General features: G+C 38.0%; 1 protein-coding gene across 1 annotated transcript; it reads left to right on the top strand.

Moving 5' to 3' along the window:
* The first annotated feature begins 13,342 nt into the window (after positions 1 to 13,342).
* Positions 13,343 to 49,674, top strand: LOC129236060 (uncharacterized). The gene is made up of 2 exons (XM_054870248.1): positions 13,343 to 13,403; positions 49,529 to 49,674. Exons 1-2 carry the CDS (start codon positions 13,343 to 13,345, stop codon positions 49,672 to 49,674), a joined length of 207 nt encoding a protein of 68 aa, XP_054726223.1.
* Positions 49,675 to 72,089: the final 22,415 nt, after the last annotated feature.

Raw genomic sequence — 72,089 nt, forward strand, 5'->3', positions numbered from 1 at the left:
ACTCTGTGTGATGGTGTTAGATACCAGCGATGTTTCGCTTCCGTAGAACAATACGGACTTCACGTATCAGCCGAATATTCGTAGTTTAGTGCGCCAAGAGATCTGCGAACTCTCCCATACTGTATGCATTCGCCCGAATGCCGCCTTGAATTTGTTTAGCCTGCAATTGAGAATTTCATCTGCTCCACCATCTACCGTGAGTAGCAGAAGCTTTCGACAAATTCCACCGGGCATCTGTCAACCAATATCTGTCTTGCAATGTTGTGGCTAACTCTCATAGCCTTGGTCTAGGTGATGTTGACCTCCAGTCTGACAGTGCGAGCCAGCGCGACTACTTTGTCCGCCTTCGCTTGCATGTCAGAGAGTGTGTGAGAGAGGAGGCAGATGTCATCGGCAAAGTCCAGGACCTCAAGATGTCTGGTGAAACTCCATACTATGCTTTTTTTGCGCAGAGTAAGTTAGCGACAGGGGACAACCTTGCCTTACGCCTGCATTGGTAGTGAATGGATCGTTGATATCGCCTTTGTGAAGCACTGCCAGTTCGGAGTTCTCATAGAGGCCTTTGATGAGGCGAATTATATTGGAGGGAACTCCCTTTCTACTCAGTACCAACCATATTGCGTCTTGCCTGATAGTGTCGAACGCCTTCTTAAAGTCTACGAACAGCATGTAGAACAGGGAGCGCCACTCAACTGATTCTTCGACTAGAATCCGAAGTGCGTTGGCTTGGTCAACCCAGCTTCGGTGAGGGCGAAAATCAGCTTGCTCGTCTTTAACGAAGCGTTCGATATCTTTGAGCCTGCTTTGTATGATCACGGCTACAATTTTGTAGATGGTCTTAAGTAGAGTTATTCCACGACAGTTGTCGCAGTCAGGCAGGTCGCTTTTCTTAGGCAACTTCTCCATGATGCCTTTTGTGCAGGACGAAGGCAGCTTTTTATTGGTCCAGACGATGGTGATGTGGGGATAAAGAATTTCCACTCATATTTCCTGGTCGGCAATCATTAGTTAAGGCTGTATGCCATCTTCGCCTGCAGCTTTGTTGAGCTTCAACTTCTTAATTGTGTGTTCCTTGTGTAAAAGTGTTCCTTCCATCTGCGGATGTAGTCATCATTGGAAGTCAGTAAAGTACCATTCAGATCTCTGATCGGCTGGTTGTTGTTACTCTGCAGGTAGGTTAGACGGCCAACTATGCGGTACAGCTGTCTCATGTTGTTTACTCCTGCTTCCACTTCGGGGTCGCTAGCAAGACGCAACAAACTTTCTCTTATCGTTTCTGGCCGATTTCTGTACTTGCTTCGCCACCTCTCTGTAGGCTGGCCAAAGGGAACCATCGCTGATAAATTGCCTTTTAAATTCATTTCTGCGCTGATTGATGCCCCAAGTGGTGTCAGAGATCCATGAGTTGCTGTTGGCGGTCTTTATTGTGCCAAGTTTTTCCTGAGCGATTTGCCTGTGTGTGGCATTCGTTGCCTCCCAATCAGTGGTGTTGTGGTAAGTGAGCAGTGAAAGGCGCTAGTTGGTTCTTTTTTGGTCGCCGGATCGCGCAGGAAATATTAATATATATATCTAATTAATAATATTATATCTAATATTAATTAAAAAGCAATACTCTATCCACTTATTAATTTTTTTATTTTTTATTTTAATAATTTTTTTTTTTTTTTTGTGAATACTCCACGCGCTCTTAATTGCGTTATAGAGTGAGCAGAGCATAGAGATTTCGAAGGCGGCTATAATATAAATGAAAAGTTTAAATGAAAAACATTGAGCTCGTGGGCTACGTCAACCTTATTCCCATCTTTTTCCTCTTATCACATTTTGGCAGTTGTGAGATGACTACTTCATATATGTATCCTTGGACAATGCCTGCCATGGAGTGAATACGGCCAAAACTTTATATTTCTACAGCAAGTAATGCAAGCCTCTGAGCTTTTATTCAAAGAACAAATAGCTAACGGCAAATTATCTATCACATAGAATATCCAAAAGCGCGGAAAGTAATATTTCATAAGAGTTTTTATAACTTCCTGAGGATTCCAAGTAAATCTGAATGAAATACATTTACATTAGAGCTAAGACCTTTCGCATCTAAAAGCTGTACCACTTAAATTTCAAGGTGCAGTTAAGCGTAACAACGCGCATTAAGCTCATACAGATTTGACACCCAACTACTTCCCCTTTACGAGCCCCATAAAGTCAAATGTGTAAAAAAACACTTTAGGAAGAAAAATGAATAGGCAAACACTCATCTCAGGATGGTCATTTGTAATTTTATGCGTCACATTAACGAAGTAAAAGTAGAAGAGCTTAAATGCAGAAACACAAATAAAAATAACCGTAGCTCCAGCTGGATACATGCATTAAGATCTCATGCATATGTACACACGAACATTATACATACATAATTGCGGTTTTCTTTACATGTAGAAGAAGCATGAAAGCAAATAACATAAAATCCTTGTGGAATATTAAAACTGTGACGACAAGAAAAAGTCTCAAAAAGGCGAAATTAATGATCACAATCAAGGATGAAATATTTTGTATAATAAAGCACAAGCAGGGCACATAACACATTAATAAAGACGTAACTGGAATGCAGACCTAATTGTCATCTTAATTAGACCACGAACAAACAAGCCACACAGCCTGACGCCTAAACCCATCTCAATACAAATACCGAGTGTGGATGTAAAAAGTAGGAAACCATCAGTGTTGCCACTCAAAAATATAAGTACACCAAAGAAGATCAAAGCATACCAACAATTTGAAAAAATCGCAGCGCTCTAACTTTTAGCTAATATTCTTTCAATAAAAAATTTGAGGTGAACTAATTTTTGAAGTTTAATTGAAATAACTTCTCAAAATATGTAAATATGTATATAGAAAGCTACTAACTCAAATTTTTGTTACTTTACAGAATAACGAAAAAATTGGATGCAAATTGAACTAGAACAGGGTTATTTTTTTTAAATGTTTTCATTCTTTGAGTTACCGTTAGTTTCCATAGAAGTGCATTACAAATTTTTTGTGTTGAGGTTGTACAAAAAAATACATTAAAAACTCGACTTGGTAATACTTAGGCAAATAAAATCAAAATTAAGTGAAGTCCAAAATAAACAAGACTCAGCTCAAATAGAAACGACTGTAGCTTCGTTCTGATAAATTCGAGTTTATTTATTCAAAATAGTCCTATTTTGCCTCGAAACACTGTTTTGCGCGTTCTAAAAGCTTTTCGAAAGAGTGTTTCAAGTCATTGCCCGGAATATCCTTCAGTATGTCCGCACAAATCTTTTGGAGAGCCTCTACGGACACAAAACGTTTTCCTTTCATGGCCAAATGCATTTTTTCCGAATAGGTAGAAGTCACAGGGAGCCATATCAGGCGAATACGTGATTGATGGTTAAAATGTCATTTTTATGTAGTCAAAAAATCAGTCACAAGAGTGGAGCGATGAGATGGTGCATTATCGTGCAATAAGCGCCAGCTTCCTCCTTCGCGCTATTCAGGACGATCGCGGCGAATGCGATACAACAAACGCTTCAAAACATCAAGATAGAGAATTGAATTGACGGTCTGACCCATAGGCACGAACTATATCCTTTGGAATCGTAAAAACAAATGAGCATCAACTTGGTTTTTGACTTCTCCGAACGCGATGTTTTGGATGGTGGCTCGTCTGGGGCCTTCCATTCGGCACTTTGAAGCTTAGTTTTAGGTTCATGTTGGAACCACCACGTTTCATCACCAGTTACAATGTTGTAAAGGATGTTCTTGTCTTTTCTCTACTCTCTATTGAGGTATTTCGTACACAGACCTTTTGTAAGCCCAAATGACCAGTTAAAGAGCGATAAATCGATGTTTTGGAGATATTGAACTCCAACCCCATGAATTTCAAAGATGATTCCGGTTTATTTTTGATAAATTTACGAACGATTTCGATGGAATTTTTGGTGACTACTGATTCTGGGCGATCTGTATGTTCATTGTCATTTATGTCTTCACAACCATCTCTGAAACATGTAAATCACTCATGAACTCTGGCACGTGATAGACAATCGTCGCCATAAACTTTTTTCATCAACTCAAATGTTTCAGTAAACATTTTATTGATTTTAAAACAAAATTTTATATTTGCTCTTTGTTCGAACCTCATTTTTGTACCGATGACATAAACATACTGCCACTTTAGACGCAATAACTTCACTTCCACTAAACCGAATGTCACCAAGCTTTCACTGGAAGTCGGCTAGGGATGTAACTTTTTTTGGATGTAACATTTTTATGACGCCAGTATTGTTTATTTTGGACTTCATATTAATATATTCATATTTTGGACTTGTATATCAAAGACCCAATATATCGGGTGTTTTTTTAGCTGCATGTAAACTTTCGATGTCGATACCGATAACTATGATTTAACAGCTGAGAATGGCAAACTGTGTTGACATTTCTGTTCAGTAAGGTCTGGCAAGTCATCATGAATCGCTTAATGCCATGAATTGTTCAACGCTTCCAAAATGTGGAAATTTACTTAGAAAAAAATGAATCTGCTCGCGAAGTTCATAGAGCAGTGGCGGCATCATTGGTTCTCATTTCTTTAGAAATGAGGTAGCAGCTGCCGCTACGATGAATTGAGAGTGGTGTCGAGCCTTGCTGACAAAATTTTTCTTTCCGAAAATTAATGAGCTGAAAAATGACGGCATTGGTTCCAACAAGCCACCGCAACTTCCCATACAGCGCGCTTAACAGCCAATTTATTGCAATATTCAAGCCACCATTGACGCCAGATGTGACAAACTTAAATTTCCTTTTCATATTAGCGCCGCCTTTAATACAACTAGAGTTGCTCTTTTATACGCCTTTATAAAGCGGTAGCCAAAAGAACTCAGTGATCCATATGCTACTAAAGCGCTATTCAAAACTTAAATTAAACCGTTACTAAAATATGGTCCAATAGTCAGGAACTCCATTAACAAATTTACGTAAATACGCTGAAATCCATTCAAAGCATTTTTTTGGGGACGAGTGCCCAAGCCGTTTTACCGTTCCGGACGCGTTTCGTCATTTAGCCGCCCAAATTAGTTCGTAGCTGCAAGGTTCGCGACGTCTGTCGTTCTGAGCGATAAGATACACATAGGCAGAGTAAAAGAGTCACGATTTCTTTCAAAGACATTAGAGGCCATTAGCGATGAAGTGTTATCTTCCTTATAATGTAAACTTACGATGTCAGACGACGGTAGAGTCACAACGAGTTTCAGTTCTTCGATTCAGTCTCTCAGTGTCACTACCAGAGGAACCAGCAGGCTTTTTATATATTTTATATTTCATCCTACGCAGGATAGGGACAGTTCTGACGAATATTACTTAGAATCTGATAAAACGGAAGATGACGGTATTACTTCGTCAAGTGGAAGTGAAATCCGTGCAATAAAGACTCCACTCAGGCATTTAAACATTAGCAGTAATAGCAGTTTGTTTATAATTATTTTTTAATTTTATGAAAAATTTTGCTTGTGTTAAATAAAGCCTTAGTTTTTATAACGTTGAACGTATTTATTTTCTTTACTGCGCACCTTAATACCTCTCGTCCTCAGTGACGCCCGTCGGTCGAGCGGTTAAGTCCCCAAAGGGTTTACTTTCTGCCTGAAGAAATTCTCGATGGGCCTCGCCGTGTGGTCTTTCCCCATACAAAACTCATAAATTTTCCTACTCTTGCTAGTCATAGTAAAATGCTCGAAATAATATTCATGATTAAACTAATTCAATTTAAGGTTGATTTCTAGTTAATTTGTTCTGGTTAACTCCCCTGAGGAGTTTCAAGGCACTATAGCCCTACTTGCTTTAAACCATGTAAAGCAAATAACGAATTTGATAAACCAACTTAATGATCCTTATACTAAAATCTCAGCTCCCATTCCAGCACTTGTGATATATATTTTTTTTTTGATCAAAATTATCCGTGCGTCTGTCATACGAACTGCGTTCCTCATGTCGATTGGGCGGAGGGGCTTTATTTAAAAAAACTAAAAGGTAATCAAAAATGTATCAATTAAAAACACAAATGTCTTGTCATATTCTGGATTCCTCTAAAACCTACTAAACTTGTTTCTAACCTTCTAGCCTACCTTCCAACTTAGAAAAATATCTTACCAATTTTTGTAGAGAAAGCCCCAATCAGCAACACTGTTAGCTAGGCACATACAGTAGAAGCCCGATAAGTGCAATACCGATAACTGCAATTTCGCGGAAAGTACAATTCGATTTTGAGTCCATAGAAAACTCGAAAAGAGCAATAAAAAATTGCAATTTTCGGGCGCAAAAGAATTCTTGTTCGAAGAAATTTTTTACTTAATACGGCAATGTATTTGCGTTCATCACGCGCGAAAACACAGCTTTATAGCTATGCACAGTTATGGTTCTCGGAATTATTGCGACCAAAAACACTGTTCTCACGCTTTGTGATTTTTGATTTTTACAAATAACTGTAAAATTGTAGCGCTGATATCATAAAATATGGCATCGAATCGTTTGTGACATTCAACACGCGTTAGTTTCAAGCTGGTTCTTGAGAGTAAAACAATCGTTCGGAGTTTGAATCATTTTTTTTTGCTTTCATCAAATAAAATCATGGGAAAAGTGAAAAAGAATCTACATTTTCTTACATTGAAAGAAAGAGATGAGATTCTCCAAAAAAATGAAAAAGGCGTTAAACAACGAGATCTTGCATTCGAATACAAAGTTGATTGCGCAACGATTTGCCGAATAAAAAAACAATCCCGTTCATTAAAAGAAAGTGCATACAATTCATTTTCACTTGGAAATAAACGGAAAACTTTGCGGTTTGGCAATCATCCAGAGCTCGAGAAGCGTTTGTACCAGTTTTTCATGAATCAGCGGCGACGAAATGCTCCTGTTTCTAGCTTGATATTGAAAAGCAAAGCATAAAGCAATAAAAAAGGATGGAGAACAATTCAATGCAAGTGATGAATGGTTTTCGCGATTCAAGAAACGCTTCGGACTTCGCTATTTGACTGTGACTGGTGAATCATTATCTTGTGATCCAGAAGCCATTGAGCCATTTGAGGAAAAATTGACGGCGAAAATCGCTGAAAAAGAATATGTACCATCACAAATATATAATGCTAATGAAACGGGGCTTTTGCCAAATAAAACCTACGTTTCGAAAGATGAAAAGAGTGCTCCAGACAACAAAGTTTCAAAATAAAACCATTAACGATCGGCAAATCTATGAATCCGCGTTGTTTTAAAAATTTTCGTCTACCGGTGAATTATGCTAGCAACAAGACTGCTTGGATGACGCGGGATATTTTCAAAAAGTGGTTCTTTGATAATTTTGTCGAAGAAGTGAAAAAATTCGCCAAAGAAAATGATGTTCCACCCAAAGCATTACTCTTGCTGGATCAAGCCCCATCTCATCCGCCCGAAGAAGAATTAGTTTGTGGTGAGATCGAAGTGATGTATTTTCCGGCCAATTGCACAGCGATTTTAAAGCCAATGAATCAAGGTGTTATTAACTTGACAAAATTTCAATACAAACCATTGCTAATGGAAACCATAATTAGTGAAAAAGATTCTTCATTACATGAACTATTGAAGAAAATTGATTTGAAAACCGCCGTGATCATGTTGAGCCAAGCATGGGGGAAATCGCTCCCTGAAACGATCGCTAAATGCTGGAAAAGCAGTTGACGCGATTATTGAATCTAATCCAGACGATATGCTATTGGATATCGAAATTGACGACCCCCTTCTTGTTGGAGGATTACAACGGTTAAATGAGATGGTCGAAAACTATGTGGGTGAAGCAGACACCGATGAAATCCGCAATTGGGTTTTGGAATTAGGAATAGATGAAGGTGATAGTAAAGCCAATGAACCCGAAGATACTACTCAAGAAGAAACAACCGAAAAAGTCCAGCATGAATCGATTTTTGGCTGTGTCAATACAATTTTGAAATGGGGTGAACAGAACGATGTACTGTCATTCAATCAGATAGCTTGTTTGCATGATATCCGATCAAAAGCACTTGAAAAGTGTTACGAGAAAATGCAATCGAAAATAACAAAACCTCGAAATCATTTTGCATGCTGAGGAGACCCCTAGTGAAACTTTATGGCAAATGATTTTCTAAAACATTTTAACCGGACTTTGTAAGAAAGGGAGCTAATGGACTCAAATGTTCTACAAAATTTTTCCTATACTATCAGGTCAGTCCATAAGTTCGTGGGTATTTACCCATAATTTCACTTTCGTACGATTTTTGCATACAAAAAATTATTCGCGGAATATAACGGAACTATTTATATTTTCTTTGATATATTGTGCATTCAATAAGTGATTCTAATCGCGGATAGAAATGGAATCTTCGAACGCGTATAAGAGGCATACTTTGTATTTTTTTATAAAAGTTGTAAAAATGCAACAACTGCTGTTGCAGAAATAAACACTGTTCACGGAGAGGATACCGTGAGTGTAAGGACTGCGCAAAAGTGGTTTTCAAAATTCCGAAGTGGTAACTGCGACGGGGAGGATGCCCCGCGTGCTGGTCGTCCTGAAGTCTTTAACTCCGACGCCTCGCTCGAACCCGTGGAAGCTGAGCCAAATTTGACAGTCGGTATAATAGCTCAGAGCTTAAATTCATCGCATGGAACAGTTCACAGGCACCTGGTTCAGTTGGGAAAGGTTTCAAAGCTGGGAAAATGGGTTCCGCATAGACTTTCCGTCGCCAACCTTCAGCAGAGAGTGAATGCGTGTTCTCAGCTGCTGCAACGGCTTGAAAATGAAAGTTTTTTGAACCGTATCGTTACCGGTGATATAAAATAGGTTCTTTACAATAATCCCGTTCGCAAACGCCAATAGTTAGATAGAGATGAAACACCAGAACCGACCCCTAGAGATGGCCTTCACCCCAAGAAGATTCTTCTGTCATTTTGGTGGGATATGGCCGGTATTGTTTATTATGAACTTCTGGAACCAAACCAGACGATAACTGCTGATTATTATTCCCATCAACTATCAAACCTGAATGAGGCACTTAAAAAAAGTCGACTGTCTTTAGTGAATAGACGCAAAGTTTTGTTTCACCACGACAACGCAAGACCTCATACTACAAGGCAAACATTAGGCAAGCTGAACGAGCTCGGATGGGAGCTAGTGCCGCATCCGCCATACTCTCCGAATATTGCACCTTGTGACTATCACCTTTTCCGTGGACTTCAATCCCATATGGGAAACAAGAACTACTCCTCAAAAGAAGCTATAAAAAGGGATATCGAAGCGTATTTTGGCTCCAAGGACAAACAATTTTTTGAGCAGGGAATTAAAAATTTGCCTTAACGTTGGGAAGACATTGTAAATAATGAAGGAAAATATATTATTGATTAATAAATACTTTCAAATTTTTTTATATTATTAATTTAAAAGACGCACGAACTTATGGACTGACCTGATATATACTATTCACTATATGCACCTTAGCAACTTATTTCTCGCCTATATATATTTTAACTTTTTTTCATTTATTCTAAAAACACTTAGGCAGAATATTGCAGATTTAAAATCGCCATAGCAAAGAAATTTAACCAAGGAATGCAACATGATTTTGAGGTTTTATTATATGGGCCTAGGTCTTTTATACAGAGTTGGAATTCTTGCGCCTCCACACAATGAGCCTTAAATTGTTGCATAGTGTTACTCAATCTATTTAAAAAATATATAAAGTTAAACTTGGAAAATATTTAGGTTTTCATACACATATCCACGTGTCAAAAACGCCTTTATTGTGACAAGTTTTTTAAACTGAAAAACAACTCGAGCCAATTTGCTTACATTTATTTTTTCTTTTTGATTCGAACTTAGCGTAGCTTTCTATTTAAATTTAACTTCCACATCTATCTCTTATTTAATAGAAATATTAAGTTTCATAAATAATACATTTTTTTATGATTTTTTTTACTTATTATGTATTATGAACTGACCAGAATGGTTCTTAGCTATAGTTGAACCCGGTAGGTGATGCTATTGAAGAGATATTTTTAAAATCCATTTTATAAGCGACCTGTATTTTAGTTAATATACTGATTATTTATAAACTTTAAGTTAAAATTTTAAACGCTGCAGCGATTTAGCAAAATAAAAATTTTATATAGGCCCGCAGAAGTTATATAGGCTCCTTCCTCATGTTGTTTCAGGATTTAAGAGAAAATTTATTTAGAACAAAATTCTTGGCTTCGGTTGGGTTATGCGTTGTGGGCGGAGTCACGGGATTTATTTTGTAAGCAAGCTTAGTGGAACTTTCTGAGGTATGATACTTTGAGGCACACTTGCGCTCACATAATTAAGTCACTTTAGCGTTTTTCTTTATTTGCAATATTTTTCATGCCAAATATTTTTGTTAATTTTTCATGTGAAACAAAACTTTAATTTAAAGACCTTATAAACCCCCAAAGACGCATCCAGAGCCACCTGAGCGAGCGTGAACTTCTGTGGAACACACCAGGTGAGTAGAAAATTAAAGCGGTAACCTCTGGCGTAGCCAAAGGATATATCCTCAACTCCGATATTTAGAATCTGAGCTACGACGACCTTCTGAGCATAGAAATGCCAGAAGATACATATCTCGTGAGCTACGCGGACGATATAGCGGTGATGATATCAGCGCCAGATACCGAGGACGTCAGAAGGAACTCGAACCAAGTGCTCTTAAAAACCGAATTTTAGCTACTAAAAAAGCGAAGATCACAGGAATGCTAAGCAGACTAATCGTACTCCTGTACGACAGCGAAATACGGGAAGATGCGCTAAACAGCAAAACCAGGCGCAATGTACTCGAAGCACTCAAAGTTGCTTCCGCCTACCGCACTGTCTTAAACGCAGCAGTTTTCGCGATACGAGGGGAGGTATACTTCATGGCCCGGAAACGAGTGGCTGCATGGGATTACAGGAAAAAACACACCAACACGAGCACCGCAGAACGGAGATGCCAAACAATGCATCGGTGTCAAAGCCGATGGGACACTGAACCGGGTGTCATATGGACAGCGAAGCTGATTTCTGCAATAGGCAAATGGGATCAACCGAACTTCGTAGAAGTGGGCTATTTCATGATTCAGTTCCTTTCGGCCCACGGACACTTCCGAAAATACCTATACCGCATGGGTAGGTTAGTTTAGGTTGTAGTGATTGCTCAGAAAGTGGGCCCACTTGGACGAAAGAAGTTTGGTTCATCCTTTGTGATACCATTGTAAGGGGGAAAAAAGAGGTGAAGGAAAAAACGATAGGACGAAATGGAGAGGGGTGGGGGGTTGAGTATTTGTGTACTATGAACGGTGTCTAATTTGCGGATGTGTTAGCCGCTTTATGCTGCTGATGAAGTTCATCAGATTTTTGATATCAAGACCTGCCATGTCAGCAGGCGCAGAAAAGAAGTAAGAACCAAGGTGCTTAAATCTTAGTGCCGCAAGAGCGTGGCAGCTGGGGAGCAGATGCTGAGATGATTTCACTTCATGGGTAAGGTGAGCGACCTCAGGAACATATACTGCGAAGCTCCGAGCGATGCCGCCGAACACACGTTCTTTAGTTACGATAGATGGCTCGTGGAAAGAGTTGCTCTGAGGGAGCAAATTGACGACAACATGCCGACCAATGGCACCGGTAAGATGCTTGGACGTGAGGATAACTGAAATGTGGTCAAAAGATACGTTGAAGACATATTATGGAGGAAAAAGTTAGACCTCAACGCAGTACAACAAGGCGAAGCCTCACAGACAGAGACATAAGAAGACGAGCCTATGCATGCAGCTGACTATAAGCATGATGGACTCAGACGTGGGCGAATAAAACTAGTCCATTTTATGGTCAAAAACGAAAAAGTAATAATAAAATTGAATGGACTATAAAACTGCGAACCATAAATTTTAACAATATTCTGATTAAAAAGTTAAAAATTTCGATGAATATTTTTTTTAATTTGTAAATTTTTGCTAATTTTTCTAGGTTCGAAATTTTTTTCGTTTGTTTCAGAATGCACTACACTTTTATAAAAACATAAAATAAAATGTTAAGCTTGGTAATTGGACGCGCTCATATTATTTTGAGCACAAGTGCATGTAACCCCCTTTGTCATATATGTATAATTTTCGCGTACACCCTTTTTGGGTGTTTGGCCGAGCTCCTCCTCCTATTTGTGGTGTGCGTCTTGATGTTGTTCCACAAATGGAGGGACCAACAGTTTCAAGCCGACTCCGAACGGCAGATATTTTTATGAGGAGCTTTTTCATGGCAAACACTCGGAGGTTTGCCATTGCCTGCCGAGGGGCGACCGCTATTAGAAAAATGTTTTTCTTAATTTTGGTGTTTTCACCGAGATTCGAACCGACGGTCTCTTTGTGCATTCCGAATGGTAGTCACGCACCAACACATTCGGCTATGGCGGCCGCCCCTCTGTCATGCCGTTTGCTATTAAGCAGAAATTCCATTAGTACTTGTTTGTTATTGTAATTATGTCTATAAATAGAAGAGAAACATAATATAATACTTCTTTGCTTTGCTTTCATACAATACTAACGCACACATGGATACATATATAGCAGCAAATATGCGTGTTTGTTACATATTTATATACATTTATATACAATAATTATATTATCTGCTAAATTTTCTCTTTTCGACAGACAAACTTCCAAAAGAAGCAGCAAAAACTTGTGCAAAGCAATTGTCAATTCATCATCCATGTCCGTTCGCTGCTTGATAGTAGCATCAATACAATTCCAATAGCTAACAATAAGTGAGAAAACTGAAAAGACCAACGGCAGCAAAAAGAAGGAGAGGGACGACATTTGCGGGTATCCCATCAGCTTGAAAGCTAAGCCCCAACCAAAGTTTCCATCAACAGTAGCAGCAGCAGCTGCGGGAAGACGCAACCTCATCGTGTCAGCGTCGTCACAGTCGTAGTCGTTGTCGTCAGACTCCTCAATCACAACGTCAGAAACAAAGCCAACAACAACAATAATAGCTACAGACAGAACCATTTCGGTAAGATTGTTCAAACGATACAAGTAGACCATCTTGCCGCAACTGTAACAGCCAAACGCAGCAACTACACAGAAGGGGTATTCACACATATTTCTTGGTGATTATTTACAAGAAATCCAACGTGCAGAGCCAGCAGCCATCTCCATTCAACAGCTCACAGCACCTAAGATATAGCAGTTAGCCCGACGGCCAAGAAAAGCGAAAATTCATTTGGTCTCTTGGTTCGCAACACAGCGCCACTCCGTTTTGCTTTATTTTCGGTGGACAAAATTTCACACACCAAAAATGCCTGTGGGTGGGCGCACAGCCGGCAAATACGGTTATTCCGACAACAGTTACTACAGTGGTAAGTTCATAAATTTTATTCATGGCCTCTTATAAGCAAGCCAACCACTCACCAGCGCACCACGCTCTCGGCGTGTAGTACAATACACTAAACATGGCCAGTACATTAATATTAGAAAATAAGAATTCATTCATGCACCCACTCTCCACCTGCCGCTGGCTGTAATTTACCCCACTTAAATAAACTGGCACAATCGTTCAGCACAGCACGACTATGCATGTATGTGTGTGAACGTTTGTCTGTATGTGTGTGTGTATACACACACTGACATTTTGACACGCTGCAGGATTCCAACGCATTGTAGCAGCAGTGTCAACGATAAGCTCACAGCAGCAATAACAACAACAACCGACAAAGGTTTGCCAACAAGCATATGCGTCAGACACACACATACACACACACACAGAAAGAAGTTAAACTAATGACTTTTGTACGACAACACTGAAACATGGGGTGTAAATAACAGTGGAGAAATCTCAACGCTTTGCGTTTATTACAAATGACCAACATACACGCACGAACTACTCATACATTCGCACACTCGTATGCATAACACAGAAACATGAACGCAATTGCTTAGTGACCGAATTCAATGTAGTGGAAAAGTGTCAATATTTTACGCTTTCATCCAACACCCTTTCCGTTTGACTTTTGCACTCACCCACATAAATATAGTACAACACAATGACAATTTACTCTTCAGACTCACTTGTACTCGCTCGTATTTATTCCCTGAACAAGCATCACTCTTTTCATTTTCGTTTAATGCTTTCAACGATACGCGACAGACTATTTAATGTATTCGTAGTAAGCGGCGAAAGGATGTGGAGCATGAAATGAAACATTGTCCGCCTGACCTTCATTACAAAAGCTCGCAATGCATTTGTAGTAGTTATTTTTGGCGGATTTCGCGCTTTGAATTCGCACTCATATTTGAAGATAAAATACAATATACGGCACTAAAATGGAGGTCAATGCAAGCAAAATATTTATCATTCCATATTTAATGGCGTTTTAAATCAAGTACTTAAACAATGACAAATCGAATTAATAAATTGAAATGGCATCTCTCTCTGGGGTATAATCCGCATAATGGCGAATGGAATAACTCTAAGGTTTTTTGCTAAAAAAAAACGAGTTATATTACAAATGTAAGAATTATTATCAGTCTACGATTCTCATGGTCAACAAGCATAAATATAGTACATTGGACGGCGTTTAATGAGTTGAGTGACTTACATAAAAACATGCATAATGCATTTTCATGACTATATGTATATGTTTGTACATAATTAGCTACTTCGTGCAATATAATTGATTGAGTAATAATAAAAAAGAAGGAGAAAACGAAAATATTAGTAATACTTAATATACAGAATTTACCAAAAAAAAACTTAACAGTAATGAGGTAGGTAGGTAGGTCTTTCTTGAATACCAAAATAAGAGAAAAAAAGCCAAAAAGATAATAAGGACAAAGAGAAAAATATATTTGAAACAACAGATTGAACAAATTGAAACAGACTTCGCCAACAAAAATGACAGATCCATGTACCAAAGCATAAAAAGACAGACAAAACTTTTCCAACCAAGAACCACAGTTTGTAAGGACAATAATGGAAATATTATTAGTGACAATGAAAAAGTAATAGAACGATGGAAACAACATTTCACCGAGCTCCTCAACGAAAGTCATAATAAGATAATGATAATAACAATGAAAGGGATGAGATCCATACAGCTGAAATATTGATTGAAGGACCTAGCATAATTCAAGTAACCGCAGCAATAAATAAATTAAAAAACAATAAAACAGATGGTGAAGACGGAATCCCAGCAAAGCTCATAAAATATGGAAGGCCAGCGTTGCACGAGCAAATACACTTTCTTGTAAAGCCCATTTGGGAAAAGAATGAAATACCAAATTAACGGCTAACAAGTGTAATAGTCCCAATACATAAGAAGGGCAATAAGACTGAATGTCAAAATGATCGAGGAATATGGCTATTGAATGTTGGTTACAAAGTGTTCACAAATATTGTATACGAGCGTATCAAAGTTTATTTCCATTTCTTGATTTTAAAGAAGCGTTTGATAGTCTAGACAGAAAGCAAATCAAACACTGTTTCCAAAAACTTGGCGTTCCGTTCAAACTGATTAAGCTGGTTCTCTGGTTTTTGAAGAATACTACTAGCAAGGTGCTAGTACAAGGCGTACAAGACGTACCGAAATCAAACTGAGGGGTTCGGGCTATATGCTGAACCTCACTTATGGGCACTCAAGCATCCTTAGAAACTTTGAGTTCATCCTCCTGTCAACGGATCAATCTATACCCTCTCTCAGTCCACCTGGAACTTTCTCCACTCATATTCCATTAAGGGAAGAGTGGACGAGGGGCTACACTTGGGGACAGAGCCTGGTAAAATTGTTCACGGGTGGATCGAAGTTGGAAGGAAAGGTTGACGGAGGGGTTTTTTTGCGAGGAGCTTCTCATCAGACTCAAATTCAAGTTACCGAACCACTGCAACGTATTCCAGGCAGAGGTAGCTGCAATCAAGGAGGCAGCTGATTGGCTGCTCACATGCGTACTAACAGTCATGAAAGTAAATATTTAAGCTGATAGCCAAGCGGCAATAAGGGCCCTCGGGTCAGTGACGATGCATTTGAAACTGGTCAGGGAATACCTGGCCTCACTTTCGACTGCGTCCGAATTCTTTGACATAAGCCTCATCTGGGTTCCTGGTTACAGCGACATTGCGGGAAAATGTGAGGCGGATGAGCTGGCCAGACCCGCGAAGGGAAAGAATTGGGATCCCCTGATTACCTGCGGTCTACTCCTGGAGAGATGGGCTTCGCGCCAACCCAGCGAGCGTTGAGCAAGTACACAAACTTGTAAGGTCGCGAAATCCTTCTGACCACATGGGGATCGGGGGCGTTCGGGCGAGCTTCTGAGGTTGACAAAATATCAGCTCTCGAATCTCATGGGTTTTCTCGCAGAACACTCTGTGCGAGGAATGCATGCTGTGAGACTTGGAATTACCTCCAGTCCTTTTCGCGTTGGAAGCATGGAGGATGATGTGGAATCATATCAGCACTTTCTCCTTAGCTGCCCTGCTCTGGCAGGGTTACGATCCAGACATCTTGGATCTCACTTCTTTGCTACGCCTGCCGATATAGCTGGCGGTGGCGTTAAAAATCTCATGAATTTCATCAGCAACACAAAGCGGTTGACGCAAATCGCTCATAATCCACACACTCGAAACCCATCCTCCTAAACATCCTCCCACCACCTCTCCCCGCCTTCTCTTTTGATCCCATCAGTTTTCTCTTTCACCTCACCTCCTTCACAATGGTATCACAAAGGACGAACCCGTTTATCTTCGTCCAAGTGTGCTCATTCCAACCCATTCTAACCTAAGTTACTTACATGACCTACTTACACCTATTCTAACTAATTTTTACATGAGCAGATCTATATTCAACCGCAAAAAGTACCGTTATGGCTCCGTACTCGATAAAAGATGCGCATATATGGTTGCCAACACATCATTCTTAAGTATTTTTCAACAGCTACATTTTGACCTCAAATTTTTTAAATTTTTAAAATGTAAAAAAAAAATTAAATCCATAACCATAAGACCCCTTAAAGCCATAACACCTTTATATCCTTATGCCTAAATATTATTAAAGAATATTTTAAATGATAAAAAACCTCATCACTGCTTACCGCAATCTATCACGTCCCAGCTGTTTTACAAAACTCATCATGCTCAAAATATTTTATTTTTGTGTAAGATACTAGGGACCTAAAATCCCTTTTCTTCTCCTTATTCTTCTTCTTTTTCTTTTTCTTAGTCACAGTCCAATTGGGCGAAAATCTAGTGCCTTTCTCGTTGATCGCTCCCTTGGCATTCTAGCCACATGTCCCAGCCATTTAAGTCGTTGAGACTTAATTTCTTAACTATGTCTTCCAGTTCGGCATTGTACCTAATATAAGTAATAAGTGCCATCTGCCAGTCTAAGCGGACCATAGATCTCTTCTTTCAAAGCACATTTGCTGTTTTGTCTCGTTAGCTTTCAACGTCCACAGTTCACAGCCATATGTAAGCACAGGTCGTATCAGTGCTTTAAACATTCTTAATTTTTTCTCACGCGATAATATTTTAGATCTGACCAATTTTCGATTTGGTGGCTGCCCGTTTTCTGTCATTTATTGCTACCGACATGTCTTGATTGGCTGATAATGTAATGCCCAAGTAGGTGAACTCATTTACACATTATGATGTGTAAGCCCCACACTCCAGATCATTGGATACAATGTTTGAGCTTGATCGGACCATATATTTAGTTTTTAGTCCAGCTAGATGTATTCTTTCCTCCAGCTTTTTGAACGCAGCCTGCAGCTCATTTCTAGTTTTTGCCATTATTAGTATTCAATTTCAATTCAATTCAATTGTATTGCAGATAGCACCAGGTTAAATATCAGCGTTGAGAGGGCATCTCTTGGTTTAACTCCTGAGGCAATAGAGAACGGTTCCGTACATTCTCCTTGCACCAAAACTTTTGCTGTCGTATTTGTAAGGGTCATAATAACAAGTTCAATAAGCTTTGTTGGTATGCCTATAGACTTTAACAAGTATTTTATTTTACTTCGATCTATGCTATCAAATGCCTGCTGAAAATCGATAGATAGACAGTGAATATCAATGTCGTATTCAAATAGTTTTTCAAAGGTTTGCATGACTATGAAGCCGTGGTCGATCGTCGACCAGTTGGCTCTAAAGCTTGCTTGGTAATCATTTAGTATTTCTTCAGAATATTGGCTCAGCCTTACATATATTGTAATATATTTGTGAAGACCTTTTACCCTGAGCTCAGTAGCGATATGCCTCTGTAATTTTGAAAGTTTACTTTATCACCTTTTTTATGTATCGGAACAATAAGGCTTGTCGACCATTCAGTAGGTAAGGTGTTGGTTTCCAATATTTTTATTATTAGGTTGTGCACATGTTTGGCCAACTCTATTCCACCATATTTTAGTAATTCAGCCGGTACCCAATCATCATCACTACTTTTATAAATCAATCTATTTTGTATCAATCTAATAAAATAAATATAAAATTATAATTTGATATTTGCCTTTTTTATTTTCGTAACTCAGCTTGAATTATTAACTACTCTATTATTTACTCTATCATTTACAGGCAATCAGAGAGAAGCGTCAAGTCTCTAATTGAAATTGCCTTGTACAGATTTTATGACTTCCAGCCTTACTTTTTAGTTGCTTTTTTTTGTTTTTTTGCTGATATGGATTGTCAATGCGTCAGCCTATTATATTTGAACCACAACGCAATAGCCATAACCTTAGGCTAGTCACCACTATAAAATTGTCATTAATAGTTTGTGCCGTAGCCACAAATAGCTGCGAGCAAGTTTAAGATACAAGCAATAAATTCTATCGAAATGATCAGTGCATAATTTAAATATAAAGGACGTCAAATGAAAAATTATGTTGGATTATCTATCATTGATTACTATCAGTGTGATTTTACGGTGGCGTATAATACGCGTAACAACATGGCCATATGCTTTTATTTCTTTTTGTATTCAGCCGCCATAGCCGTGCGTGGCTACCATTCGAAAGTGCGTAGGTTCGAGTCTCCGTGCATGAAACATTAAAATAATAGAAAAATAGTAGTAGCCTCTCGACAGGCAATGGCAAACCCCCATTCTATTTCTGCCATGAAAAAGCTACTCATAAGAAATATCTGCCGTTCAGAGTCGGCTTAAAACTTTAGGGCCCTCCATTTCTGGAACAACATCAAGACGCACGCCACAAATAGGAAGAGAAGCTCGGCCAAACACCCAAAAAAGGTACGTTAATATATCGACAAAAGTAAAAAACACACATTCAATATTTTACGATTGTGTAATAAAGACAAGATTTGACTCTCTTGAATAGCCAATGGTGTTGGTGAATAACTTATTAAGTATGTATAGGGTTGTTCAATAGGTGCGCTTCAACTTTTTTCCGATAGGGAGGGCGAACGACGCAATATTTTTTATTTTTCGCTTGTCATTTGTAAACTTCATTAGTATACATTTCATCATGGAACGCTACACACTTGAGCAACGATTGCAAATCGTGCAAATTTTTTATGAAAATAATCGTTCTGTTGCTGCTACTTTAAGAGCATTACGGCCATTTTACGGTCCATTTAACAAGCCGTCCCGTTTTGGGATTATGTGAAGTCATTGGTCTACAGTAACAAGCCGGCGACGATTTGTGAGCTCAGACCCAATATTGAACGCGAAATTGCTGGAATTTCGGCCAATTTATGCAAAAGAGTGGTCGAAAATTGGGTTCAACGATTGGACTTCGTAAAACGTGCACGCGGTGGTCATACAAAAGAAATTGAATTTCATACTTAAATGTATATGCTCAAACTCGATAATAAAAAAAAATTAGTTAAAAAAGTCAAACCGTTTGTGTTTTATTCAAAAAAGTTCAAAAGTTGAAGCGCTCTTACTGAAAACCCCTATATATGGAAATTGGCCGCATGTTAAACATGGGGCTTGTGTCCTAAATATTTTGGCAAAAATGTAAAACGAATTAATTTCCAATTCTAACGTTTAAATGTTTTCCCAATGGCAATAAATAGAGCACGAGGACGGTCATGATTTTCGCAAGGACAAGATAAAAAACAATTGTGCTGCACCGCAAGCCGGATTTTCGCTGGTCATGAATATATGTACTTATATATGTATTTATAATATGTTTCTTTTTCGATTCACTTGTTTACGCTTTCCATTTGTTATTTTGCAATACTCAGAAGACAAGTAATTGCATTATGCAAGTAAAGGGTGTTTTTAGTAGGAATATAAATTTGGATGAGAATATCTTTCAAACCATTTGTGAAATTTCGGCTCAGTATATTTCTCAGTACTTTCCCGTACGTTCTCGTACTAAATAATTTATAATAAAAAAAGATGCGCGACAGCTCAACAATAACAATCAAAATACGTAACCTTTGCATTAAATATAGAAAAAAGTTGCTTTGCACCGAATGTCTGGCCATGTCGGCATTCCTGGTAATGAACAAGCAGATAATGCAGCAAAATACTTTAGATTAGCAGCTACCTGTACTTTTCAATATGAGACACACGGTTTTAACGACCTGACGAAAATGTTAAGACAATACTCCAACCAATAGAGACTCACAGAGTGGAAAAATTACCAGCATCGTTACTCCAACCTTAGCCCGACTTGCGGTAAACTTCACTTCACAAGACGCCTAAGGATCGGACATACGCAAATGACTCTCCAACCTCAAAAAGTGAAGAAGCGACTTGAGCGAAATCCCCGACGAAGTGCTAATCAAATGGTGAAAGAACTGAAAATATGTGACCATAGCATCCGTCGCATACTGAAAAATGATCTCAAGGTCAAGCCTTGCAAGATCCAAAAGGCGAATGCTCTCACACCAAAGCAGCAACAAGCCAGACTTTAGAAAGCAAAGAAGTTGCTTTGATTGTCCGAAAACGGTCTATTTCCGAGCATTGTGTTTTCTGAAGAGAAAAATTTTCAAATTAAAACTCCCAAAACGATAGGGTTTATTTGACTGCCCATTCATACGAGAATTTGAGTCATCGATTGGCCACTAAAAGGCAGCACCTGCCACAGGTAACAGTTTGGGCTGGTGTAACCGCAGATAAGCGTCGAGGAAAATGCAAATACTATCGGGAAAGTATTCTGGAGGTTGCCTTGAAGGCGTGGGCAGACAAACATTTCGGTGGCAGACCATTTTTAATTGGTTACTCGTAAATCCAGTGTTAAATTTGAGCAGGTTGACAATGGAAATATCTCCCCATTTTTTTAACTTCTTTATTTTGCGCGCCAAAAAAAGTATTCAGAGCTTTTCAATTTCTTCTCTTTAAGGAAAATCAGTGAATACTAAGCAAAAAACTCTCATCGAGCGCTGCGCACAGTTTATGGGAAAAGCAAAATTGTCAAATTTGCAACAGCTCAAGTCGAACGGCAGGTCATCAACTGCAAATTCATATCAACAAAGGCAGTCTTTCTTACAGTTTGCATGACAGTGGCATAACTCGTTCATACTTTTCCCAAACTATGAATGAAGCCAATCAGTGGTGAATTCTACTGGTAATTAATTTACGACTTTTTGGTATTCCACATCAATACCAATCGGTTTAGGGCTAAATGGTACTAGCAAAACGGGGAAAAAATGCTTGCAGCGCTCTTTATTGGGTAAGAATGATAGAATATAAGATTGCGCCTTCGAATTCGCCGTGTCGTAAGAGCGATGAAGAAACAAACAAAAGGAAGGGAAATTACTTCGCCTTGTTTATTGGGGTGAATTTTTTGTAACCGAATTATCCGGAAAAATAGACACGTCAATTGGCCATGTTGTCATGTTGTGATTTAACTTTTTTGGACTACTGTACTTCGACTGTGGAATTATCCGAAAAAATAGACACGTCAATTGGCCATTTTGTCATGTTGTGATTTGACTTTTTTGGACTACTGTACTTGGACTGTGGAGTACGTAAAATCACTGGTCAAAAGCTACAAACAAACTACGGCACGTTATTTACGAGTTTAAGCCGGATATGCAGAAAAAGTGCAAAGCGTGGGAACCAAATGGTCTTCCCATACACGAAATTATTTATAAATAGTAAATTCCGTAAAATTTGCATGCACATGCGATTTTTTTACTGAAATGTACGAGGGTCGTTTGAAAAGTTCATTCAAACATAGAAACTGCTTAATTATTTGGGGTAAGGTTAACCTGTTTGGCATGAATCCACGTATAGACCTTTTGGTTCCCAGCGATATTTGGGGTAAAACTTTTATATTTTTCAACATAGTTTCCTTAGCCTTACTTCATCCAAAGCTGTTCTTGTTTGTTAATGCCTTCCGCATGATAGGAATCAACCCTCTTTTTCCCCCTGCTAGCCATGTCTTCAAATTCGAGAACAAATAGTAACCCGAGAGATCCGCGGTAGAGCCAAGTCTGGGAATAGGGGAGATATGAAACGAGTTGGAACCCTATTTTCATTAATTTTGCGACCACAACTGCGGAGGCGTGAGCTCGGGCGTTGTCGTGATGGAAAAGCACTTATTTGAAAATCACTCGACTCAAACAAATGCTAAACACAAAGCAGTAGACCGATCTGATTGAAACTTCGTATGTGTCCTTCCGAGAAAAGCGACTAACTACACATATCCTTGACATGCACCAGTAGGGCCATCTCTCTAACTATGCATGGACTTTTCTAACGACCCCTCTAAAAACAAACACCCATTACCATGTAAATTATTTAGTTTTTACGAGTCCCACTTTTGCACCGTTATTACTTTGAAACTTTAAAACAATTGCAGCGCTTCATTGAGTTCGAGAACTTTTCGCAAATGATTTCGTAAAATATGTAAATTTTGCTTTTATGTTTGTGTGTAGCTACATCTATGCACTATTATGCACTCGTTTAACAAACATAAGTGGGGAATCACCAAACGTTGAAAATTTAATAGGAAACTCCCTCGAATTGCTTTTTGACATTTAAAATGCAAATATTAATAGAACAAACAATGGGCAAAGTGACCAAGTGTTGACATGTAGGTGAAGCCAATGCTTAAGCACACTTGCACCAGGCATAAGTACTTAGTATGAAAGCACGGGCATGTCGAATGCAGCGGAGCTGAACTGACCGGAATGAGTGAAGTGGACGGAAACAGTTGAAGCTGACAAAGTGTATTGAATATAAAGTGGACTTTTGCTGGCAGCTGCGAAAGCGTCAAAAAGGTGGGGAGGAGAGAGAGGTAAACGCAAAAAAGTGCAGCGCAAATGTTCTGCGTGTACTACATATTTTTATGCTCCTATATATTATATTTGGTTGTATTTACATACAAATAGAAAAGTGTAAAAATGCTGCTGCCGTTAACATGCATTCTGCTCACATGCACATGCATACAAGTATAGTACAAGGTGGCGCAAAATTAATCACCCATTCGGAAAATTTATAATTTATGCAAATAGCGGCGTACGTGAATCATATTTGACATTTGCGCGGACAAGCAATGGAGCGCCTAAAGGTCAAAATGAGAGCAAAAGTCATCCTTTATTTAATTTAGTATTGTAAAAAAATTTTTCAAAAACAAAATTTAATAATATCCTTCTAGAAAAACCTGTAATAGTGAATAAAGTAATAACAGTGTAAAAGGACTCGTAAAAACTGAGTAAATTACATAGCGACGATGTTTTTTTAAAGCATGAATTTCATTAAAAAAAATCATAGGTGCATGCAAATTTTATGGAATTTACTATTTATAAATAGTGTTACAAAATAGAAACTACGACTTCAGTAACTAGTCCCAAACTAGTTCAAAATTGTCGAAATTGCGCAATTCTGGACCAATGCCATATTTTATGGAATTTACTATTATTACAAAATATTACTATATTACAAAATAGGAATGACGGCTTCTGTAACTAGTCCCAAACTAGTTCAAAATTTATGAAATTGCACCATGATCAACCATTGCCATATCTAAGCGGTTTTATCCCAATTTACGTCATGGTATTCATTCAGAGTAAAAGGACTCGTAAAAACTAAGTAAATTACACAGTAACGGGTGTTTTTTTAAAGCATAGATTTCATTAAAAAAAATCAGAGGGTCATGCAAATTTTATGGAATTTACTATTTATAAATAATTTTACAAAATAGGAACTACGACTTCAGTAACTAGTCCCAAACTAGTTTAAAATTGACAAAATTGCGCAATTCTGGACCAATGCCATGTTTTATGGAATTTACTATTTATAAATAGTTGTACAAAATAGGCACTACGGCTTCTGTAACTAGTCCCAAACTAGTTCAAAATTTACGAAATTGCACCATGATCAACCAATGCCATATCTAAGCGGTCATGGTTCACTAAACATTCAGAGTAAAAGGACTCGTAAAAACTAAGTAAATTACATAGTAACGGGTATTTTTTTAAGCATAGATTTCATTAAAAAAATCAAAGGTGCATGCAAATTTTATAGAAATTTATAATTTATAAATAGCTTCACAAAATAGGAACTGTGACGTCAGTACCTAGTCCCAAACTAGTTCAAAATTGATGAAATTGCGCCATTCTGAACCAATGCCTTATCTAAACGGTTTTATGCCAAATTACGCCATGGTTCACTAAACAGTTAGTTTAGTTTATGAGAATGAGAGTAGCTTTACTAAGTTTGTCGCTGTCATTTGAAAATGTAAAAAACAAAAAATTATTCAAAAACAACTCGTGACCGCCCTACTCCTAAAACTTTAATTAAATGACCGATTATAACCATAGTATTTCATATTTAATTCGATTTTTCTCAAAAGTGCTGTTCACTTTTCTTCCTAAACGACGCAATAACCTCCCAAGCGACTTGAACGACTTCAATGAGGCGCGCCAATCTATTTTCTGTAGTGGGTCGCAAAATATTATGATAACTAAATCAGTTATCTTTATCATAAGCTACATATGTGTGTATATTATGTAGTGTTTTTGTGAGTTACATATGTATTATGCAAATATTTATTTCAAAGCAAGATATCTGCACGTGTCTCATAGACTACGAGACAGCCTTTGATAAAATACAACATACCAAGCTAATTAAAATAATGGAAGTATTGGGCATAAATAAATATGACATAAAATTTATACAGAGCGTATATTTGCTACACACAGCAGAAATTAGATTCGGAGGCATTACCGCTATAGAGACAAACATCAACATGGCAGTGAGACAAGGACGCATACAGTACGATCTCTATTATTATTGAACGTGTACGCAGAAAGAATCTTTGAAGAAGTGAAAAATGGCGCAGAAATATGTAGGTATTAAAGTTAATGGGGCATATACAAAGTGAAGTCCAAAATAAACAAGACTGAGCTAAAATAGAAACGACAGTGGCTTTGTTCTGATAACTGTTTTGCGCGATCTAAAAGCTTTTCAAAAGAGTATTTCAGCTCATTGACCGGAATGTCTTTCAGGATGTCGGTACAAGCCTTTTGGATGACCTCTACGGACGCAAAACTTTTTGCTTTCATAGCCAAATGCAATTTTCCGAATAAGTAGAAGTCACAGGGAGCCATATCAGGCAAATACGGTGAGTGATTGATGGTTATAATGGGATTTCTAGTCATAAAATCAGCCACAAGAGCAACAAACGCTTCAAAATGCCATCATAGAAAATTGCATTGACGGTTTGGCCCATTGGCACAAACTCCTTGTGGACAATTCACTTGGCATCGTGAAAACAAACGAGCATCGACTTGGTTTTTGACTTCTACAAACCAGATTTTTTGGCTGGTGGCTCGTCTGAAGCCTTCCTTTCGACGCTTTAACGCTTAGTTTCAGGTTCATGTTGGAAACACTATGTTTTCTGTCACCAGTTACTATGTTGTAAAAGAAGTTCTAGTCTTTTCCCGCCTCTTTAAAGAGGTCTTTCGAATGTTGAATTCTGAGCAATTTTTGATCCTCAGTTAATGTGTGCGGAATTAAACGTGTACAGACTTTTCGTAAGCTCAAATGATCAGTTAAAATGCGATAAATCGATGTTTTGGAGATATTCAACTCCGATTATATGAATTTCATCGATGATTTCGGTTCATTTTTGATAAATTTACAAACAATTTCGATATAGTTTTCGGTGATTACAGATTTTGAGTCATTGTCGTTTATGTCCTCACAACCACCTCTGAAAAGTGGAAACCATTCATGAACTCTGGCACGAGATAGGCAATCATCGCCATAAACTTCTTTCATAAATACAAATGTTTCGGTAAAAGTTTTACCGATTTTAAAACAAAATTTGATGGTAGCTCTTTGTTCGAAACCCATTTTTGTACCGATGACACAAACATGCTGACACTTTAGAGACAATGACTTCGCTTCCAACCGAATATCACCAAGTTTTCACTGGAAATCAGCTAGGGATGTATCTTCCAACGCACTAACTCATTAAAAAGATGGCGCCATCAAAAACATTTTTATGACGCCAGTCTTGTTTATTTTGGACTTCACCTTGTATAAATAGCATTCGCTACGCAGACAATACAAACGCTTGTAGTAAATAATTTGCAGAATCTTCAAAAGAATGATAAACGAAGCAGAAAAGCACAGCAAAGACTTCGGGCGAAATATAAATTTTGATAAGACCAAATTTATTATTGTAAATAAAAGCAGCACAGACTATTCAAATGCGAGACTGACCAAAGAAAATAAGACAATAGAAAGAGTAAGCAACTTAAAATATCTAGGAGCATGGCTGAGTGACCAATAATACCATGATTAATGAAATAAGAGCATGGAAACGGCTGGAAAAACCTTCATGAAGATTAGTAATCTATTGACACCAATTGAATTAAAGGCAAGATTTTTCAAATGCTACGTATGGGCGGCATATTATATCGATGCGAAGCCTGGGCGTTGTAAAACTACAAGCATACACCGACGTGAAGTCTTTGAATTGTGGAATAAGCTAGACTAACAGACTACCAAATGACAGTCCTCAATGGGATGCCTTCAATGAACAGACTAAAAAGAAGAAAAGTCGCTTAATTCGGATGATGTTGACTGTTTTCTTCGATTTCTAAGGCGTAGGGCACCATGAGTACCTTCCATCGGGCCAGACAGTCAATAAAGAATATTATTTATCCGTTTTGAAGCATTTGAGAGATGCTGTACGTCGTAAACGGGCGGAAATGTGGGCAAACAATTCTTGGATTTAGCATGATGATAACGCGCCATCGCACCGAGCCCAAATTGTGCTGGATTATTTGACCAAAGAGTAAGTAAATGCCGTCGTGCAAGCACCGTATTCCCCTGATATGGCCCCGTGCGACTTCTTTTTGTTTCCCAACGAAGGAGATGAAGGCTATCCCTTGGACGGCCGACCAGAGGTGCATGAAGGACTGGGTTAAACGTTGGCACATGTGTGTTGCTTCGGACCGGTGATATTTTTTTAAGGAGGTAAAATAAATTTGCCTGAAATTTAACTCTGTTTTGTTTTATTTAAACATTCCCGGTACTTTCTGATACTTTCTGGGTAAAATGAGGTAACAAATACGACATTTTACAACTGCTGATACAAGGAAAAATTAAGTGACAAAAAGGACTTGGCAGAAAAAAATGACTTGGCTTGACAACATGAAAGAATGGACAGGCATCCAATTAATTGGCGAGGCAGCTAGAATAATAATTGTAAAAGTTATCACTGTTTGTGTGGAGCCCGTTTCTCTAGAAGTCCCTTGCGGACTTGCCTTGGAGATTCATCTGAAATCAATCGGACAAAAGAAATTGGTTTTATTAATGATAATCTTGTGCCTCATCGAAGTTTTTTTTTAATTAACAATATGGCGGCTTCAGGCAATATTTTTCAGATTTTCGAGAAAAAACCGACAATTAATTGCTCAAGAAAAATCGAATTTTTTTTATATTTTTCAAAAGCAGTATAAATTTTATTGAAATCTACCAAGCGGTTTTTAAGTTACAGTGATTACCAGTTCAAAAAACATAGTTTTGAGAAAAATGCATTTAAAGTTCTGCTATCTGCTCCGAAGCGCCCGAGCGCCCTTTGTTAAAAAAATGCAAAATTTAATTTTTTGAAAATTCTGACTACCCCTAACCCCTCAATAAGATGACCTGACAACCATGTGGCTAAGACCAAAATAATGTTCCCACGGCAGTCACTTCTGTGTAACCGGATTGACCCAGATTTAGGTATATTCGGCCATGGACTACCACTCCCCGTTCAGGTATGGGGAGTGTTTATGCTGCTACAACAACAACAACAACCAAAATAAAGTTTCTATGTAATCGCGAATATCCAGCATCGTTACGCCAATTAAGAAGAAGAATAAGAATTTTTATATTTTGATTTTAACCTCAAATTCTTCAGTGAATTCGAAATCTCTCAAAAATTGAAATAAAATATTTATTTACATTTACAATAGTAGGCTTCTGGTTCCATTCATAATTGCAAAGATTCACCACTTTCTGCTGCTTGAGTTGGCGAAGCAAGGATATACAAATCATTTCAACTCCTGCCTTATTTTATCAAACAACTAATCATTCCAAATTCGATTTTTATTTTAGCAATTCTTCCATTTTATCATTCGAAAATGTCAAAGGATTCAATTATCTGCTATTAAAAAAATTATCTTCCGAATTATTGTTGTAACTGTGATGAAGAACTACTAAACAAAAACAAATTAAAAAATGGAATATTTATTGTTTGGAGAGAGAAGTACAAAAAGATTCAAGTCTATCGGATGGATGATTTGTTATAATATTTTATTTGCCGCAAATTTTAAAACTGCCATTCTAAAAAAACGCGTTTAAAATTAAAAATCAAATCAAATGAATTTGGCGATTGGCGATGATTTTGCAGATCGCCATTGGCTTCAACTTTACTCTACTAAGAGTGTTTTGCAGAGAAGAGAATATAGAATAAACGGAGCGTGTCAGAGGAGGATTTAGGAATACGAGGTATGTTCAAAAAGTATCGTGAATATCGTTACGTATCTTCTGCTCAAATATGAACGAGACGGTATCAATAAAACGGTCCGCGGATGACATATGGCAAAAATAAATTTTTTGTTTTTTGGTAGGACTGTTATAAGCTTACATGGCAAATTTCAGCGTGATATGTAACATAGTTTGTTTTCTGTGCTACTGTAAACAAGTCAAGCTCGAGTGTGTTCTTCGATTTTAACGATGGAAATTCAAAGAATTTGTTTGAAATTTTGTTATTCCAACAAAATATCGGCTTCAGACGCCTTAAAAATGTTGCAAACAACCTATGGGGGCTCTGCTCTATCGCGTGCACGTGTTTTCCAGTGGTACAAATCGTTCAAAGAGGGCCGTACATCGGTTGAAAACTTGCCTCATGAACGTCGTCCAGCAACATCAGTAAACGACGAAAACATCGGAAAAGTAAAGGAAATTGTGCTTGAAAATCGCACAAATCGCAAAATCGGTTAACGCTGAATATTATTTAGACGTTTTAAAGCGTATGGGCGAAAACATTTCTTAAAAGGAAGGAATTGTGGGACAACAAGTCATGGTTCTTGCATCACGATAATGCACCAGCTAACACATCACGTCTTGTTCGCGATTGTTTGAACAAAAATAATGTTAATATCGTTCCGCAAGCACCGTATTCGCCTGATATGGCTCCATGTGACTTTTTCGTGTTTCCCAAGCTCAAGTTGCCGCTCCGTGGAAAACATTTTGAGACAATTGAAGTCATAAAAGAGAATTCGAAGAGCACACTCGAGCTTGACTTGTTTACAGTAGCACAGAAAACATACTATGTGACATATCACGCTGAAATTTGCCATATAAGCTTATAACAGTCCTATCAAAAAATAAAAAATTTATTTTTGCCATATGTCATCCGCGGACCGTTTTATTGATACCGTCTCGTTCATATTTGAGTAGAAGATATATTCGAACTTCGATTTTTTTGTGACGATATGTTGGTCTTCGATTTTTACCTATTCAAAAAAAATTGGATCACAGAACCTGTATCAAATTTTGTGTGAAGAACGCAATTAAGTGCGCGGATGCATCCCAAATGTTGGCTGTGTCATACGGGGAAGCTACTTCGAACCAAAGCAACGTTTATCGGTGGTACAAAATGTTCTCAGAAGGCCGAGAAGATGTGAGCGACGAAAAGCGTGCCGGACGCCCGAGCACTTCAACAACAGACGAAAAAATTGATGAAGTGAAGAAAATGGTATTGGCCAATCGTCGAATCACCGTTAGAGAAGTCGCTGAGGACCTAGACATATCGATTGGCTCGGGCCATTCATTTTTTCCAATGATCTGGGCATGAGACGGGTCGCCGTAAAATTCGTACCAAAACTGCTTAATTTCGATCAAAAGGAGCATCGCATGAACATTGCTAATGAGATGGTGGGCTCTGTCCGCGACGACCCAAATTTGCTCCAGAGGGTTTGTGGTTATAACGTGGAAACCAAAGCTCAATCATCTCAATGGAAGCTGCCGTACGAACCAAGACCGAAAAAAGCGCACCCAGTTCGGTCGAATGTAAAAAATTTGTTTAAAGTTTTCTTCGATTGCAGGGGCGCTGTGCATCATGAGTTCTTGGCACAAGGTAAAACGGTCAATAAGGAATATTACCTGCAAGTTATTCGCAATTTGCGCGAAACAATCCGGCAGAAAAACCCGGATTTGTAGAACAACAAAAATTGGCTCTTGTATCACGATAACGCCCCTGCTGACACATCGTTGCTTGTGCTCGACTTTTTGGCCAAAAACAACACGCTAATGATGCTACAGCCACCGTATTCCCCTGATGTGGCCCCCTGTGACTTTTTCTTGTTCTTCGGGAACTGAAGAGGCCCATGAAAGGACGACGCTACACTATGATTGACGAGATAAAGGCGGCATCGAAGGAGGTGCTGAACAAGATAAAAAAAATTATTTTTTTAAGTGCTTCGAAGATTGGAAAAAACGTTGGCACAAGTGCATAATATCTCATGGGGATTACTTTGAAGGGGACAAAATAGATATTAATGAATAAATAAATAATTTTTGAAAAAATCACAAAATTCGCGATACTTTTTGAGCACAATGAAACACGACACTCGTTTTGTATCATAGATCAATTATTGTCACTTCAGAAGAATTCCTTGCTTGAATCCTATCATTTGTGAGTAGCGAAGATCAAAGTCAATAATATGTCCAGAGGGTAGCAACTGATAATGTGCAACTTTTTTCTATTCCAAACAAACACCATTCAGTATTTTTCATGCATTAGAATTTGGTATTAACTACACCACGTTACACACATTCTGTCCTATGAACCAAATATACATTTTCGGAAAGGGGATAAAAAATAAAAATACACGTGTATCGGCGATTTTCATGTACACGTAAGAATTTTTTTTTTTGTATTTTATAACTTTAAACAAGCAATTCTTGTATGCATATCTGTATAGCCACACGATCTCAGGATTAGCTTAACGGATTTGAATGAAATTGGGCACACAGATAGTGTATCATATTTCTAGACTTTCCACCTAAGTGTTGCCACTGACAATGTTTCACAGGGTTGCCACCTGTTCGAAATTAAAAGAAAATTGCATGAGATATGCCGATGTGGGTATCAAAAGAAAGGTATTCCTCTCCGCATTACAATAGATATATAAAACCCCAATTTTTTTAATAATTTTATTATATTAAAATTAAAAATTGTTACATTAAAATTTTTAATGCTTTTAAAGAAACTTAGGCACTTTATTTTTGCGTTTGTAAGCATTTGTGTCAGTATCGCGACAAATAGACCAAGAGTATTCGTTAAGCATATGCGTAATGTCTTGTCCTTTAAAGCGCTTTTCAATAGCCGTCCTGATGGAACCTTTCGCCATGTTCATCGCTACAAGCTCCTAAATCACCAGGGAAACAATCCAAATGATTGTGAAGGAAATGGATCTTTAGCGACATTAATATGCCCATTTCGCCATATGCCGAAATCATTTCTGCAACAATATTTTTATAATTGTCAGCTCGTTTGTTGCCAAGAAACTGCTCAATAACGGCAACTTTGCCTTTCCATGCACGTTGTTCGATAGCATTCAATTTTGATGAAAATTCATAACTTGCAACTATTTTTTTTATCTGCGGACCACTGAAAACACTTTAAATAATACACATCATTAAAAAAATAGTTACTAAAAGCCTTCGTAAAAAAAAATACCTGCATGAATCTTTGCGCCGCTCAGTTTCGGAAAAATATTGCGCAAACTTGCAATCGAACAGGTGGCAGCCCTGTGAAACATTGTCAGTGGCAGCACCTAGGTGAAAGGTCTAGAAATGTGATAAACTATCTGTGTGCCCAATTTCATGCAAATCCGTTAAGCTAATCCTGAGATCGTGTGGCTATAAAGATATGCATACAAGAATTGCTCGTTTAAAGTTATAAAATACAAAAAAAAAAAAAATTCTGACGTGTACATGAAAATCGCCGATACACGTGTATTTTTATTTTTTATCCCCTTTCTGAAAAAGTATATTTGGTTCATAGGACCGAAAAAAAGTTCGTTTTTGTAAAGCAGTGCTATACTAGCTGACCGTCCTGGCAACCAGATTTGAGCGTAGCAATTATTCATATTTATTTCTCTTGAAATAAAAAAATAAATAAATAAGACTTTGTAAATGGAAATTTTATTCATTAACCTTTTTGCAAATCGAACGTATTTTTGTGTGTCCACCTTTTTTTAAATGGTAATGGATGTTGAGTTCTCTCGCAATTTCACAACCATTTGCACATAAGCTGATGTTGGAGCTTATTCGGGTAAAGTTCATCAGTTGCTTATATGGAAGAGAGTAGCAGTTATGGATTTCGTTTTTATAATTCATAAGCCTTTCTAATTCCAACTCAAGTTTAGTAATTGGGATTTATTGCGCGAGTTATTTTCACTACTCGCAGAAAAACGCATATATGTATACGTATGTAGGTATGTACATAAAACATATTTATATTTATTTTTGGCAGTATAAATCACTTTTGGTCCAAAGCATTTACGAAAGTATGCCAACGTCCATTTTTGAGCAGCCGCGCATACCTGAATATGTAGGTATATTCATACCAGTAGCCGAACATAACACACACTTGTATGTATACTTATATATATGCATGTATTTATGTTCTTTCGCAATTTAATGCTTTTTTGTTTTTGGGAAAATATTCGCGAATATGAATAAATTTTATATATAAAAATATGATGCACAAAGGCATTGCAAAAAGTCGACCTCTTGTATAGCATGAAAATAGATACACACATTTGCAAACTTATGGAAACATACAAATGTACATATGTATATGTAGAAATGTCGTTTGTTGCAAGCCTTCGTCCTGTCCCTGTAGGACAAAATACTAGTTGGGAATTACAATAAGACCAGTTCGCTTTCCAGTTCGTGTTCTATCATTTTTCCATGAGAAATGTCAGTTTTCCAGCTATGCATCAGCCAAATACCAGTTAAAATGCCAATCCATACAAGCCAAACAAATTCTAGTCCAATATAGGCCCCTTTTTTCGCCAAGACTTAGCAAGTGGCGAATAGATGAAGCAAATGAGAGAGCAACGTGGGAAAAGAGCTGCCTTCAATGGCATGTGCTGGTAAGGCAGTGCGTCCTAATGCGCTACAGCCATTCTCGCTAGCGGCGAATCTTACTCGATAACTTTTTTCTTGCTTTCGCATGTAAATTTTTCGTCAAGTTAATCGAGTATAGAGATAGCGAGCGGGGAAATCGCGAAAAGAAGAGACCTTATGTTTCTGAAATATCCAGTTGGAGACTAGTTAAAAAATTATAAAATAATCTATTTCATTCCATTCCAAAGTTGTAAAATATTCAATTTCATATTAAAAGAGTATGCATATAAAATATATATTTTTTGCTACTACTACATAGGTGCCGAAAGCATAATTGTCAACGTATCAACCTTACCGTAAATAATTCGCCAATAGAGAACGTGGCCAATCTTAAAATACTTGGTGTAATTTTTGATGATAAGTATACTTTTACACCCACTGTTCAACACTAAGAACTAACCTTTCACTTTATTAAATATTTGGTGTCAAAGCACCTTCGCATACATCAAAACACATTTATCATCATTAATCGATCCCTCGTATTATCTAAAATCGATTTCTGTCTACCTATTTACGGCTGCTGTGCCAAACAGCATCTAAACCTTCTCAATGCCCCTTATCATTCAGCGGTCAGGCGTAGCCTTAACGCCTTCCCAACGTCTCCTATCAAGTGTGTTTTAGCTGAAGCTAGTCTTCCTTCTTTCAGTGAAAGATATCAAATAACCACTCTTAAACGTATAGCCAAATTTTCAAGCACTACTAATAAACTTCAAACTCAACACATTTAAGACCGCTTCTCGGCATAATCGGCCTTTCAAAATTTGGTCGGTCCACAACTACTACAAACTCGATATTTCTTTACCGGCATCTTGTTCGAAAATTAGTAGTCAGTGTCCCTGGAAACTCCTTCCTTCATCAATAAATGTCGACCTTCATGCTCTCCGTAAACTCAACACAAATGCGGTAGTTTTTGTACAACGTTTTATGAAAATAATTCATTCGCAGTCCTTAAAGGGTTGGATAACAATTTTCACCGTACTGACCATAATACAACTTTTGCTGTGGTAGAGAATGACGGTAGCCTAATATCCAATGGTTGGCTAACTCCGAATAGCTCCATTTTTTCTGCCGAGGCATTGGCTATCCTTCAAGCACCGGAGTATATAACAAATAAGTCTGTCAGGCTAGCGCTGAAAAATATCTTTAATGCTAATCAGATCGTTTGTTGAATCAGGGATAAATTAATAAAATATCCTAACAAAATAAAGCTTCTATGGATATCTAGCCACGTAGGAATCCCTGTAAAAGCTGATGCAGCAGCCAAAAATACATATTCCAACCCCTTCATCGCTTTCGACACATTCTCCTCGAATGGCATCCGTAAAATTATGAACCTCCATTCTTTCCACTTGAAAAAGGTTGAATGATTTAATCATCCATACACCCTTATAAACTCTGATTGTAAAAAATCCCTATTCCCAACTTCCCTTTCCAAACACCAGATCAAATAAAAATTTAATGCTAACTAAATTTCAATTTTTATGTGTCCGGTTGCTGCGAAGATTTTTCTGCGATAGCCCTTTGTTGGAAAGCCCATTTTTTATTCAATTGAAATGCTTTTCTTAAGGGGTCCCGGTGGTGTAGAATTTTGAAAAAATCGATTTTTTTTTGTTTGATATTTCCAAAATCGAATTTCGAAAGGCTTTTATGAATGTACTGACAAATTTTTAGAAGGATATTCCCAGTATTTTCGATTCTACAGCCGTTTTAACAGGTAGAATCAGATTCGTCACGCGGCGGCATCAATGGTCCCATTTAAATGGTCAAAACTTTAAACTCAATTATCTCAAAACTACTCTTTTCGTCCTGGTGTTTTCAAAAGAAAAAAACAAAAACTATTCAACCGATTCGTCTGAAATTTTAATAGTTGATTCACAATATCAATTGCTATCGCCGGTACTAGAATCATATTATGTTTTCCATTATTTCGTATTTTTTAAATAAAAAACTGAAAAACTCCCGATTTTTAGAGTGTCAAATTCAAAACCGCGCCATTTTGTAAATTTTTTTTTTTATTGTAATATAATTTTTTGTATAATAATATTTTTGGTTTTTATGTTTCAGATAAATAGAAGAGCCAAAATGCACAACACCGTTCAGGTCCAATTTTTCGGGAGGGTCAACTTTTAAAATTATTAAAATTAAAAACAAAAAAAAAATTTCATTTATGTAAAAGAAATTAAATAAAAAGCTTAAACAATTTAAATATCGTTTTTCATTTTTTTATTGTAAAAAAAATTCCTGAAAATACCTAAAGAGATATAAATATATATTCAGATAGCCAATCGGCCCTGGAAGCTTTAAAATCGACTAATATTAACTCGAAGACAGCAAAAGAATGTATCGACGTTTTGACAGAACTATCACAGTACTTTGTAATAAACCTGCTCTGGGTGCTGGGTCATAGAGACATAGAGACATAGAAGGCAACTGCAAAGCAGATGAACTAGCGAGATTGGGTACCACATTACCGATCCAACTAGACAAAGCGAACATACCTATACCTTTAGCAACTTGTAAGATGCTTATAGGCAAACACACTATCAGAGCTGCAAACAGGCTATGGACTCAGTCCCTGACCTGTACAACAAGTAGGACTGTTGAAACTGAACAGGAAGGACTCGAGAAAGAAGAAGTTGTAACGACATTAAAGAAGAAGAAAAAAATTTTCATTTATGTAAAAGAAATTAAATGCGGCTGCATGGCTCTGGATAGAAGAAGGTTCAATATTTTAGAAAAAAGTTCCTTGAATAGCTTGGCAGAAGTAGCCAATATAAAAATAGCAGGCTTTGTTAGATATATTAAAGGCACAGGTTGGTTGAAGGAGGACAATGTACATACATAGAGTTTTGTAGCCACGCAACTATACTCGCACTTTGCACGCTTGCCACGGACCTCCTTCCCCATTTTTTCACACAAAAATTGTTAGTGAAAAGAAAAATTTCAAATGAAAATAATTTGACGTTTATTTTAAATTTTTTCACAGAACGCGAATCGAAAGTGTAATAAAAACGTGAAAAAAAATTTTCATTTCACGTTTACGCAGAACAATAATCGGCCCCCAGTTTTATTTCAGTCAATGACGAGCCTTTTATTAAATACCAGCATTTGAACTAAAATTTTTTCATTCTGTCAAGTTCGGCTTCTCCCTGCAGGGGTATTATGCATACATACAAATGTGTATGTGTTTGCGGTTATGGGCACTTATACTTTCGTATGTATGTATGTGCGGATAAACGTATTTTCTACCGTCCACTTGCTAAAAAAACCGCTTTAACATTTCTCTCCATACGAGTATATGTAAATATAATGCGCGTATGTGTACGTGTAGATATTGTTTGTGTTCACCATAGGCAATTGAAATGGAGTTGTAAACGTTTTATTTCCGGCACATGAACTTTAAACGGAATTGGGGTATTTCCTGTCAAAACTGCCTTTCAGAACTGTGAAAATATTTTTGAAAGAAATACTTTTCGTGGCAATTGGTTGTGAAAATATACTTGAAAAGTCCTCGTGTAGCTACGAGGTTCGAAACAAATGTATATCTGAAAAGTGCTCCGAAAATGTCCAGGTTTTCCAAATTTCCGCTTTTCGCGTTTAAGTGAATCCCCTAATTGAGTTACACTTTTAGTGTTGTTGTAATGTTAATCCGCATGCTTGCGCATTCATGCGATTATGTTCACACATAAATGGGTTAGTATGCGGCCATGCGAATGCATATAAATTAGTAATTAAATTGAATTAAAATCCTAGTGGGTGTATGGGTACAAATTTATTGTTTAATTTTTGTTTTTACTTAAATGCAAGTCCATGAATACATGTGTGTTAACATTTATAAACTTTTAAAATGCTGACACACATTTGGCTTTACTGAAACAATCTTCTTTTAAAACGTTTTCAATTCTAATTTGTTCAGACCAAATTTTGAAGTCGATTTTAAATTAACTTCCCGAAGAGGTAGACAATTTTCAGTTTATTTTAAATCTCTAGTGGCTTCAATTGAATACTACTACTAATGCTTGCCCATTTCCGCTCCTGGGGCATAGGGCTTCGGGTTGGAATGGGAAGTTAGAAGAAAGGGGCAGGCATATAGCAGGTTTAACCCTTTGGGGACGAGTGTCGGCATATAGCCGTCCAAATTAGTTAGAAGCTGTAAGGCTCGCGACGTCAGTCGTTCTGAGCGATAAGACACGCACAGGCATAGTAAAAGAGTCCCGTTCTTCCTTATAATGTAAACTTACGATGCGATACGACGGTAGAGTCAGAACGTTTTTAGTTCTGCGATTCAGTATCTCAGGGTCACTGCCCAAGGCTTTTTATATATTTTAAATTTTATCCCACGCACGATAGTGACAGTTCTAACGAATATTACCTTGAATCTGATAAAACGGAAAATGACGGCATTACTTCGTCAAGTGGAAGTGAAATCCGTGCAATAACGAATCCACTCAGGCATTTCAACATTAGCAGTGATAGCAGTTTATTTAAAATTATTTTTTAATTTTATGAAAAATTTTGCTTGTGCTAAATAAAGCCCTAGTTTTTATAACGTTCAACGTATTTATTTTCTTTACTGCGCAATCCAATACCTCTCGTCCTCAGCGACGGTACCCGTCGAGCGGTTCCGTCCCTAAAGGATTCAATATTACACACCTGGAGAATTTCATCATCAGTATAGTAGCTTGAAGCGGTTAGTACAAATGTAATAAGCCACAGTTAGTCCTCATTCTCCGACCCAAAGTCCCTTTCTTCCTTTTTCCCCCTGTTTGCTCCTTTCTCCTCTGTTTTTCCTCTACTTGGCATCACAATGGACGATTTTTGATATTTTGTCCAAATGGGCTCCTCGCATGGGAAGCGATTTTTGCTAACCTAACCTAGTCTATACAGAAACAATATTTCTAATTTTTCAAAAACTATGAACTTTCTATATAATAAGAAGTCTAAAGTAATTGGTTTGACAACTCCTGAGATATGGAACTTTTAACACTTCCGGTACGTTAGATTAGGTTAAGTTGTAATGGTTGCCCAAGGAATGAGCACACCTGGACGATGATAAACGGATTCGTCCTTTGTGATACCATTGTGAAGGAGGTAAGGGGAAAGAGAAAAATGATGGGACGAAAAGAGAGGGCGGGGAGAGGTGGTGGTTTAATGGTTAGGAGGATGGGTTTAGAGTGTGTGGACTGTGAACGATGACTGTACTGCGTTTGCGTCAACCGCTTTGTGCTGCCGATAAAATTCATGAGATTTTTAATGGCAACGCCAGGTATATCAGCAGGCGTAGCAAAGAAGTAAGAGACAAGACGCCTGGATCTTAACCCCGCCAAAGCAGGGCAGCTATAGAGAAGGTGCTGAGATGATTCCACCTCATAATCCATTCACCCAGCGCAAAAAGGACTCGAGGTAATTCCAAATCTCACAGCATGTATTTCTCGCACATAGTGTCCTGTGAGAAAACCCACGAGATTCGAGAGCTGATATTTTGTCAACCTCAGAAGCTCGCCCGAGCGCCCCCGATCCACACGCGGTCAGAGGGATTTCGCAACCTTACAAATTTGTGTACTTGCCCAACGCTCGCTGAGTTAGCGCGAAGCTCATCTTTCCAGGAACAGACCGTAAGTAATCAGGGGGGTCCCAATTCTGTCCCTTCATGGGGAAATCACCTCACATGTCCCTTGTTTTACCTGCTCAACCACCTCACAGTTTTTCGAAATGTCGCTGTCACCAGGAATGACCAGATGAGCCTTATGTCGAAGTATTCGGACGCAGTCGAAAGTGACCAGTTTCAAATGCACCGTCGTAATATTTACTTTCTTGACTGTTAGTACGCATGTGAGCAGCCAATCAGCTGCCTCCTTGATTGAAGCTACCTCAGCCTAAAACACACTGCAGTGGCCCGTTAATCTGAATTTGAGTCTGATGGGGAGCTCCTCGCAAAAAACTCCTCCGTACGTACGTAGTACTCGTTTGGCATTAAAATTGGTCGAAATATTTTATTTCGTCATTTTACAACTTTTACTTACATATTTAATTTTATTGGTAATATAATATAATATTTTCTTTTAGGGCTTAGAAAATACATACAAGGCGCAAAATTAATCATCCAGTTTGTTTTTGACTAACTTTTTTACTAAATAAAAATAGTAATTTGCGTGCTCCAGTGCTTGTCTGTTTGTATGCTGCAGCTGTCAAGTTCGCAAGTGTCAAATATGATTGACGTACGCCGCCATTTGCAAAAATTATTAATATTCCGATAAAGTGTGATTAATTTTGCGCCACATAAATAAACCTGTATAGAAAATTTTTCGTTGACGGACAGCACTCGCACGAAAAAGAAACTACCGAAAATTTAGCTTCCTCAAAGCAGCAAGGCAGCATAATAAAAAACAAAAAAAAAAAATATTTTTCAATGCTAATGGGAATAAAAAGTGGAAAATCATGTTGGCTGAAACTCCCGCCTGTGCTCGCAGTAATCGATGAAGTAATTTCAGACAAGAGAAAAATACTAGCAAATTCAGCGAAAGCTTTTTCACTTACCTACACCTACAACGCTAGCTTGGTGCTGATATGCGTTTGTGTGTAAGTGTATGTTTTTCCGTAAATTTTTATGCAAATGTGCACAAACGCACGGTCGCATGTACCTGAGTACACGTAATTAAAGATACACCTCTGAAGCGTGCTTGCGTGACAGATTTTGCCTCTTTGTTTTGTCCTCTCCACGCAATCTGCCATCAGCACATTTTCCGAGAGAAAGGTACACGCAACATCTGATCCTTTAATTGATTTCAAGCAAAGAAAGATGTTGAACTTCCTCCCCATCTATCTCACGTGCGTTTCACAATAACAACGACAACGGCTTCTACGACGATCGATGGTAGCCATACACCACAAACAAATCAGTGCCAGCAAACTTGCTGAGGCTGATAAAGCAAGCACAGTGTGTATGTGTGTGCGTGTGTGTATACATGCGAATTGAAAAGTAACCCTGAGGTCGAAAAGAAAATTCAACTTAAAACTCAAACCAAAAATTTTGCAGAAGCCAGCGGTGCGAATAGTTGATTGAGCGTCTTACTGGGTGCGAGCGTGCCGCCATATTGTGGCATATGGCAAGAAGCAGGCAACGAGTATGAGATGGGTTGGTGTACGTGCTAACAGTCAAGAACTGTGCATTAACCGTCGCAGCAGCAATACCTCGTGTGATGATGTGTAGCAGGCGGAGGAGGTTTGTGCCTTCTCCTTACAAATACACTTTTATGTACACAAAAAGATGTAATAAAAATACAAAATAAATCACTTTGACCACAACACTCTTATATCAAAGCAAAGTGGCAATTAAAGTGTGAATCAAATATCCGCCTAGCTGTGCTGCATTTCTGTTAATTTGTTTTTGGCTCACCCAAGTAAATTTGCAATTGCAAGAAGAAGTATTGGAAGGCTATAAAATAAATGGAAATTCTACACAAATGCGACAATTATAGAAGAAAATATCGAAGAAAATTTGTATTTGCTAAAACGAAGAGTGTGCGGAAGCTTGTAAATGATTGTCAATGTACAACAGTAAAACTGAGTGGACTCGTAAATGGGCTTGAAATTGTTTTACCTGTACTTTAACATGAAATTTTATGTATTTACATATATACGTATATACATTTATAGGGTGAGCAGATAGCAATGTTAGTTTTTTCCAATTTTAGTGGCTGTCAAAATTACCAATGACATCCTGCTGTTAAAATATCAGTAGGCTTTGCCATTTAGCATCGCTTAACGCTTGCCACACGTGTGGAAATTATTTAAAACTATTAACGAAATCGCTGTTCAGTTGTAAATACGGAGATCCGAATTTGGGCAAAAAAATTGTCTTCTCGGACGACAACCCTTTGTAGTTCAGCGCCCATGTAAAGGAGATGGCGCTACACGCCGTACATGCCACGCAATCACGATGTACAAAATGCGAGGTGTAGCCAACATCACATCGTTAACCGACTCTCAGCGGTTTTAAAGGAATCAGCCGATTTTCCGACATATCCAGAATCATTACATCGGTTCGTCACGTGAAGAAGAAATTTGATGGCATATTTTAAGTAGAATTGTACTTTTTTGACTACACATAATTTAAAACAATACAAAAATAAAGAGTCTTTCAGGCCTAAATGTCAGTAGAGTATAATTCCTAGACCCTTTTTATATCTTCCTTTGAGACATTTGAGAAGTAGACAAATATACGATTTTACACGATGGAAAAGCACACTACTGTTGAAACTTGTTATAAAAATGGTCGATATTTAAGAACAACATATCGCAAAATTCGTGATTTTTTCTGGTGGAAATAATCGCCGGAATGAGTCCAATTCAAAGCTTGGTGAAAACATTTGAAGAAACGGCTTCGGTTGAGGATAGAAAAGCACTGACACGCCAAAAGCTGGACGTTCTGTTAAGAATATCGCAGCTACAGCGAAAAAGTGTTGTTGAACACTTGACGTTCTCAAGACTTCTGGTAAGCCGATTTAACTCTTCAAGTCCTCTTATAAGAAGGGCGAAATTAAGGTAATTCGATCTGAGAACTTTAACGTAAAATGGATTATTAAAGTGAAGAAAGGAACACTGAAACTTAATTGGCCGAGTAGACCTGGACAGTTATTATTTTCCTCACGATGCTCTGGAAGGGCCACCACCTGGGAACGCCACCAGTCTCGTGAGGTTCTGTGAGCGGCGCAGTCTGGGCCTTGTTCTATGTTGCGATGCTAATGCCCAGCATACAATCTGGGACAACAGCAAGTGCAATGGATGGGGTTCTCGGCTATTCGAGTTTATCGCTTCCTCTTGCCTAAACATAAACAGCAAAGGCTTACGTTTGTAACGACTAGAAGGCAGTAGGTGATTGATCTCACCCTATCAAATTCAAAACTTGGGTGATCAATAAAGAACTAGAGAGTTCTTGCCGAAGATACGTCCTCGGACCACAGGTACATTGAGTTTCAGTGTGGCGAGGGGGCACAAATGCCATTGCCCTCTAGAAACCCCAGAAAAACAGGCTGGCAGAAGTTCAGGGGGCATTGCGGGACCTTGACGTGACGCCACCAAGACTTAGGAAAAAACAGGGCATTTAGAAACTCAACGCTGTCTTAACTGAATGTTTTGAGTCAACGTATCCAATTCGACATTTCCCTGACCGGCCTCCCGTTCCTTGGTGGAATCGAGAGCTCCAGATGTTGAAGCGTGAGTCGAGAAAACTTCTAAACCGGGCCGTGAAGACTAACTTTGCGACGTGATCAAAGCTTAATGTTTATATAAGATATGATATCCGGGACAACTAGCAAGTATGGCACTCAGACAACATTAAGTCTATTGTACTGACTCGGATTCCCTTTTATTTTCTTTAAATCTACTCGACCTCCGAAGAAATCTGAGTAGATCTTGTGGAGCCAAGGTGGTCATTTCTTAGCACATCACTGCCAAAGGCCTCAAGCCTGATTCGAGCGAAGGCGGGGCAGACGCACTGGAAGGGGTTCGACGTCTCATCCTCCTCTTCACAGGCTGGGCAGAGTACACTGTCTGACATTCCTATCTTTTCCATGTGCATTGCCCACAGAAAATGGTCCCTAATCCGTCCAACGATATATTAATACATCGAGAATGTACTACAAAAAAACGGTTGACCTCGGCAGAGTGCAACAAAGCGAAGCCGCACAGATAGAGACACAAGAAGACGAGAATAAAGCATGAAAGCTGGCTACGCTAGACCCTCGATATGCTAGACCCAAACGTGGGTGAATAGAATCGGTCCTTTATGGATGCCATTATGAGCCCTCCCGAAGTAATATAGAAAGCAGTCCCAGGAAGGGTGTCCCCCAGAGGGAGAGGAGAGATCGTTTTAGTGGCCACACCACACGACGCAGTAGACGACGGTCGTTGTAAGTGCGAAGGCATTTGAACCCTGCCTACCCACCAAAAAAAAACCAGCTGTCTGCATTCCTTTCTGCTTAATGACAGGAGGATTTACGACAATCGGTCGGACATGATATCTGTTTTCCACAACAAAGTTCTTCGCTTCTTGAAGGGCATACAGCTCCGCTTCAAACACAGATGCATGCATTCCAAGAGCAAAGTGTAGTTTTGTCCCGCTTTATTCAACGTAGACCCCAAAGCCGGAACCGTGCTCGGTGCTGGAGTCATCAGTGAAAATGCGAAAACGAAATGACGGAGCATTTTCCAACTTCAAACGAACTAAAGCATTATATAAAAATTTTCTTAAATATCACTAACAGAGAGCCCCAAAAAAGCTAGGTTGGCATATGCCTTCCGGGTAATAGAGTTAATATGGATAATGAACGTAAAAGACGCAACAAAAATAACTCCAAAATCACGAATTTCATTGACTGAGACAAGAGTTACATTTTAAATGTAATAAATTCAGAAAAGAAGATGGCTTGATGACGTCGAAACAGACTTAAAAGCGATGAACGTTCGTAATTGGAGAAATGAGGCAAGAGAGAGACTGAATTGGAGGAGGGCTGTTGATGAAGCAATGGCCCATCACAGACTGTGAAGCTAAAAGAGAGAGAGAGAGAGAAAAGGGGATTCATGGACTTGGAAAACGTCATGTGCTAACACTTGCTTGTATTAAGGCATACTTTGTTTTGTAGAGCCCAGCCATTCAGAGCATTCAAGTCTTCCTCTAATAACAATGTATGCGATAGAGAGGAGATCCTGCGAAAAAGTTTCAAATCGTCTGCATAGAGTAAATATTTAGAATACTGGGAACAACGACCTACGTCATTAATGAAAAGTATTAACAAGAAAGGGCCAAGTATGATATGCTTGCACCAGAAGTTGACACAAATGTATGGGATTGAGTATTCCCGATTTCAACTAAAGAGATTCTACATGATAGGTATGATTTCAGCCATAAAAGGAAAGCCGAGTAGAAGCCTGTTTCTGTGATCTGCTTTGCATTTTTATGTCAGATGTTGTTCAATTCAAAACGAAACGTTCAAAATGTTTTTGCGAAAGTTAAAAAAAAATATTGATTTTTAAAACCACACCAATCATAATCCAAAAACCGTAATTTCAAGTGAGATAACCAGCGTATTGTATTGAATATTAAAATAATTTGAAATCTCCCAAATGCAAAAGACAAATTAATTACAAAAGACACAAAGAATTCAAACGGTTCAATTTGATGAGCAGATTTTTCGAATATTAAAAAACTGGAAAACTTGACAGTAACTTCTTTATGGCATGAAAGGACTTATTTGAAATAGTGCAAGGCGTTTTATTTTTACCTCATTATCAAAAAATATATATAGAAATGGGTTAGCATTTATTCTTATCTTTTACAAGCCAAAAACCCTTTCGATTTTGTTTTTGAGTAACTTTTTTCCAATTAAAAAAATGGCTTCGAGTGATGGAAATTTTTATTTTAACATTTACGAGCTCCATTGTTTGTACATTTTGTCAAAAAAGTGCCAGAAATTGTTCAATAAAACGCAAAATAATTGTTTAATCATCAAAATTTCTTTTGCGGCCTTCAAAATAGGCTCCATTCGAAGCAATGTACATATGCCAACGATTAGTCCAGTCATCAAAGCATTCCGTTTGAAAAGATCTTCTTCAGCTCCTTCCGCGAATTCTCCTTAATGGCCTCTATCGACGCAAAGCGGCGTTCGCGAAGTGGCAATTTAAGTTTTGGGAAGAGGAAAAAGTCACTGGGGATAAATCCTCAGTGGTTGTTCGATGGATATTTATCGAGTTTTTAGTCAAAAAAGTTTTCCCAATATGAGCTTTGTGAGACGGAGCGTTATCATGGTGCAAGATCCATGAGTTTTCTTTGCACAAATTGGGCCATTTTCTACGCTCATTGTCGCCTAACTTCCAGATAACATTCTTTATTTACCGTAGAACCATTTGGAACGAGTTCCGAGTGCACAACACCATGATAATCAGAGAAAACGAGTAGCATGACTTTCACTTTAGACCGACTTTGACGTGGTTTTTTTGTTATCGGCTCATGTGGATAGCGCCATTCAGCCGTCTGTTAACTGGCTTGCATGTCAAACTCATATACCCACGTCTCATCACCTGTAATGATGCACTGGATAAACGTTGGATCTGAATTCACTTGCTCAGGCATGTCTTCTGCCACCTTCTTCCGATGAAATTTTTGAAAGAAATTAAACTCTCTTCTCGGCCCTCTCCAAAAGCACACTCGCCATAGGCTTTCTGCAGCATATTCAAAGATTCGGCACACGAAATCCCGTCCGGTTGACTGATATTATATCATATAAATGCCAAAAACAAGCTAATTGACAACATTCCAGCAAAATAAATTTAGACATAGGTGTAACGCGTGCAGTTCCCGATATTTTTTTGACAGAATGTATGTTTGCATACGTTAACTTTCTGGCTGACAAGTGTCAAATATGATTGACGTACGACGCTATTTGCAAACATTATAAATTTTTCCATAGGGTGATACATTTTGCGCTACCTTCAAAATAAAGCCAAAATGAGATCTCACACAGTTGTTGTTCTATTTAAATTTCTTTCCTATCATTCTTATCTGGTCAACATATGTAAAAAAATCACCTTTTATTTATTTAATTTTCGTTTGTGTGTCCCGAGTAGTACACATATGTATGTATGTATGTATCAGCACTATGCTAAATACCCGCAAAGCTTTAAATGGTCTTATGGCATAAAATTATACCACACGATAACTTTCAATGTTGCTGAAAAGTTAGCCAGTGAAAGTTTAACTGTTGATCTCTTTGCTCTTTCGCTTTTCTAATACGAAATACAGAAGAAAACTCTTGGGTTTAGCATAACCTCTCCCCGTATAAGGTACTACTACAGAGAGACAATGTATGTTACTTATTGTGCGCAAACGAAAGTTCAAACACAAACAAAAACCGTTTGTGTAAAGTTTATTTTAAGTTATACCATACAAAATGAGTAAAATTTGCTCAAAATATATCGACAACAATAAAAGCCATTTAAACTAGTTGTTAGCTCCTCTTACCTTTTATATACAGTCGCTCGTATTTATAAGTGCTTATGTGCACTAGATAAACACCCTACTACTACATGTAAATATATATCATAACACTTCCTTCCCCATAACCCAAAAACCGTTTCCCCAATTCTCTCAGTAGAAGTTGTACACGAGGTTTGCATGTATTTTAAAGTAGCTCTTCCTAAGAGGGGGGAAATTACTATTCATGTACGAAATGGTAGAAGTCTGCATTTGTTGTAACATAAACATACTTAAATTCTGCTTTAGCTCAGCAGAAATTTTCTTTAGAATTAATTATTTGTTAGTTTGTTACTTTTATTTTTATTTAATCAGCAAATTGCGTTCTTGTAAGAAAGAGTTTTTGTTTATTTGGCCAAGTGAACATAAATTGTCGGCGCACTTAGCGGTGTAGGTATAAAAAAACGAAGTAGGTGTAGAGTTGGCGTATGAAGAAGAAAATTAAAGCTTTGAAACGGTAGAATAACTACTTGGAAATTCATACTTATATGTATTTGTATTTTACTACTGGAGTTGGGGCAGATCAGTGAAATATTAAATAATGAATTGTGTATTTAGTTTTTTCTTAAGAAAAAATTATGCCACTATCTGCATAGTCGAATGAGTTTGTGCGTAACTATCATTTGATAGTGCCCGGGTTTGAAACACACAGAGTGCATTAAACAAGAAATAGCAGTCGCCCCTTACTACTTACTAGGCAAACCTCCAAATGTATATCTGCATTGAAAAAAGCGCCTCATAAAAAACCATTTGCCCCTCCATCTGTTGGTCTCTTCATTTGTGGAACAACTTGATGTTGACGCACACCACAAATTGGAGGAGGAGCCCGATTAGGTACATAGGTAAGATGGCAAGAGTAACCTAGGTACACTTCAAGTAACACTTACGTGCCATTTTGATACCATAATATGGATCAATAAGTGTGAAAGGATTTAGGGAAGAGAAAAACCTTCTACAACCATCCAGTACTGTTGATGTAGTGGAGGAGAGAAAAGGAATCTAGGCTGGAGAACTTCAAGTCATCCCCAAAGGAAGGCTAAGGATTCTCAAGCGCCTAGCCGCCAGAGACAGACATTTGCAGAGAATGTGTTCAACAATCTCTTTCTCTGCAGGATCCCCACAGCTTCTGCAATAGGGGTTGTACGGAATTCCAAGCTTCTCCGCATGAGTACCGATCACCCAGTGACCAGTGAACACCGTAATGAGTTTGTAAATTGAATGGCGGGGGCTTCCCATCATCTTAAGCGTTCTGTTTCTATCGTATTGAGGCCATAGTGTTTTCGAAATAGCACACGAATCGCGTTTTTTAGAAAGAAATTGTGTAGTTTCCCTTTAACAACGGTCAAGGGGACACCGATGTCTGAGAAGGGGCAGCTGAAACCAGTTCTGTCGACCCCTTCCTGGCAAGCTCATCGGCAATTTCAATTCCCTCTATATTCCTGTGCCCAGGAATATAAATAAGGGAAATTTTTTCTGCATGTTCAAACCGTTTGAGTGCCTCCTTACAGGAGTTCACCAGAAGAGAGCTGCAATACGGCGACGACAGGGCCTTGATCGCAGCTTGGCTATTGGAAAAAATATTAACGTCTCCCTCCCAACAGCGATCCCGAAGCATTTTGCATGCTTGCATGATCGGAAAGACCTCTGCTTGAAAAACGCTTCATGTTCCCGGCAGTTTAAAGGAAACCGAAATGCTGGCTGATTTAGAGTAAATCCCCGCTCCCACTCCAGACTCCATCTTGGAACCGTCAGTGAAAACAGAGGTATCTATATCCGTGCCGACTCTCCCCTCTTTCCAATCTCGCCTGATCGGAAAGACAGCCATAGCACAACCCTCAAAACCCAGTTTGCGGATGGAGAGATCAGTGCGAAGAACAGAGAAGGAAGGGGAGATCTGCTTCAAGGTGCTACTATGCCCTACAGGAAGTTGTCTCAGAAGGCAGATCTCCTTCAACCTAATAGCGCTCTAAGCAGCAATGGATTTAACCTGCAGATCAACAGGAAGTAAGAGCAGAATAACGTTGAGCGCAGCAGTGGGACATGTTCTACAAGCACCAGTGATGCCCACACAGGCAGTTCTCTGCACTCTCTCTAGTTTAGTGGTGCTGTAGCCCTACTGAAGAGCTACCCACCAAACTAGGCAGCCATATTTCAAAACTGGCAGAACCACCTTTACCCCACCCCTGTTTAAGCGAGTTAAAGCTTCATCCATAGCTACTAACCAAGGGAGTGGCGAAGGTCGCCCTGCGGTTAAATAATCAACAAAGTATGTACCTATACGTATGTATATGTTTATGTATGTGTTTTATTACAGGCAGTGGGTCAAATTGAGCATGCCAAACTATGTACAGACTGTGTACAGACTATGTATGTATGTACGTGGTAAGATGAGGAATGCTGTGGTAGCTCAATCGTAGAAAATGTCAATGACGTCATAGAAATCGTAGAGTAGGAACCGCAAGTAAGCACTTATTCCACTGCATCAAACTGATCTCTAGAAGAAGCTTCGTTAAGGTTTAAAAAAAACTCGTAACACCCCTTTTATAATACATCGATATTGGATGTTAAAAAATTCGAAATCAATTATCTTTTTACAATGCAAAGTTAAAACTAACAAAATTTCTCACCTAATTTTAACTCTTTATTAAAATTTACTCTTCAATTTCTGCATACAATGTTGGATACAATAGAAATTTTTCTGAACAAAAGTAGAACCATCAAACCATTTCAGAAAAAGTTTCACTAGTTTTAGAGCAAATTAATCATATTCATATTTGTCATCGAAATCTTATTTGGTATACTCATAATTGTAAGTATGTAAGTAATTTCTCCTTATTCACTCCATTCACAGGTCACTCCTACAAAAGCATTAACGATGAAATTATTTGGGTGAGCATCGGCATGGGCGTCACCATAATTGTCCTAATAACAATCGCACTCTGCTACATCGCTTACGAAAAGTGTCACAAGAAACGCGAATATTACATTAATGCATAACGCGACATGCTGCGGTCCATGTCAAACGACGTTTTAGAAACGGTGAATTTTAACGGCACTTCGCAGCCATTTTTGAAAATGAACGCCATCACGCCATGCAACACACGAAAGGCACCTAACACATGCAATGGCAGCGAAGTTGCAACAACGTAACCAAAAACTATTTGCACGGCGTAAGTGGGCGAACTAACGGTACATCGTGCTTGTAATAAGCACAGGAAGAAGAATAAGTAGCGGAAGCGGAAAGAGAAGATAAGACAGCACGAAGAAACGTCGAATGAGTAACCGAAAGTAAAATATGTATGTATGTATGTGGGTGAGTGTGTGTGTGGGGGAAAAAAGAGAGAGGTGTACAGAGGAAAAAAACACAACCACAAACCGCCTTCAATTACTATAACAACACCATGCACCACGGAATGAAAATTATCACAGCACTTTTCGCTTCACTGAGAGAACTCTATGAACATACATACATACATATATACGTATACGGCAGAATATATACAAACGTATGTAATGCGAATAAAAACCCATAAATGCATAAGTAGAAATTCGTACATTGAAACAACGCAACGCCAGAAAATCGAAATGAGCAAAACCACACACAAAATTGCATTTTAAACATTGTGCTGGAAACTGCAGGAAGCAAGCATTAGTTTTTGCCCACTGAAACAGCTTAACAACAATAGCAACAGCATTGGCGATTTCTTTACAACACTGCTACTCGTATTTCGGTCATCACGAAGATAATGATTATTTCCATTAGGATAAGAACAGCGTGCCAACTCATCGGCCAGACACGGAAAGAACGTAGAAGTAGAATATTTCAATCCCAAACATAAATACAGTACACACACAAATACATACATACATGCATTCATAAACTACGTACACATAAGCGCATGCACTACAAGAAACATCACACACACCTATGTATGTACCCATGTACACATGTTCAACTGCACAATTTGGTTTGAGTGGGGAAATGTTGGTAAATACGGTACATAGAATAAGAGGAAGGAGAACGAGTTGTATAAATTTATTGCATTCTGATCTAATGGTGTAATGTTTATATGTATATGTGGATGTGTTTACAATGGCATTTTAAAGAATTTATAAAAGTAGATATTTGTATGTATGTCAACTCGTGGAGCCAAACGATGATATCAAAGGGGAATCAACAAGGAAAAAATAAATAATCCCACTTCTTAAAAAGCTTTAAATAAATATAGGTACGGCCTTTAAAAACTCAATTGAACAAAAATTACTTTAATAAAATTAAATACCTATAAAATATTACTTTAAAAATTGAATACTTTAAACGAATTTTAATAGAAAATATAGAAATATTATATAATATGTATTTATGTATATGTAGTGTGTCATTGTTTTGTAATATGTAGCCATACATACATATATTGAAACCCAAGAAATGTAAAACTCTGAGAATTAGGGAAAACAATTTTGTCATTAAATGCTCTCATTTGTTAATAAATACTATAATACTTTGCAAAAGTATGATACGTGCATACATACATACAGACGTATGTGCATTAGAACGTGCAGAAAAAAAATCCAACTAATCCGCTGAATCTAAAGTATTTTTGCAAGGCCAATTTAGATTTTTATTCTGTTTTTTACCGAACGTAGAGGTTGCCTTTTTACATTTTTCAGCACATACAATCGGATCTTAAAGTGTGATATACCAATGTTTTTTTTTTGTTTAAAATTTCATTGGCCTCATGTAACCCATTCTAGTCCTACTTACCAAATCTCAGTTCTTGCCACCCTAACGTACCACCCTTATGTCAGTAAATTAAAGCGCGCCTAAACTCATTAAGCATGTGTTAAGGAAATGCTTTCTTTATTCCAGTAGAACTTTTTTAAATTATTTTTGAAGTGAAACTTTTTAGGCGTCGATGGACGAGCGAGAATGGAGAGTAAAATTTCAAGGCCTTGCCACGCGAGAGGGAAAACAGATATAATGTAGAGGAAAAGGAGAGAGAGACCTATACCTTATATATATCTTAGATACACTTTAGGCTATTTTTCCTGAGTTTTTCCTCGTGGTTGCTAATTTCTAGTGAGAAATAACACTGCCTACTTTTCGGCGCTTGATTGTTGGTGCAAACTTGTAGGAAATAAATTTTTGGTGCCTACTTTTTGACGTTATATTTTCTTGGTGCCTACTGTTTGGGGCGTTTTTGGTCCCAATTTTTTTGGCGTTTTTTGGTGCCTACTTTTTGGCGCTTATTTCCGTTTCCTGGCTAGTGCTTGTGCGTACTATAAAGTGCTATCCATTCCGGCGCCGAATTTATAGGTATTGTCTTGCGGTAATTTGTGCCGTTACTGCGGTCCTGGAATCGCTGCGTTTGTGCGGATAATAAACGCTCGGAGTAGTGCGCGTTGTTGTCACGGTTTGTGTCCGGCGTTTACCTACACCGGTCGACCCTTCTCCGTTTTTTGTAAATTTTGTCTATTTGTATTCTCTGCAAATGTTATGAATTTATTTGGATATATATTCCTTCTCTCTCTCTCTCTCTCTCTCTAATTCTCTCTCGGGTCTCTCCCGGGTCTCTCCCTCTTTCTTTGCCTGCTTTGAAAGTTTCACTTCTGTTATGTATACTACGCTACACGCACTTTTTTTATTGCCAAATGTAGGGGTCGCCTTTTCGCACTTTTAGTAATTTCCTCATTTTTTTTTTGCAGTTGAGGAGGTTTATAATGCCTAATGCATCATCAAAACTGCCATCGCAGCAATGAATGTCCGGAGACAAAAACACTCCCCTTCGTTGGGAACCGCCACCCACCCTGAAACAGCTTTCGCATTACTTCAGAGTGACGTTCCATCTTCCTCATTACAAGGCCTATGCTTGTGTGCCTGCGTCCAAGACGCGCTTTTTCATCCGGAGATTGTTCGCCGTGGGGCAACCGATGATTTCCCTCGTTTCCTCGCTGCTTCGCACCTTGTCGATTAGACTTTCAGGGATTATGTAACCGACTGCATACTCCACCCCGACTGCATTTCCCAGACCGACAGCATTCCCCTGACCGACTGCATTCTTCGACGTTCTTGTTCCCACCGCACGCTTTGGAAAAAAGTGTGTTCAGCATCATTTTCGGCTGCATCCCCGTATATGCATGTGGGGTATTCACTTTTCCTTATTTTTAATAGGTATTTCGGACAATACCTGCCTCGAAAGCATTTGGGTTGTACAAAAATTGACTCCCTAACTTCGAAGGTTCTGATGTACCGTGTAGCGACGTCTTTTATTCGCATAGCCGGTCATCTACCGCGTGTTTCGTTTGTTCAGTGGTCTTGCCATTGCATTATTGTTCCGTCATTTACTTCGCGCACTGCAGATTTGCTAACTTCTTTCTCCTTCTCTCGTTCTTTAGTGCCCATAACTTTTTCCTCTCAAAGGCTGGTAATTCTGTCGGTATCGAACAGCTTATCACTTGAACAGCTGGCCCCGATACTGTACGATAGGCAAACACACTTTCTCAGCGCTGCCGTTCGTTGTGCCGATGCTGAGAGCTTACACCAGCGACTTGCCTTTCGCACATTTGTTCACAGTTCAGCTCCGTTCATTATTTCCCTTTTCCATCAGTGTACTGAGAAGAGATCTGCATCTTGGCGGCTTTTTTTGGACCCAGAAAGTTAGTGTTGTACAAGAGGGTTTTAAAGTATGATATACCGATCCTTTCCCTAGGTGAAAAAAATTTTTTTTGATTTTTTCCAAAGGTCATGGGCCTCAAGTTCCCCAATAGAAATTGCAAAAACATTTAAAATTCAGGAGCGTACGAATCGTTTTTTTTTTCTTATAAGGAAATACGGTCTAATGCACATTTAATTATTACTCTACTATTTTCGAAAGAAAGCTTTTATGACTATAAAGAAACGACACCAAACTCTTTATATAAAAAAAGACGAAATTCAAATTCAAATTCAGACGAAATTCAGACAACTTTACAAAATCTTATTTATTTCAAATAATTTTTTTATTTACGATATAATTTTTTAATTTTATAATTTAAATTTTTTTTCTACAAAATATCTGTCTACTAATAATAGAAAAAATAAAAAAAAAAACCTTTTACCGCGCAATCAAACTCACATTAAACAAATTTCCAAAGTGACGATAGTTGAAGAAAAAAACAATAAGAACAAGTCCCCGAAATACTCTTTACAGTGTTGCCACATTCATTTACAATTACAAACTATGTATATAAAGAAAGTTTATAAATTTTATCCAATTTATTTAAAAAAAAAAAACAAATTAAAAGGTGGCGCGAAATTAACCAACTTATCAGAAGATTTATACTTTTTGCAAATGGCGTCGTGCATCAATCATATTTGTTAATCGTGAACTACGCAGCTGCCACATACAAACAGACGAGCACTGGAGCACGCAAAGGTCAAAATAAAGATTTCCATCACTCAAAATAATTATTTTTTTTGTAAAAAATTTGTCCAAAAACAAAATTGGGTGATTAATTTTGCGCCATCTAGTATTGCAAAAAACAACACTTTGCGAATTTTTTTTATAATTTAGTTTTATAGCTGACATCGCATAAGAACAAATACAATTCGAAAATGTTACCATATTATTCCCATTTAACAAAATACAAAAGCAAACATTTAGGAATTGACACCAAATTTGTTTTCTTACTGCATTGTTATTCATAGAAAAGGTTTGATCGTATGATATTCGCGATAAATTAAATATCTACATAAATATATACAATAATAATCCCCAAAAAACGGTATTTTAAATAAAAAAGATTAAAAAAAATTAAAAAAAAAAAAAAAAAAAAAATTAAAAAAAAACACTTATTCAACTCTTGCCCAACTCAAAAAAAAATTTACAATAAAAAATCTGTATTTGAAGGCAAAAACTTTTTCATAGAACTCCAAATTCCTAAACCTGACTGTACAATATTATAGGTTAAGTTTATTAAAGAAATAAGCCACTGTAAAATTAAAAAAAAAAAAAATCTATTTGTTTGCTTGAAAGTTCCTCCAAGCTCATAAAAAATTGGTTAATACCGGTCACCTAAAGGACTGAAAAGTTTGGAGACTTATGGGAAGTGTCCGCTTATGAGAGAAGTGAATCAAGTAAATAATTTTACCCTATGATCAGAAAGTGCCGGGATTGTTTAAATAAAACAAAACAGAGTTAAATTTCAGGCAAATTTATTTTATTTCCTTCAAATATGAGCCGTTTGAAGCAACACAAATATGCCAACGTTTAACCCAGTCCTCCATGCACCCCTGGTAAGCCTACGCAGTAATGGCCTTCACCACCTTTCATCGCATTCTCTTTGATCTCCTCTATCGACTGAAATCTCCTCCCACGAAGTGGTAACTGCAACTTGGGAAACAAAAAGAGGTCGCGCGGGGCCATATCAGGTGGATACGGTGCTTGCACGATGGTATTTACTTGGTGTTTGCTCAAATAATCCAGCACAATTTGGGCTCGGTGCGATGGCGGGTTATCATCATGCAAAATCCAAGAATTGTTTGCCCACATTTCCAGCCGACCAGGCAGACACCAATGATCCGATGGCTCTAAAAAGTGACAGATGTGTGCCTTACAGTCCTACCAACATAAGAAAAAAATATGGACCGGTGCCCACGAGCGTGGTTCGTTTAATTAAAATATTCCCGGTGCTTTTTGATCATAGAGTATATGTTATGAGAGCGTTAAGATGTTATGGGAGGGTGGTTCACTCAAAACAAACAATTATTTTTTAATTCTCAAGGAATTGTGGTATGTACTGGAAAGGAGTCCACTTATGACGGGTGCTCGCTTAAAAGAGGTGTCCCTTAGGAAAGAGAACACTGTACTTAAATACTTAAAGGATTAACTTGGGATAAATTCCTATATTACTTCTAGACATATTGTGCTTTGGCGCAACCCTGCTCAGTATCCGAAAATTTTAAATTTTTAGGGGTGTTCGGAAAGTGATTTCGTTTTTTTGTGGTGAAAATGAAAGACAATTTTCGTATAATGAATAAATATTTAATTAAATTATATTTTGGCCATTCTGATCCAACACCTTTTGTCATCTTTCTGGTAGTAGCATGACTCCACACTCATACAATTTTTGGGTGATCCAGGCGATTTTTGATGTGTTAATGTGAGGTAAAGGTTTTACTGTCAAAAAAATTTTGCAGTGACCGGAACCAATAATAATCCGAAGGGGTCAGGTCTGGAGAATATGGTGGGTGTGGCAGTACATCCCGTTCAAACTGTAAAAGTTGTTGGCGAGTAACCAAACTTGCATGAGGCCTCGCCTTATCTTGGTGGGACACTACACCTTTTCTGTTGATTAATTCTGGCCTTTTCTGTTGAAGCGCTTCATTCCGTTTGTCCAGCTGATGACGGTACACTTGTGAATTAATTGTTGTGCTATAAGGTGAAAGCTCGAAAAAGTGACTCCCTTAAAATCCCACATCATTACCTTTTTTGATGGATATCGGCTTTTGAAATGTTTTGAGCTGGTTTATCTTTTCTGCTCCATGATCTCTTGCGTTTACCATTGTTATATGTAACCCATTTTTCGTTCCCAGTAATGATGCGCTTCTGAAATGAATCATTTTCGCGACGTTGGAGGAACCCATATATCGAGCTTCGAGGTTAAGTCCAGGCCTTGAATTCGATAAATTTAACCTCTCACCGATCTCACGTGTTGTCATTCGCCGGTTTGCATCAACGAATGCTTTGTCGCGTCTTTATCAGCTTCAGCCGGCCTTCCAGAACGTGGTGCATCTTCGACATCAAAATTGCCGGATCGAAATTTTGCAAACCAGTTCTGGCACTGGCGTATTGTCAACACATCTTCTCCATACACATCGGTTAATTTCTTTCTGACTTGAATAGCATTTTTATCTTTTCTATAGTAAAAAAGTAAAATAAGACAAAAATGCTGCTTATTGCTCTACATATTTAAAAGGTCACCGACCAAAAACTACTGCGTAAAATCAATTGAACTTATTCACACACAAGCCTATATCAGCTGTTGAAACATATAATCACAATGCGACTTAAGTGTGAAGTTAGCTGTGAAAAAACGAAATTACTTTCCGAACAACATCATCCGAACGGCAGATATTTTTTATGAGGCGACCGCTATTAGAAACCACTTTTTCTTTATTTTGGTGTTTCACGGAAATTCGAACCTAAGAGTTGTAGTCACGCACCAACCCATTCGACTACGGCGGCCGCCAAATTTTAAATTACATTTACATTTTTTAAGTCGGCCGGACTCATGACTCGCAGGAATCTTGAGCTTTTGATTTGAAATTTTAACTGTGTATTCAATACTTATAATAAATAATAGTGTTCTTTTCCATTTGTGGAACAACATCAAGACGCACAACACAAATAAGAGGTCAAACTCGTAACAGAAGTTAACGCGCCAATTATTATTTTTTTGTTTTAGTAAATACGAATAATTATTTTCGTTATATTACATAGTTTTGTTGAAAGCAATTTTCGAGGATTTTTTTTTTTTGGTTTTGAAAATTTGAAATGTGCAGCCGCCACATAAATTCATTGCTCTGCTGAAAACATTCCCAAACTATGTTTGTTTGTTCGCCACAACCTTGTCCTATCACTCTAATAATAAGATTATACATAATAAATTCAAGCATTAAAGTGTCCAGGGCACAATTTCATACGCCTAATTTGTATGTATTGCTAAAAAAATTGTATTTATTAAAACGCGCAAAGCATAGAATGTTTGCAAATACCTCACAGAAATAAGTATATGTGTAAGGGTATTTTCAAATGAAAAACTATAAAGAAGCAGGAGAAAGGTTCAACCAATAATTGAAATATATATTTAAGAAAAATAGAAACAAAAAATTATGCAACAAAAATTCAACTTGACTAAACTTATTAAATTAAAAAAGGAATTAAAATAACGTCATATAAAAAAAGTATACCTATGTGCATTGGCCTTTCTTTACACTTTTTTTTTAAGTTTCTATAAGTTTCGATTTTCTAATACATAGTAGGTTTTCCATTTTGAGAAAGCACATAATTTATACGTTTAGGCATAGAGTTTTGAAGAGTGGAATCACTCATCTTATCCCAATCTTCCACAAAAGCACCTTTCAGGTCTCAAACCGCCGACCATTTTTGTAAATACGGGCCAACAATATTCCCCAGAGGTCCTCAATTGGGTTTTAACACGTTCCCTGTCCGCTGAGCCACATATGGTTCAGGAAACGTGCGCCTGATAAGCATTGATACGTTTCTGAGCCATATGTGTGTCAGGGGGTAAAACTTCTAAAGCAAATTATTCGACTGGACGTAACGGAACTGTACAGTTTCTACACTGGACGTGCTGGTACGATAATAAAGTAAAGAAAAACGCCGGGACATACGAAAAAATATTTTTATTGTACCCAGAAATCACTAATTTTTTTTGAATTATTTCTTATTACGACACTCCCAGGCTTACCCAAATCAGCAATATCGGGGTCACACCCTATGTAAATATCATAATTCCAGGCAAAACCCTCTTCTGTGCACAGTTTATAGATTTTCAAGCCGTATTTATGAGCTTTTGATGGGTTGTATTGACGGAAAGATATCCTGCCTCTAAACGGCATCATCGACTCGTCAATGACGATACATTCACCAGGTATTAGTAAGCTCTTCCAGTTATTGATAACAAGGTCCAAAAGTGGTTTTATTTTGTATAGACGTTCGTTTTGATCCCTCGGAACTTCATTATCAACAAAGTGCCAGCAACGTAATATTGACGAGAACCGATTATATGACATGTTTACGTTGTGAAATATTGGACTGGTCGGTCAATTTTGCATTTTTGTATTGGGACAGGGAACGTGTTAATCGAGACTTAGTGCTGGCCAATTCAGAACTGAAATTTTTCTTGGCCATAGGAAGGCCTTAGGTAAACGAGACGTATGGATTGGGGCGTTGTCTTGCTGGAAAACCCAGTCGTCTTCGTATATGTTTCCCGTAAACTCAATGAGAACATCCTCTAATATTTCAACATAGAATTCTGCGTTGGTTCTTGTCGGAATAAAACGAATTGGAGACTTTCCACCATTTCCGAAAACGGCCCAAACGGAAAGCGGTAAGACCCGCCACAGTGGTTCCGCTTATGGTGCGTTTGCCGTGATTGCCTAAGATCCCGCCTATATTTCTGGCAACCATTTGGACCATCTAAGTAGAACTTTTTTTCGTCCGAAAATACAACGTTTCGGAATTCGTTGGTTGGTTGGTTGGTTTAAGGGTGACCCCGCATCGGAGTGCCACATAGACCGCAAGTTGGGTCTGTTGTGTTGCCCTAGAGCTCATTATGTTATATGATTTCCCCACCTAACCGAGATTTTTATTGTAGATTCTGGTCAAAGATATTAATTCGTTTCAAGAATTTGATGAGAGATTCGATTTTCAGGTTCGAGAGTACTGAAAGATTGTCAACTGTTGGAGAGCCAAGAAGAGCGAGTCGACTTCTGGCTAGACCGGGACAACTGCACAGCAAATGTCTGCTCGATACTTCCTCATCTTCATCCTCGCAGTATCTGCACAGGTCGTTTTGAGGAACCCCGAGCCGACGTGCATGAGTGTGCCTTTTGGGCCGGTGATAAGAGATATTATATGCCTTAGTTCGTGTTTCGAAAGACTTATAAGGGTTTTTGTCTGTTTCAGATTGTAGGATGGCCTGATTTGTCTGGTCGTAACGCAAGTAGTTTCCACTCGCCACCTCCGATCAGCAATGGAATTCGTTAGTCCAAAATTTATATTTTCCGGCAAATGCTAAATGAGCCTTAATATGGCGTGCTAATAGTCTTGATACCTGCTCCCTCAAACAATATTTAAGACTTAAATGGGGTTTGATTTCCTTGCAAGACATTTCTTTTTGAGCAGCCAGACGAGAAATTTCTCGTTTGCATCTGCTGTCGATGTTAGTTGGCCTGCCGCTTCGTTTGAGAAAGTTGCTGATGGTATTCCTATGCCGATATACGCTATCAGCAATTTCATGAATACTTTTGCCACTTTCGCTTAGCCCTTTAATCAGACCACGCTCTTCATCGAATGAATGTCTTCACGTGGCATTCTACAGATTAACCCATCAATAATTCAATTATTCTTTGTTCAAACGAAGTAATCTTTTTTACGTACATTTTTCTTTATACCAATGCAAACCAATGCGATACCAATACAAATAACACAAAATTTTTTGATAACTTGCTCTCTATGCTTGCCAAATCAATACTGATCTCTGATTGCACATATATTTACTTATTTCATATGAAAACCAAATCTGGCAACACAAATTTGTAATAACGGTACTAAAAATAATGACTTAAGAAGAATTTTGCAAGCGAATAGGTAAGTTGGACGGCAAATACAGATTTTGGCATACCAAACAAAAATGTACCGTTACTATCAAAAAAAATATCGGTAAAAAAACTTTGCACATATACTTATTTCTTTTCTCTTTTTATTAAAAACCTTGAGCTACATATGGTTTTTGCATCTCAAATACCTTGCGTGATATAAATTTGAAACATGATGAACTAAAAATTTTCTTTGAATCCTCTCTTTTCAGTTATGATTTATTCCCAAGCGTTTATTTACTACAAATCATCAGCTATCTAAAAAAAAAATCAAAATAAATTTCTTTTGTTGATGTTTGCAACCAGTAAATTATAAGCCAATCCATCCATCATCTCATTAAAGCTGGATATAAGAAGCCAACACAAACACAGACACAAGAAGCTCATCAATAAAAACTGCATCTTCCATTGTTCACACACACACACATCATCAAGAATACAACCAAAATGGAGAATTTAGTCTTCGCTTCACAGCTTGTGTTTTTTTTTTGTGCTTTTTACTATCATATTACTTCTTCGTAGTAAGCATTGCATTTGGTATGTCCTGATGATTGTTATCGAGATAAGAACAGACAAGTAATTCCAACCTAAAACGATTTTTTGGTCTTAACCGAAAGATTTCAATATTTCAAATACAGACGAACTTCTTCTTCTTCTTAATTGGCGCGATAACGTTTCTGAACGTCCTTTTTAAGTGGCGGGTCCCAAACCCAGCACACAACCAGCTATCCTGGTATGCTTCGCCTTCTCACGTTGTCTCACTCCCTAACGGGTGTTCGAAAACTACCCAGAGGATACTTGGGCTAATCCCGGAAGTTATGAGCTGCTTGAACCATATATAGAAGAATCGTCCTGGCCACTCCCAAGTGAATGGCGATCAGTAACTTTCCCCATTTGCGTGGACTTCTACATATGGAATCATCTTCCAGACGGAATTTCAGCGGGGCCTCGCCCACTATTGGGTGAATACGTATATCTCTTTAACAACTCAATAAAATGCACGCAAACTTGGAGCAAGTTTTATTGCTCCCCATCTCATTTAGATACGACATAAATATTATTGGAATCGGATAAAAGCCAAATCTAAATTCCGCACGTCTAACTGATGTTACAACTCACAATTCCCATGGCTTATCAATTCGTTTGATTCCAAAAAGTAATAGCCAGCCTAAGTTTAATTTTACTAAAATGTGCGCTAGTATTTAAAGTTCGAAGTCAGCACTTCCTTGTTTTCGATTAGCTTTTTTATTCCGCTTTTTTATTATAACGACTGAAAATATCCTCAGCTTTACAAAGTGCAGTCTTAACAGATTCATTATTTTCATAGTGCGTTTTAATCGAAATAGTAAATTGTCGAAAAAAAACCACTGATAAAAAATAACTCGAATTTTATTAATTATTTTTTTATTTTTAGTAATCGACCGAAACTGTTACGTATTAAGTGCACAAAATGGTTATATCAGCACAATATACGAGTAGCTTTAATAGGATGATCCATTATATATTAAAGCAGCAGTCAAAAGTAAATCTAAAAGAACAAAGAAATCCAAATAAACTTTCAAGGTGAAATTTTTTATGTATTTTTATGAATTTCCCTCTAATGAGTCTGCAATATACTCGAGCGAACTTGAAATTATCTTAATTTTCTTCTCTATTTGACTTCTTTGTTGTTTTTTGTAAGACACTCTTTCCTCAGAGAGTATTTAATACACTTGAGTCTCTCAATTAATGTCAACATAATTAGAAGCGAATGAGTGGGTATTAGAATTTACTACTTATCCAATATGTGTAAGTGAGCAAGCGTAGAGGTGTAGAAGCCGATTAGTCCGCTATGTAGATACGAGTATTCTAGTTGTAGTAGCAACAACAACAGATTAACAGAATCTCCGGTAAAAGCCAATGCACAATAGCCATTTGCGTTCACTTAAGCACAAACACATATGCAGGCGAGTGTGTAGAAAGTCCAATATTAGCACATTAGTCGCCAAATAAGTTAAAATAAATCCAATATTTACTAATAAAAATACCTAATTTAGTACACACACACAAAAGATCAACAAACCAAGGTTAGGCGAATAAAACAGTAGAAGTAAAAAAGTACAAAAAATCAAAGGAGCTAAACAGCTCAAGTATGATTTCATAACTGTACGTGCAAGTGTAAGTGTAAGCGAATGAACTCTCCCTGCGAGGAAATCTACTAGTACCAAGCTGGTTCGTGACATAACTAACTATGTTTGTGTTCTTTTCATTTTCTATAGTACTATTATACAATTGGTGATTTTTAGGCGATGATTGCTTATGAAGTATTAATCATGCCCCGCTCATGTCCCTTATAAATAAATATATTTAAAAATAATAATAAATGATAATAATAAATAATAATAAAAAAATAATATAAATAATAAATAATAAATACATATATACAATAATAAAAATCACAAATGGCACTAAAATCGTTAGATGAGCTCTAGTACGCTCTGCATCATTTTTCCATAGTTCGAAACCAATGGGAAATTCAAATGGGAAATAATCTATAGATTAAAGCATTGGCGTGCCACTTAGAAAGCCCAATCGAAACTCGGAAGAAACCAATGACTCTGCAGTTTCTATATTTTCAACTTTTTTGCACTTTAATTTATATATGTAGAGTCTTTCAAAAGCTGCGTATAGATGTCAGTAGTAAATAATTCCTACACAGACGTACAATTTTAAACGATAGAATAACCCACTAAAGTTATTGAAACTTATTATGAAAACGGTCGATCTTTAAGAAAAACACATCGTGAAATTCGTGATTTTTTGTGTGAAAATAATCGTGCGAATGCATCGACAATTCAAGGTTGGTAAAAAAATTTCAGGAAACAGGTTTTGGAGAGAATATAAAAAGGACTGGGAGACCAAAAACTGGACGTTCTGTTGAGAATATTACTGCTGTAACGCTAAGTGTTGATGAACAACATTCAAAACCGATATCTCGACTTTCTCAACAATTAGATATTTATGGATCGACTGTTTGACGGATTTTACCTGTAGACGTGCTCAGGGTGGACACTTAAATGACGTCACTTTTCACATATAATTGAATAAAAGAATATAAATTTTTTCATGTTTTATGTCGAAACAACATCTACGCGGCCCTTTTGACACATTATCTTATTTAAATATCATCCTCATGCCCTACTGGACCAACGTCTTCCTGAGAACGAATATTTTTTAAGTATGCGAGTACTTTCCGGCTTTGACTCTGTTCAACTCTAAGGTCAAATGTCGCTACTTACAACATAAATAGCGAAATGCTACCCAAATCAGCAAATCGTACTGGTTCTTAAACAGAAAACCCAGTAAGCATAGCTTTAAGTTTTCCCTGCAGGGCTTACACAAGTACGCGAAAAATGAGCACAAATGTTTTATGTACATAGTAAATGGTGGGGAATGGGGAGGAGATTTGCGAAAGTTGGAAAGCAACACAAGGTTGTCTTGGGATGAAAGGAACCATTGGTGTATTCACTTTCAGGAAGTTAGTAACATAATACTCAGTCAACACAGAGCAAATAGGAAGGAAGGAACACAATAAAAAGAACGTGGTTGGTATGGCAAGTGGGCTGGCAACGCGTAGGGAAGAGTGCATAAATTTGTGTAACCAAGTAGATAATGAGCAGCTAACATCAGCATCGACATCATTAGACGCCAATGACAGACAATACAAAGCTCACTTTTCTGTCTTCATAACAACCAATCAAGCGATAGATGTTTTTTGGCAAGAGAAGAGACTTTTTCCCAATGCAACCACTAGGTGACTTGGACATACTCGTTAGCTACGGATAGAAATACGGATATATTTCGTTTTTTATCTATCTACTCTAATGTGCTTTTATTCGCTATCTCACGCTCATTCAAGTTCATATTCTGTACTTTTAGATAGTTTTTATTTTTGTATAACAAACCGTGGAAATTTACTGCAATGGTTGGTTTTTTAACACATACAGTGGCTCAATAAAGAACTCGGACATACATGGAATGCAAAATCAAAATTTTTGTAAGAAATGCAAATTAAATATTTTTATTTTTATATTTTTCTATTGGATGTTCAAATAGGATTTTAAAAACAGTAATAATAATTTACAAATACATTACCTCCTTGCTATAAAAAATGTATCATGCAGCATTCGCAAAATTGGTGTCAAAAAAGTAGTCGGACATCTCGCATTATTTGGCACTTTAAAACATGGAATCCCACAATTAGTTTGCAGTGCAAAAAAGAACCAAACGTAATAAATTAAAATAAAATTTCAGTCGTGTTTTGTTCTATAAAAGTCCAAATTATAAACATGACAGCGTAGACAAAGCTCGATTGAAGTCAGAAATTTAATTATTAGGTGTCATGAAAAGGGTGAAACTGTTCGGGAAATCGCAGATATAGTGAATAGACCCCGTTCGACTGTATACGACATAAATGTTTCAAAGAATCCAAATCTGTAGAAAATAAGAAGAAATCTGGACAACTAAAACTGTTTTCGGACACAGATGAACGGTGGATAGTGCAACAAATTAAGGAAACTCCAAATTAGAGCGCGCCTAAGCTTGCAACAGAAGTCACACCTTAACATTCACTGCAACCCCGAAATTATACGTATTGATGTTGCGAAAGAATAATTATCATGGAAAAGTTGCACGAAAAAAACCTTTCATCAATGAGATTAACCGACGCCAGAGAATAAAATACGCAAAGCATCCTGAAGATGAGGACTTCGAGTTCTAGAAGCACGTTATACTTGCAAATGAAAGCATTTTTTAACATATTTAGGTCAGATGGATTGCTGGAAAAAACTTACGCCCGACAGTTAAGCATTGGGATGGATCAGTAATGGTATGGGGTTACATGTCCGCTGCTGGTACTGGAAATTTGTGCTTCAATACCGGCAGTATGGGTCACAAACAATACCAATTATGAAAGAAAAGTTGGTCAAAAATGCTGAAAAGATGGGAATTAAGGACAATTTCCACAACGATCCCACGCATAGGCTCTTGATGTGCGCCTATGGCTTATGTACAACTGCCCTAAAGTACTTGAAACACCTCCACAATCTCCCAACGTCAATGTAATTGAATATTTGTGGGCTCATTTGGAAAACCAGCTGAAAAAGCATGTTAGTATAAACAAGAAAGGCCTGGAAGCTGCTATTAAAGAAGAGTGGAGGGAAAATAGATCCTTTAACATGGCAAGATGACTGAATGCTATGAGAAAAAATAAAGGCTTGCCGACTAAATATTAATTATAATTTTTTTTCTTAAATATTATTTGCCTAACTCTACTTTATAATTACGTTTATCAAAAGTTTATTAACAAAAAATGATTACAAATTTAATCTTAAAAATAATAGCCATCGCTAGCAACACATTTTTCCCATCTCTCAGGCAATTTGTGGATGCCGCGCCAAAATAATTGGCCGTATTTGGCCGCAAACCAATCATCGACCCATTTTTTTGGCTTCTTCGTGAGAATTGTAGCGCTGCTCGGAAAGTGCGTGGCCCATCGAAACAAACAAATGATAATCGGAAGGTGCCAAGCATGCACCGTCAACTGTTTCACCTGGTTTTAATAACTCGTACCAAATCATACCACGCTGATCCCAGAAAACACACGATTTGATTTGGCCGTTATTTTTGGCTTGTGGCCGGGCGGACCATACGATAGTTTACGCTTGGGATTAGAGAAATACACCCATTTTTCATCACCCGTAACGATTCGATGCAAAAAAGACTTCCTTTTGAACCGGGAGAGCAGCATTTCACAAGTGGTTTCACGATGTCCGCAAATCGTAGTTTGAAGGCACGAAATTCGACATTTTTAAGAGCGACAAAAATGCTTTGTTGTATGAAACGTAACAAACAATGAACTGAATATTGTTGACAGATGACTGACGAAAAAAACAAGACATTTGGGAAGGTTTAAAAATACTCCTAGCGACATCTATGGACTAATCACTGAAAGTCTCATTTCATAGGTATATACCTTAATAAATGTCCGAGTTCTTTTTTGTCATGCATTTTTGCTAAGTTTTTGTGTTTGTATTTTTTATGTATGTACGAATGAGTTAAAGTTTGTTTATGTTTTTTGTAGTTTTGCAAAATACACTTGAAGAACGAAAATAAATGTGGCACATAAACGCATTGGATTTGCATTTTAATATTTATTTTTTGATTTAAAACCATATCACCAACCATGGGTGTCCGAGTTCTTTATTCAGCCACTGTATGTGCATTAGGGTGTATCACACTCCAAAGCGGTACTGTTTCCAGATTACAAAATATTATTATAACACCAAATTTTAGACAAAGTTTAGTCTAACAGCAGTCGCTCCTCGGCAGGTAATGACCAACCTCCCAGTATTTTTTTACAATGAAAAAGCTTCTCATAAAAACATATGCCGTTCGAAGTAGACTTAAAACTGTAGGTCGCACCAAAACAACACACAGGCGTAAGACTTTGGCAAAGGTTCAAAGAACAGCTGCTCTCCGAATACTATCGGCGTACGGCACAGTATCAGAAACTGCAGCTTAATCATAAGCGGATCGGTCGCGATAGACCTTCTAACGATGAAAAGTATACAGCTTTGGATTCAAAATAAAGAAGACCCGCGTTTAATTGCGTTTTATTGGTGCAGCAGACCTTTCGAAGAAGTAAACTTTTAATATATATAACGCAGTTTCTCTCAGGCCACGCGATATATTGTAGGCAATAGCTTTTCAAGATGGGCACAGTGGATTCACCCGACCGCATATACGGTGACAGTTTATCAGATGGCGCAAGCCACACATTTTTGGAATGCAAATGATGCCCAGAAGAGTGCCAACAGCTCCAAGCCATGGTAGGAAATGTAACGGCCGAAAATATTGTATAACTAGCAAACCCGGCCCCCTTCGCTGGGCACACTAAAATAGAATAGATATGGTTTAGAACAGAAAATATATGGTTTTCATATTATTTATTTCTTTATTCTTTATTCAAGCGCTTTGGCATAAACAATATTTTTTGTTTTTCTATTTGTTTTTGATTGAAGAAGATTGTTTTTAAATTTCAAATCAACGCATATGAATAAACAATCGTCTTTTTTCCTGATCATCCATGAATTTTTCGTTTCAATTTATATGTTTTATTAAGCATTGGAGCTTTTTTAACCATTATCCATTTATATTTTTCAAAAAAAAAAAACGAAAAAAATTGTTTTTTCCACGAACACATAATTTCATTCGGATTTCACATTAAATTCTCAAATTTCGTAAGAAATTATTCACTGTTCCAAAATCCACTCCAAAAAAATTCACAAACAATTTTTACATGTTGCACTTACGTTTTTTCCTTATGGCATCCAAATCAGAAAGAAATATTGACACATTGTAACTCACACTGTCAATTTAACAGTTCAGTTCCGCCCCAAGCGTTAAAAAAGTAAGCGACATTATGGCTGGTTCAAAAGAACGCTGTACCCGTTGCCAGTGCTCCGAATTACAACCAAACTTTACGAAACCCATTTTCAATACTTACTTAACAATGTGAGTAAGTTTGGTTTAATTCGGTGCAAAGACACGGCGGGTCTACGTTTTGGCATATATTTCGAGACCCTAGTCATCAATAGGTATGAAAATTACCCCTTATTAAAGCACTTATCCACAGCTTTCATTTGATACCTATATTGTACATACACAACCAAAGGTTACCCGGGTCCACGTTTTGGCCTATATCTCGAGACCCCAGTCACGTAGCGGCATGAAAAATACTTTGTACTAAGGCATTCACCAACAGCTTCAATTTGATATCCATATTGTACAAACACATTCTAGGCTCCACGTTTTGGTCTCTATCTCGAGACCCTAGTCACGGAGCGGCATGAACTAAAGCATTCACCAACAGCTTCCATTTGATACCCATATTGTACATACACGTCCGAAGGTTACCCGGGTCCACGTTTTGACCTATATCTCGAGACCCTATCTACCAATAGGTATTCAAACTATACGGAAACCATCTTCAATACCTCCTTAACAATGTGTGTAAGTTTGGTTTAATTCGGTGCAAAGACACGGCGGGTCCACGTTTTGGCATATATTTCGAGACCCTAGTCATCAATAGGTATGAAAATTACCCCGTATTAAAGCACTTATCAACAGCTTTCATTTGATACCCATATTGTACATACACAACTAAAGGTTACCCGGGTCCACGTTTTGACCTATATCTCGAGACCCCAGTCACGGAGCGGCATGAAAAATACTCTGAACTAAAGCATTCACCAACAGCTTCAATTTGATATCCATATTGTACATACACATCCGAAGGTTACCCGGGTCCACGTTTTGACCTATATCTCGAGCCCTATCCACCAATAGGTATCCAAACTATACGGAAACCATCTTCAATACCTTCTTAGCAATGTGTGTAAGTTTGGTTTAATTCGGTGCAGACACGGCCGGTTAGCGAACACACACAAAAAGTTGACTTTATTTTATATAGAAGATTTTTTTCAGTTTGTGTCCGAAAAATCCAAATATCTTACGGAACCCTATTTTTTTCCAAAATAAAATGTACTCCATGTTACTCGTGGATAATGTAGTTTTCGAATGGTGAAAGAATTTTTAAAATCGGTCCAGTAGTTTTTGAGCCTATTCGTTACAAACAAACAAACAAACAAACAAACAAAGTTTTCCTCTTTATAATATTAGTATAGATATCAAAAATTATAGAAAAAGAAGAAAATTAGGAGAAGATAGCTTCCTATATAGAAAACATTCTACGAAGAAAGAAGCGCGACCTAGGCGCTGGTACAACATGGTCACTTACGTAGAGCAATAGGACACTCCACCCCAAAGTTATTCGAGAACTTTTTTCGCCTTCTGCTTCGACACACAATTTTTCACATTTTCCAAGTTATTGAATGAGCTCGCATATATTATCGTTGTTTAAAATTGTGGCTTGAAAAACTTCAATCGATTTTCGACGGTTTCTTTCATAACTAAATGCAGTTTTACGAATAGACAACAGTCGAAGGGTGCAAAATCCGGCGAGTTCCGCAAATGGTACTGAGTTCACTAGTACCTAATGGCTCGGTTGAAATGTGATTCACAGAGGGCACACCATCCAATAAGTTTTTCTGCAACAAACACTTTTCAATATTCTTAAACCTTCCTATTATTTGTGGATTATTAGTGTCGTGCGAGGTGTCTTCACATGCCGGACATACGAAGTGTATGTCAAGGGTTGTCGCAAGACTCTCAGGGACTCTCTTCATCTGCACTGGCTGGTGGTTGAACTCCGATGAAGGTATTCGGGGCTCGGGAGCTTAAGAAGGTGGTAAGAGTCTCCCGATGAATATCGTTAATTGTCTGTCTGTACACTGTCCGATCCAGTAATTGTCGGTCTGTTTTGTTCTAGATCTCGTCTGCGTATTTGAGGAGGAGCCTCCTGACGTGTCTGGGAGGCGGCTAAGGCTCAAGCAGGTGTCTGCATGGGTGGGGCCTGCGTAAACACACTAACAGGAACTGCTTGCTGAGCTTTATTATGCTCCTTTACAGGGAGCACATGGGCCTCGTCGTATAGAAGTTGAAGTAGGTACATTAAAAGACATCTTGTCGCAGTCCTAATGGCAGTGTTTTGACAAGTCTGTAACTTCATCCACTGCGAATCACTGGTTCCAGAGGACCAGACAGGCGCAGCACAGTTTAAAACCGGCCGGCCTATTACCTTAAATGTCGATAGCAACATTTCTTTGTATTTGCCCCAAGTGCTGCCGGCAGACAATTTGAGGGCCTTGTTGCGATTTTGGACTTTAGGGGCAATAGCGGTTGTATGTGCTGAGAAGGAGAGCAAACTGTCGAAGCCACCTGTTCTGCGAATAAAAACCTGTGTTCAGCATCATCGCTCGGCGCTTAGCAGCATATGCATTTGGAATCGCTAACCTGGCCTATGCGGCATAGGTATCTTCGGAAGTATTCGTGGCCCGAGAGGAACTGAGTTTAGAATTAATTCACTTCCCCGAAGTTCCTTAGGATCCATTTGTCTATTGATGGAATGAGTTTCGCCGTCTAGCTGCCACTCAGTTCTGTGTTCCATCGGCTTAGCCAGCACAGCATGATTTGGCATCTCCGTTCCGCGGCGCTAGTGATGACATGTTTCTTCTTGGAGTCGTACGCATCCATTCGTTCCCGGGCCATGAGGTCGATGGATATCTCTCCTCGCTTATCGCAAAGACTGCAGCGTCAGAGGCAGTGTTGTACTCTGAGTGCCGCTGTTCGTTACAGAACATCCAGTGCTTTGCGCTTGGCTTTTCAGTTTAACGCATCTCCCCATACTTTGGTCCAAATCCTTCCGCTCTGTTTTCAGAAGCCCCAGCAAGTGCAGTCATGTGACGTGTGACAGTCATTTCATCCATATCATACATGCACATACACACATACGTTTGTTTGTATGTAAGTATATGCCAAAGAAGTTCGCTTAAGTAGATGACGCTGACGCAGTCACTTGGGGTAAAGTGTGCCACTGCATGATTGTAGGGCATCTCCTATGAATATACAATACTAGCGCACTGTCAACATTCATCTACGCATGTCATTGAATTGCTCCAAAATTTAAACATTCGCACACACAAATAATCTAGCATTTGAGCTCTTCGCGGTACATAGCAAAACTATCCTGCCATTGCATGTATTGGATATATGTAGGTATGTATGTATATATGGGTAAGCACATGCCACAAGCAGTTATTAGAGTTACATACCTATGTACGTCCAGCTGCGCCAAAACTCGCTAAAAGAAAAACTGTTTTTAGAAGGGATAACAATAGAAATAAGTATAAAAAAATGTTGTACATTGTTTATTGGTACTTCAACTTTATAAAAAAATGTATTTTAATTTTTCTTTACAAAAATTATAAAGGGTGGTTAAGTTTCAAGGGCCGGTGTTGATTTTGAATAAAATACAATTTTTTTAGGAAATTATTATAATTTCTCTTTATTGTGATAATATTGGTATGGCTCAATTACGTATGAAGCAAAATATTGGCCAAATGGCCACCGCGGCCTCGGCGGCACACCTCCATCCGATGGTCCAAATTTTCGATGACGCTGAGGCACAATTGAGGTTCTATGCCGTCAATGTGCCGAATTATCTAATCCTTTAGCTCTTGAATTGTTGCTTTCTTATCGATGTACACCTTTTCTTTCAAATAACCCCAAAGAAAGAAGTCCCACGGTGTCAAATCACATGATCTTGGCGGCCAATTGACATCGCCACGACGTGAGATTATTCGGCCATCAAATTTTTCGCGCAAAAGAGCCATTGTTTCGTTAGCTGTGTGACAAGTGGCACCGTCCTGTTGAAACCACATATCGTCCATATCCATATCTTCCAATTCGGGCCATAAAAAGTTCGTTATCGTCTCACGATAGCGAATACTATTCACACTAACTGCCTGACCGGCCTCATTTTAGAAAAAATGCGACCCAATGATGCCGCCGGCCCATAAACCGCACCAAACAGTCACTCTTTGTGGGTGCATTGGTTTTTCGGCAATCACTCTTGGATTATCATTCGCCTAAATGCGACGATTCGGCTTATTGCCGAATCCCCTGAGGTGAAAATGTGCCTCATCACTGAAGATGATTTACTTCGAAAATTGGTCATTCACTGTCACCATTTGCTGCCACCATTCTGACCATTGACGACGCTTGAAATGGTCAAGAGACTTTAGTTCTTGACTCAATTGCGCCTTGTAAGCGTGTAAATGGAAATCTTTATGCATAATGGTCATCAACGACGAGCGTGAGAGGTGTAATTGTTGGGCACGACGACGAGTTGATGTGGACGGCTCTTCAACCAGACTATCGCGAACAGCAGCAATATTTTCTGCAGTACGAGCTGTACGAGCATGCACTGGTGCTTTCACATCTTCTACAGACCCGGTTTGCTCAAACTTTTGCATAATTTTTCCGATTGTACGCACATTTGGACGATTAAATTGACCGAAAAATTCAC

The sequence above is a fragment of the Anastrepha obliqua genome, chromosome 1 (genome assembly GCF_027943255.1).
Source record: "Anastrepha obliqua isolate idAnaObli1 chromosome 1, idAnaObli1_1.0, whole genome shotgun sequence".
Taxonomy (NCBI): domain Eukaryota; kingdom Metazoa; phylum Arthropoda; class Insecta; order Diptera; family Tephritidae; genus Anastrepha; species Anastrepha obliqua.

Coding starts and splice junctions, on each gene's coding strand:
- LOC129236060 (XM_054870248.1), top strand. CDS start 13,343: ATGCCTGTGGGTGGGCGCACAGCCGGCAAATACGGTTATTCCGACAAC. Junction 13,404..49,528: donor CGACAACAGTTACTACAGTG/GTAAGTTCATAA, acceptor CTCCATTCACAG/GTCACTCCTACAAAAGCATT.